Source organism: Amborella trichopoda, chromosome 11 (assembly GCF_054954075.1).
Source record: "Amborella trichopoda isolate Santa Cruz 75 chromosome 11, AtrichopodaSantaCruz75HAP2 v2.0, whole genome shotgun sequence".
In the NCBI taxonomy this organism is placed as follows: domain Eukaryota; kingdom Viridiplantae; phylum Streptophyta; class Magnoliopsida; order Amborellales; family Amborellaceae; genus Amborella; species Amborella trichopoda.
In genome coordinates this window covers 38,292-99,691 of record NC_142346.1, presented here as the reverse complement: position 1 = coordinate 99,691, position 61,400 = coordinate 38,292, and the positions used below count along the sequence as shown (strand labels likewise).

Genomic DNA, 61,400 nt, shown 5'->3' with positions numbered 1-61,400 from the left:
CATATATCTTAGCTAAAGACCAATGATAACAAAGGGTATCAAATCATCTCAATTCGAGACAGGCTCTGGGACATATACTCCCAAGGCCATGATACGCCTTTCTAGATGATATCAGAGGAGGTTGAAAATGATATGATACACTTCCCAATCCATTGTTAATCAAAATGTGCGATCATAAAAAAGTATCAAACCATCTCAATTCAAGATATCTAGAACATATACTTCCAAGGCGACGATACGCCTCTTCACATGCTATTGCAGGAGTTTGGATATTGTATCAGACACTTTCAAATCCGTTGCCAGTAAAATATGTGCATCTTGGCTAATGATCGATTATAAAAAGGTATCAAACCATCTCAATTCGAGACAGACTTGAGGATATATACTCTCAAGGCCTTGATATGCCTCTCCATATGATATGGGAGAAGTTTGGATATGGTACGTTGCACTTTCAAATCCGTTGCCAATCAAATATATGCATCTTGGCTAACGACCTATCATAAAAGACCATCAAGCCATCTCAATTCGAGACAGACTCTGGGATATAAGCTCTAAAGGCCATGATATGCCTCTCCACTTAATATTGGAAGAGTTTGATGTGGTACGATACGTCTTTCAAATCTATTGTCTGCCAAGCAAGGAGTGTTTGACAGATGGAGCATAAGAAAACCTCATCATATAATATCACATTAAGATGTGTCCTTGTAAATATATTCGATGAGGCTTCATATGTGTACGACCCAAATTTCTTGAGCATGATGAAGCCGCTGCCGCGAGGCGATAGGGGGAAAGAAGCGCAACGAAGTACGCGCGCCAATAGGAGATAAAGGAGAGAGCACGCGGTGATAGGAGAGAAAGAAGAAGTACGGGGCAAAGGGAGAAGGAAAAGAGCGCGCGACGATGCGCTCGGCGATAGGAGGGAAAGAAGAAAGTGCACGACGAAGGGAGATGGAAGAGAGTGCACAACGATGGGAGAGAAAAAAGAGAGCACACTGCGATAGGAGGGAAAGAAGAGAGCACATGACGAAGGGAGAAGGAAGAGATTGATGGGAGAGGAAGAAGAGAGCGCAAAACAATAAGAGGGAAAGAAGAAAGCGCGCAGCGATAGGAGAGAAGAAAGATTGCGCGCGATGATAGGAGAGAAAGAAGAGAGTGCGCGACGATAGGAGAGAAAGAAGCAGCATGCGGCAAAGGGAGAGAAAGAAGAAGCGAGGAGTCACTGTCGTGCATGAAGCAAGACGGCCACCTTCTTGCGCATGCTGCCATGTGTGCCATTTGTCAACTTGCATGCCTTTGAAAAGGCCACTTGGAAAGCCCAGAGTGCCACCTTCCCACCTTTAGAGTATAAGTCTCTCTTTTTCTCTCTACACTTCACGTTTTTGGAGCCCAAGTTCAGCCCTTTTTTGCCATTAGTCGGAGAGCTGGAGAAGCTTGTTGGAGTGGATGGTGGAGGAGATTAGGATCACCTTTGGGGACACAAAAGGTAAGTAGATCACTACGTTGCAGACCCATAAGCATGGAACATGAATGAAGCACGATTTGAGCATAGTTTGAGCATAAGCATGTGCAAAAATGGTGACTGCATTTTCCAAAAAGCTTGTATTCTTTGCACAATAAAAATGAGCACTGAAATCCTTTTGGGAGCCTTAAATTTTTGTAGAATGATACTCTTGTGAGTCTAGTTTAAGCTAAAATTGGTTTCATATTGTTACCTTATATGGATTACGTGTTAGGAGATGATTTTGGGAAGGGTGTCATGGCTGGATTGTGAGTTTTCCAAGGAATTTACATGTTTTTTTAATGAGATTTTGATTAAGAAAATGCTATCCATTTGGCTTCAAATCACCACCATTTGAAAGTCTACTTTGAGTTTGATGTTTGATATTCTTGCTAGTTTAGAAGATATGTTTTATTTTATGCATGTATGTCATTGTTAGAAGACTGTGATAATTTCCAGAAATATTGCTTTTGTTGTATTAAGACTTTGCATGACCTATTGAAGTCCAATGACACAAAAATATAGCCATTTGATAGATACATAAGTCTTTTATGATTTTCATGTTTTAACCTTACCTAAATTATGTGTAAATGGGGTGCTATACTAAAAAATGTTCCAATATGTTGCTGTTGACAGCTCTCACAGACACTCAGAATTGTTGTATTTGTTGCCATGAATTTTGGCCAATCAAATGGAGTTCAATTACTCCGAAACCACAGCCTTTTGGAAGGTTAGAATATTTACTAAACGTTGCGTGATAAAAGTGTTTTTGAATTTCCTGTTAGGTTGCAAGCTATGATTTGAATTGTGAATATATGTCACTAATGGCAAATTCAACAAGATTCAGAACAATATGTTAAACCCTTAATTGGTCAAGTAATGTTCAATTAGTGAAATGGAATATGAATTTAGTTAAGTTCCTCTCATAAAGTTGGGTGCTATGCCTTATGCTATGTATTCCCATGATTGATAAGAACAACAATGAATTTTAAGTTATATATGAATTATGGACATGTCATGCATCGATGTGTTTGAACATAGCTTAAACCTTTTTGCAAGCTGATTGAAATTTTACGTTTTAAGACACCGAAATGACATGATGGTGATCCTATGAATGTTAACTGTTCCTGACATATTGAAAGGGTAAGGTATGAATGAATGAGTGTTATGCATGCTTACACACGGTGAATTATGTTATATGTGATTTATGGCCACTACGCAATGGGTTCTCTATTGGTAGTGGATATTTTGATTATGTTATATGAATTCTATTATATGTGATTTCTGACCGCTACACAATGGGTCTTGCATTGGTAGTGGATATTCTGATTTTGTTATATGAATTATATTATATGAGATTTCATGAACACTACGCAATGGGTCCTCCATTAGTGGTGGATTTTATGATTCTGTGACCGCTACGCAATGGGCCCTCCATCGGTAGTTGGGTATATTGTACCTCGACTCCTATGATAGGAGTGGAGTTGAGAGAGGACTGTAAATAACAGGGAGGGTCGCGCCCCCCCAAATTGTCATGGGCACTATGTATTGGATCCTCCAATGGTAGTGTAACAGTCTCTCGCCTCAAGACGTGAGAATATGGTCGTGTCTTGCAAGGCCACAACTTATCGAAAGCCCCCAAAACGAGGTGGGGATCGTGTGCGTGAGTGAGGACATTACGAAATGGGACCGCCATTTGTCATTGTCTTCCCTCCCGAATGAGGGTAGAAGTTTCAAGTTATAGGATTGGCTTAGCATGATCGATGTGAATTTTACTTAGGAGTAATTATATTTCTGTTTCTGCCTGTTTGATTTAAGTAGTCTGTACGATTGTCTGACTGTGACTGAGATAAGCAGCAATGTAAGTGCCATTTCAGGAACTATTAAATACTTCGACATCTTAACAATACTCATATTTCATATTTCATATTTCATATTTCATATTTCATATTTCATATTTCATATTTCATATTTCATATTTCATATTTCATACTTCGACATCTTAACAATACTCATATTTCATATTGTTAGTGTACATATTCTGATATACGACTCTCCTTTCAAATGCCAGTATGATCTTTGATGATCCATCGGCCATGTTATGATTTATATGCTAATAGTTAGGAATACAAGGGTAGTGACCTTTTTACTGGGCTTTAGCTCATACCTTTCTTTTTCTCTTCTTTGTAGAGTGAGAGCTGAAAGCTCGTGTGTGGACAGTGGCAGCAGACTTTGAAGCTCGAGTTCTGTCCAAGAATCTCTTGATGGTAGGTCTCTGATGGCAGTGCCATAGTGACTTTTTGATGAAATATTGTATTTTGTTGTCAAGCCGATAGAGCCTTGAGCCTTTTGTAAAAGAATTTTTGAAGGCTGGATCTGTATAAATAGTTTTATTTTACTTTATTTGTGGCCCTTTGTTTGTGAATTTATTTTGATTCCGCATCTATAATACGTTTTGATGCCACTCCCACCTGAGTGATGTACGCGACCTCCGGTCGTGATCCTACTCTCTGTCGCCCTCCGGTTGGGAATGGTAGGGGTTAGGGGGCAGGGTCATGACAATATACCTCTAGTCCAAGAATCATACAAATTGGACATCATTCGGCTCGTCATTTGTATCCATCGGTGGTCAAGATATGCGTTGACCTACAATCCCAAACTTGGTATCTTGGGGATTGGTCCAAACATTTTGAAAAATCATATTTGAAGTGTTATATCTATCATCCCAAAGTTTTAGGTCATTTGGAGTTGTCTCCACCCATCATCTGTATTCATCGGCAACTAAATTCTTATGCATCGTTTCCCAGACAGATAGCCAGGATGACCTCTGGTCACTAAAATTGATATTTCTCTCAATCTATAATGAATTTTCTCATGGGACATGGACTATTGGATTCCTAACTCAATGCCCTATCAGCCATGTAAGTGCGACATCATATCATTTTTGTGTAAGAAAGTGACAAGCTCTGAAACATCAGTTATAAAAAATTGTACGAGTTTTTACCCCTGTTGGATGATTTTTCGCTGTATATGGAGAATCTTGAGCCCAAATTTTGTGAAGATGTGTGTCATAGTCTCATCCACAAGATTATCACATCCCCAAGGTCTATCATCCCCTGTGATGGAAGCGGCTGTAGGACAATCCTCAGATTTACTGTTGTAATTTACAGTAAAAATGGGTTCACTTTGACGAGCCATAACGCTCTCGTCAGTGAGTCATTCGAAGTAAGGTTGGACCATTGTGTTCGCCTTTGAGTCCTCTATTATCTCTTCAAATTTCATGACAAATGGATTCGTTGTTAGAAAGCAGTAGAGTAAACACATAGATATGTCAATACAGTTCTGCAGACTGACCGACGATTGATAAGAAATAACTGGAAATTCACGATGAATCTTGCAGTTGCAGCTTCAAATTCGAATATTAAGAAACAATTAAGATCAAACAAGGGCAGAGTTATCATCAAAGCCATTTGGAAGTGCTTTCAAATTCGAAAAAAGATGCAAGCTTATCACTTTAAACTAAATTGTGAGAGATAGATGGATATGGAGAGAGAGAGAGAGAGAGGGAGAGAGGGAGAAAAGAAAGGGACTATATACATTACAATGTCGATCAAAGGATTGGCCTTTGATATTGTCATCCTCTGATATGTGGTGTAGAAATCCGAGAGAGAAAAACAATTGATCCCGAATCATTTGAAGCCTCAACTCGAGAAGGGGCAGACCCATGGACAATATTCTTGCATATAGTGCGGTATACAGGCACCATATGCCCATGGTATTAATGTTATTCCACTTGTCTATATATGTGTCATTTTAGAAATGTGATGTCTAAGCTTCAAGGTTTGAATCAAGGGTGTTCAACCTTCCACAACAGGTTGATGTAAACTGTAACAGGGATTGCAAGTATTTGAAACTTCTCACGAACCCAGTATATATATATATATATATATTCCTTTATTGTTTCAATGATATGAAACTTAAGGGGCCATGTTTGTATCAATCATCTGGTTATTTTTGTGATATGGAGTCATAATATTTTTTTTCCGAACACAGTTTCAGAGCGTTCAACAGTGTACACTGATCATAAGCCATTCACCAAGGCAGAAGCTCACGATGCATGCCAGGTTTTATAGCCTCAAGAATGTGGAGTTTTTGGATATATAACTCACAATCCATGTGGATTTTTTGGCTCAAATTTTGTAGAAACATTCCTCACTCAATCTTCTTCGAATCAATATAATTTGAAGCCAATTCAAGGGGCGGATTTTAGTGAGAAATGGTCTTAATTTATGAGACTGCAGTCACAAAAAATAGTAAAGAGTAAAGGGGCCACATCTTTCTAATTCGGCATTCTTTCGAGCCAAAAGATTCACCAAATATTAGTTGAGGGGTCTTTCACCAGAATTCATTGGCTAGTCATCAAATAATGACCAAATTTGAGCGTAATAAAGAGGTGTAGAAGTGGATAAGCAGCTTTTACGAAAAATAAAAAAATCAAAACTAAAAAAAAGTGAAGCTTGGCGAATTGTGGACCGTTTTTGCTCAAGCATGTTGCAAAAGTCATTTGCTCCATGATTTTAGGTAGAAAATTGAGTCAAAATGGCGTATAAATGAGCGGAATTGACCCGCTTAGGCCTCATTTTCAAGGGCTAGAAAATTGAGAGTAAAGAGCCCATATAGGTTGCTTGCCATTTAGTTTAGGCAAGGTTTAAAAAAACGGATCGGTGACCTGGATCAGTCAATACAAAAACTGTGTCGGATCGATGAATCGATGATCCATATCAAAGAATCAATCAGATCAGCCCGTCTCAACCTAAGTAAATTTCAAAAAATCTCTATAAATTTTAAAAAATCTAGCTTTTTATGTTTCTGAAAAAATAAAGGCAATTGCAAATAGTTTATTATTATTATATCATAAATATGTAAATCCTACGAACTTGTCTCATGTCTAATTGTTTGTTGTTTATTAAATTCATTTGATAGTCAAAATGCAGTTTAAAATGCAACTCCTAGCAATAAATAGATATCTTTAACTCAATTTATTTTTTATTTTTATATTAACTTAGGAATTTTGGTTTTTGAAATACGTTATACATATCAAATTTAGTTGAATAGGTTGTTAGTAGAGAGAGAGAGGGGTAAGGAAAAAGAAAGAGGTTATCAGCCGTGAGAGAGACACCAAAGAGAGAAAGATAGGTTGTTAGTTGAGAGAGAGAGATTGCAATAATATTTTTTTTTTCCCAAAAGAAGGAATGAATTTCACCTAAAACAAGAATATGGTTAATTTTACATTTTAATAATCAATATTTGAGCATTTTTTTATTTTTAAGTGGCATTCTTACATTCTTCCTATAATGGAGTTTTACTCCAAATTTACTGCCAATTTATGAACCATTTTAACAATATTACACCTTTTTCTAAAGTATATTTTTTTTATGGCGTTACTCATATTTCTACATTAATGCAATATGTTTTATGGTACATCCCTCATCTTGTGGGAAGGGATACTTATTATAATGCTGAGGGATGCATAAGATGAGGCAATATGTTTTCCCCAATTTGTAATAGGTTTTATTGGTGTAAGAATTTAATTTTATCATTGTTTTGAACTTTATTCTATGGAGATCTTTGTAATCTATGGAGATCTTTATTCTTTCCTTTTATTTTTTTTATACAAAATACTTGGAGGGATCTTCTTGTGTTTTTTTAGGTTCATGTACTTTATGAAGATTAAGGTCTCATCTTGCAATGACTTTACCCCACTACCTAATTCTTAATAGGGGAAAGATAGAGATTTGTCCCCCATCGAAATTTGCGGGAAGGAATACCTACTACAAAGTTTCCCATCTACAGGAGAAGTAATATATGAGGGGAAAATACAAAAACCTTTAAAAGTAAACTTTCTAGGCAATCTCTCTCCAATCAAGTTATGAGTTGGTTGTATTATAATATAATGCAATCACATAGAGAATCATGTTTAGTATAATGCAATCACATTTCTAAAAAATCATGTTTGTGGCATTTCTCACAAATATTTTCTTCATCTCAATAATCAATCCCAAAAAAAAAAAAATTCGATTTGAACCCTAGATATGGTCAAAATGAGCCCCTTCCAACAACGAATCTAGACCATTCATTTGGTGAATTTCAAAATCTTAACCTTTACAAACTCGAAAGCATTTTGTTCTTTTTTAATAATAAAGCCATCCAAAAAAATTGGAAAGAAAAAAACCTTCTAAGCCCTAAATCTAAACATCTTATCAAAATGGACGGCCTATGTTAATTGAGTTAAAAAACACTTTCTAGATTGCATTTTTAAAATTTTCTTTTTTGTGATTGTTCATTAGAATGAAAAGAGTATATATTTTAAAATTTGGATCAAAGAAATGACCTTAACATAGTTTTTGAAGATTGTTGCATTATATTATTATACAACTATTGTATGAACCCCAAGTTTTTTTTTGGCAATTTTTACATCATAATAAACTTTTATAGCAAATACCCCCCAAAATCAAAAAAATATATTTTTTTGACAAAAATACCCTTCCCCATACATAGAAATTATGTTGGGCTACGGACTCACAAATATAGTGTTGGACCAAGAGAAAAAAGTGTTTGACCACCTTTAAAAAGTGTGTAACCAAGAGAAAAAAGTGTCAGGCCACCTTTAAAAAATGTCAGACCGCCTTTAAAAAGTGTCGGACTACTTTTATAAAGTGCTAAACCGCCTTTAAAATGTACCTTTTTGACTAAATGGAATTGAGCATCAAGGTTGACAAGTGCGCAATAAGAAGCGTGCCGTAAATTCCTAACATTGCGGCCATGCAGCGTTAGTTGTTTTTCAATAAGGTAGGTTCCGAAAGCCTTTTTGTGCCTGTCAGAGTTGAGCTACGACTTGGTGCTCCGACGAAGTCAATGGAGGAAGTTTCTTTCAAGTGTGTATCTTTTGGGAGAGCTGAATCAAGACCATCTAGATAGAGTCGAGTAGCTTTCTCAACTCCTGATTGGTGTCCCTTCTCTTCGTTTCGCCTTTATGTTCTTTGTCTAAAAACTTATGACTTTTTGACTTGAGGGTATTTGCTATGAAACTTGATGTTGGATAAAAATTGTGAAAAAAAATTTGGTATCGAGAGGTTGTCTAGAACATCTACTTTTAGCAGTATTTGCAATCGTCCCAATTATAAATTTGTAAAAACTCTACTATGGGGTGGGCCCTCCACATTTTTATACACTTTTAGACAATTTAAATAAAAAACAAGAAAATGTGTTTGAAAAATAGAATGGAAGCTTTTTTAACCAATTGATTTATCTGGTTCAAAAAAAAAAAACAAACACAAAAATAGTAAATAAAAGACTTGAAATATATTAAAAAATTAATCAAATTGTTTTTCTGATAAAACCAGTCGGTTCCGTTAGAGAATTGGTACGAACCGATCTGGACCGACCGGTTCAAAGGGGAACACACCCAAATCCAGATATATTATAGGTTCTGAAATAGTCAGGAGGATTCCTAATCCAAATTGAACGATTCCGATCCAAATCGCCAAAATTTCCATCACTGAGTTTAAGTAGTTTAAAATCATGAGAGGAATCCTCCTCGCGTCTCTTCGTGCATTCGGGCCCCAAGCTCTTGAAATTTTGGCCTATACAGGAATGTGGAAGAAGGGTACCAAATAATGAAGGAAATCCACCCGAAAAATTATATCACACATTCCAGCTTCATTGCCCAAGCAATCAATTTCACATATCTACATATTACAACATCTACATATTACAACATGAGATTAGATATTTTTTAGGACAGGAACATCCATCAATGAAGAGAAAATAGAAAAGTTTAGACACTATATATAGAGTACAATTTTTTGCAAGTTAGCAAATATGTATTTCACAATATAAAAAACTTCCAAAATGTACCACAACAAATGGCCAAATGCCCAGAGGCTTAAACCATGAGAGAGAGGGAGAGTTTTCACCATGACATCTACAGTTATTTTAACAAAAATAGAATAAAAGAAAAAAGAATATGCAGCTCTCATAATTTAACAATGTTTAACAACATAAAACATCACACCTACAAGTACAAGGCAACAAGAGGAGAAGAAGTAAACCATAGAAAAAGCAAGCACTAAGTGATTTTGTTTATCCTCCCTATTCTGGTGGCTGCTTTCACAGGGTCAGTGCATGTAGTCCTCTCCCACTTGCACAGCCCTAAACAATTCTTCATTCCTTTATGTTTTTCCCTTTTCTCTCCTGTGAAAATAGTCCAGAAAGCGTTGTCAATAGGACACTGCAGATACACCATAAAAAGACTTTGATTAAGGTTGCAGAAAAGAAAGAGGCAAAATATGAACATGATATGAATCTAGCATACAATGCTCATGAAGATCATTTTCAAATAATACACCTTGGAAGACAAGAAAACAGCACAAATGCTATAGTATATCAAAATGTAGCGAACAAAAATACTCTCCAAAAGGAAGTATATGAAGTTGGACAGCCAACAAAGTAGCTACATGAGTCTTTATACTTAAATCCCGAATCAAGGATAACTTGAGTGTCGAATATATCTAGGAAAAGTTGTTTTGGAAGAAAAAAACCGTCCTGGAAATTATTGGCCACATAAAAAATCACTGCAAAGATTCTGGCCTCTATCCACAGATAAAGAAAATATACAATCTAATTATTTTAATTCTTGTTTACTAGAAATGAAGGCCTCAAAATATTCAAGGAGCTCTAGTCATTTTGGAAACAGATAAAATGCATTTTTTTACTTCCAAACAATGTTAGAGGGCTTTGCTTTGCTTCGTTTTTTTTTGTGATTATTTATTTTTGAGAAAGAGTATTTTTTTCTGTGATTATTTCCAGAATTAAAATTAATATTTCTTTACAAAACCTAAGATACACTGCCAGAAATTAATATTATTTCAAAATCCATCCCCATTTTCATGAACAGTGAGCAAAGGATAAAGCCAACTGTTGACATTATGCAAGTACCACAAGGAAAGCCAAGACTTTTTTCTTCTTCTTTATTTACTCTTTTATATTATTTATAGCAAGTGTAAAACCAGACCTCTTGTACAGTTAATTAACAAAGAATAGAGACAAAATTGTACAAAAAAGAAACGAAAAAGGACTGCCCTCTGGACCAGGGTTAGAAGATTTGTTTGGGAAGCCCCTCTTTAGTGAGGCTATCCCGAATTGCATTGGCTTCATGCCAAGCGTGTTGGGAAGACACCTCAAGAGATTCAATGGGCTAAAAAATATTCAAACACTGGCTCCAGTCTCCAAGCACAAGCAGAAATCCTACAAGCCCAATTGATTCCTAGATTGCTTTTGCACATGAAGCTAGCTGGCAACTCCAGCACCATCTTGTCCCTGCCATGGCGAGGACAGACATTTGGGTTAAGGGGTTATCAGGTCTTGTATTTCATCATTGGACAATTCTGTTCTAAACCTCGGATCAAACAGTGTGCCTAACGAGAACTTTGTTTGCTTCAGAGACATGACAACCTTGGTCAGTTGCCACTAGGAATATTATAGGGAATTGGGCTTCCAAACTGCTTTTATCATGATCATTGATGGCTCCACATCTGAATATTAGCTCTACTTTCTGCCATGAACTAAGTATGAAATGGTGGAAATATGCAGAGATGATACTTTTCCAATCCCCTAGGCCCTTGCATTGGTTGAACCTCTAGCAAAAGCCTAAGTCCTAGCAGCCATACCTTCACTGAATAACCAGCGTCCAAAGTTTAGTCATCCTGCATTGCAAAGTGCCACCGCCATTTTCCCAACATGGCCCTATTCATCTCCTTTAAGCACCAAATGTGCATTCATCCATACCTAATGGATTTGCAAACAGTGTCCCACTTTACTAGCTGAAACTTATGTTTTCCTCGTGCCCTTGACCAAAGAAAGTTCTCATTAGGAGCTGAAGTCTCTTAACAACAGATATCCTCCTAAAGGGAGACATCTGGGAAACTGGGATATTGAAGATAGTGGCTTTTATGAGTGTAGTCCTGCCTCCTTAAGGAGAGAATGTCCTTTTCAAGACGCCAGTCTTCGCACAAACCTTTCCAAGACCCCATCGCAGCGTTTATTTCTCGGTTTTCACAGGCATAGGGGCTGACCCAGATACTTGTTTGGTAATGAGTCGAACCCCATGGTCCAACCTATTTGCTAATCACTGCATTTGCATCGACCCCACCCCCCATGTGCTTGGCTTTGCTTCAAGACAGTGTAAGAACAACCACTGGAAGTCAACTTGTTGAGGGGTGATGCCACAAAACACCGATGTGTCGTCATAGTACTGTAGATGAAAGATAGACCACTTAGAGAGGACTGGAAACCTTAGGCAAAACTGTGGCTACAGGTTGGCTATTGGCTCACTGAACACTACATAAGTGATAGCAAACAAAAAGGGTGACAGCAGTTCTACCTATCAGAGAACCCTAGATGTTGAAAAGTAGCTGTTGCGAGGACTCCAATTGATCAAGACTGATGCGATACACCCAGAGATCCAGGATCTCCAATTCTAACTAAAGCTCATATGGTGGAATTGGTCCAGCAATTCCCAATTGACATGGTTGTAAGCTTTATCCCAATCTAATTTTAAGACCTAGCCGGGAACAATATATTTGTGTCTTGCATGAACGCATTCTTGTGTGAGTGCAGACCCATCGAAGATCTGTCAGTCCTTTGATGAAAGTGATTTGGTTTGGAGAGGGAACACTATCGGGAAGTTCCCTTAGTCTAGTGCCAACACTCTAAAGAGAATTTTGTAGGCGTTGTTGAGTGGATCTATGTGCCTAAAGTCTTTGAACTCCATTGCTCCTTCTGTCATAGGCACTAGGGCGATGAAATTAGAGTTCATCCCCTTGTGATGATCCCTCTATGAAAGAAGTCTAAGATAAATGGCAGTTCATCACAGCCTAAGGTGCCCAAGAATGGCAGGAACAGAGCCATTGAGACCTGTGCTGGCCTGGAGCCTTGTCTCGTAGGAGATATTACATTGCTCGTGTGTATTCCGCGAGATGGAAAAAGGATGCTTCAGCCACTCGGCCTGCTCCTCTGCCAGAGCATTTAAATTGATGTTGCCAGTCTCGGCCCAGGCGGGGGTTGAGCTGGTACATAATTTCTAAAAGAACTGAGTGACTACTCTACTGATCTGCATAGGAGAGTTGAACGTAGCAAACTCATTGATGATTTGCAGAATGGAATTAGATATCCACCAGAAGTTTGCGATCGTATGGAGGAAGGCCCTGTCTTTGTTCCCTTCTTTTAGCCATTTGAACTAGATCTCTGGAACCAGTATAATTCTTCTTGCTTATCAATCTTGTTGAATTCCCCTTGGCCACCAGCCTCCCATTTCTTTCTGTCTGAGATAGGTCTCTAATTTGCTCAGCAAGATCCAAGTTATCAATTCCTTCAAGAAGATTCTACTTCTCATGGAGATTACCAAACTAGCAGTAATTCCATCATCTGAGCTTAACTGTTAACAATTGGATTTCTTTTTTCAGGGGGTGTATCCTGCAGAGCATGCACTGCAGAGGTGGTCCACGGTATGAGTAATTCCCAATCAGTCGAGCACCTTGACCCATTTCTTAGAGCCCAACAGTCAAAGAAACAGTCAGTTGCTATAAAATTTGATTCTGGGTACTTCATGAACTCATGAATTTAGGTCTCAAACAATATTACAGAATTCTAGGACAGAGAAATAAGAAAAAGACTTGAGCAGTTTGGACAATCCAAATTAGCGAACTCCCTAAATTTTCGTACCAGGAAGAGAGCAACACAGGGCAGTATTAAAAAAAACCAAAGGAGATCATTTTCCCCCTTCACCTTGGTTGATGCGAAACAAATAGAAAAGAGATATGGAGCCAATTGACAGGGTCTATCATTCCTTCATCAGTTAACCGTATATCAAAATGATTTTGAGCTTTTTCATGCATTACAAATTTATAAATCTATAAAATTGCAAGAAGTCCATAATTTGGAAAAACGAGGGTCTGCAGTCCTCTTCTCAAAATAAGGAATGGCCTTATTGTAATGTACATCAAGTTAAGTCCACTAGGCAGGTCCAAAAAAGTCCCCTAAACGTTTAAAAGAACTAACATTACAAATTTATAAATTTATAAAATTGCACGAAGTCAATCATTTGGAAAAACAGGGGTCTGCAGTCCTCTTCTCAAAACAGGGAATGACCTTATTGTAAGGTACATCATGTTCAGTTCACGAGGCAGGTCCAAAAAAGTCCCCTACACATTTAACAGAACTGCATCAATTCATTTTAGGGATGTTATAGAAACTATTAGTCAGTACGATTGACTACAATGGGCAACATGTAAAGAGAATAAAGAGAACAACAATAAAGAGAACACCACATTAACTGGCGAGACTGGGCAGCAAACAAGATAAGTCTCTCCTTCGTGAGAAATTTCCGGAAATCTTATTCTTCAAGACGAATGCTAAAAATGTACATGCGTATGGAAATATACACCCTTAGTCCACATATTGAACAATAAGGTGAGAAGTACATACCACACTCTTTATCCTTCTTTGAGACCTTTGATTTCTTGGATCGCCTACCAGATGATTTATTAAAAAGATAATTGTATTTCTCCAATACCGTTTCCTTTTCATCACATCGGCCCAATAATTCATATGAATTTGCCACCTTCAGAACAATAGACTTTTCTGGAGGTTCTCGATCAAATGTTTCAAGTCCCTTGAAAAGCTTCAGGTACAAACAAAAAATTCAAATTTAGTTCCTCTGTATCTGAACCTTATCACAAACACTACCTTATCACAAACACTACAACAAATTACTAGAACTTTCAAAATTTCCAGATCTCTTTCAGCCAAAACAAACATATTGCATATACCCCATCAGAAAATATTTGGGAGTTAAATTAAACATATTTATTTAGTTCCTGTCATTGGAGCGGCACATAACTCTGTTCAAAGGAAAACCACAGGCAAATCTTAGAGTTCACCATAATTTGGGGCACGAAAAACCTCAAGGAATGTTCTTCTTCATGAATAATTAATAATATCTTAACTCTTGAATAGGTGGACTTGGATGGTGGAACATGGCTGAATTGACAATGATCGATGATGGCCCTCTAGCTAGTTTGAGGAATGGTTTAGCCACTATCTCAAGATAGAAGTCGCTCCAACAGGGTAAATTACATTCCTTAAGTTCAATTGGGTTGAACATTCTTTAAGTACAATTGGGTTGAAACAAACCTATCATTCCGGTACAACAAAATAGGAACAAAGAAATTCTTGCTCCTTCTTGACCTGGTACAATGAGACACCAGAAATTTTTCTATATACAAATTTAGAGAGGAGAGAGAGAGAGAGAGAGAGAGAGAGAGAGAGAGAGAGAGAGAGAGAGAGAGAGAGAGAGAGAGAGAGAGAGAGAGAGATGTAATGAAGAGAAATAAGTTCAGTAACTCTGCGATGCCACTTTATAGAAATAACTAGGTCCAAATGAAATGATTATTTTATGAACAAGTTAACTTTAGTTTGTATTCATAATAAATGGGTCCAAGATATCAAAAATTAGGCTATTCAAAGATCGGAAGCTTTAGATATAAACAACTTGCATCCCAGCAAGGGGAGGGCTATGCAACCAAAAATATGCCGCCCTTAAAAGGGGCCCAGGACAACGAGTCAAAGGGCCCGAAAAGATACTCAAAACACTTCCAAAATCAGAGGCCAACAAACACAAGAGGGGTTGATGGGTTGTCCGGTGATGATGTGGCGGCCTCCTTAGCGAGGGCATGGGCTTCCTGGTTTGATTCCTGCCAAGTATGCCTCCATAAGACGAGCATATCTCTGCAGAGGTGTGCAATTTCAACAAAGATGTGAGCCAGTGACCAAGGATTGGGAGCAGATCCAGATGCCCAACTTATTACATTCTTAGAGTCTCCCACAATCATAAATGACTAATTCCACTAAGGGTCAAGCAACTTGAACTCCTCAAGTAATGCCAGCTTCTGCAATCTGGCACCCAAAAGGGAGAGCCTAAACGATATTTATGCCACAAAATCTGCGTCCACAGCTGGTCCTGTTGGGTGGCAACGCGCCACCACCATTTTTCAAGCATGGCCGTGTTGTCCTTCCTCAGTTTTCGAATGCCAAGTCCCCCGAGAGGCTTAGGTTGGCAAAGTTTCTCCCAGGAAATTAGGAGGAAATTGTGGGTGGTTGCCTCGCCCGACCAGAAGAATATGCGAAAAGTTGCTTTAGTCAACAAGTAATGGCGGCCAGCCTGCGGAAGATGGACATCTAATACACAGGGATATTGGCAAGGGTAGCCTTGATGTGCGTTAATCTCCAAGCTGGGCAAAGAAAATGGCCCTCCATCTTGCAAGTTTGCGGTCCACTTTGTCGATGATACGAGACCTTGAACTCTTCTTGGGTTTGCCGATGCAAAGGGGCATTCCCAAATAATTTGAAGGGAGGGATTCTGCTTGGCATCCCTAATTGTCCGCCAAGGACTTAGTGATTGGAGATCCAAGGAAATCCCCATCATCTTGGATTTGTTTAGGTTGACTTTGAAGCCCATGGCAAACTCGAAACATCTTAGGAGGAGAAAAAGATTATTGCATTCCTAACGGGATGCGTTACAGAATATGAGGGTATCATCCGCGTATTGGAGGTGGGTGGCAACAGGCCCTGGCTTCCACACTTAAAGCCATGTGTTCTTCTTGTAGAAAACATCCTTGAGATGGACTGGCTTAAAACCTCTACCTATATAGCGAAGAGAAACGGGGAGAGGGGATCACCTTGCCTGAGTCTCCTAGAGGAGGGGAAGAAACCTTTGTGTGATCCATTTATGAGGACGGAGAAGAAGGGTTGGGTATAACACGCTTTCAACCAGATCCTCCATCGACTACCAAAACCCATTCTATAAAGTGCCTCATCCAAAATAGCCCAATCTACATGGTCATACACTTTTTCCCAATCTAACTGATAACTAGATCGAGTAGTTTCGCTAAGTGTCTTGACTGGATGCATTTGTGCGCTACTAGAGCCCCATCTAGGATTTGTCGGTCCTTGACAAAAGCACTTTGAGAGGGGGAAATAACCAGGGTCAGGACCTCCTTTAGGCGAGTGGCTAGGACTTTGGAAATAATTTTGTAAGTGGAGTTGATAAGGCTGAATCGACGGTAGTCTTTAAGTAGCTTGGCTCCTTCGATTTTTGGGACGAGGGTGATGAAGGTAGCATTCATAGCCCTTGGATGATGCCCATGGAATGGAATTCTTCAAAGAGAACTAGGAGTCATTGCGGAGAGAGTCCTAGAAAATTTAAGGGAGCCATCGAAAAGCCATCGGGTCCAAGGGCCTGATCAGAAGCAAGTTGGTTGATTAGCTGAAAGGATTTCTTCTTCTGAGAAGGGTCTCTCCCACCACCATGCTTTTTCGGGCGGGGGGGGGACAAAGAAAAGAGAGAGGCTGGGATTCGTCCGTGATGTAGGGTTGAGGATTTCTGGTCTTGGAAAGATCCATGCAGCTGATGACTCCAAACTTTCAAAGAAAACTTAAGACGCTGAAGTTTACGTTGAATCATGAATCCTGCCCAGCGGTGGACAGACGAGGAGAGAGAATCCCACCAAGTATGGAAACGAGACCTTAATGAGCATTCTTCTAACCAAGCCAGTTTAAATATGAATGGTTTGGGGCCTCTAGATGCTAGGTTTGTGTCCAACAGAATTGGGCAATGATTGGAAGTGGGTTTTGGCATAGTAAAAATGTGGGACCCAGGAAAAGAGGAGTCCCAGTCGACACTGACCAAGAAACGTTCGAGTTTAGAGAGGGTAGGGGAGGTGGAGTGGTTGGACGACATGAATTGGGCGCCCTGGATCGGAATATCGAGTAGTTGTTATGGGAGACAAAATCAGAGAAATTCAGCATGGCTTGAGAAATCCTAGAACTAGTGTTCCTTGCATGAAATGTAAGAACACCCTTGACTTCAAAAACTTTGAACCCAAGCATTCTAACCATCGAAAACCGCCTCTCTCTAAAAGTTATTTCCCATTGGTTAACCAACCTTCTTCCTCTCAATCATTGGTGTACACAAAAAATTACTATCCAGGTCAATCCTATTACCACAAAAAATTATTAATATCTTAAACATCTTCAAATAATAAGACATAACTTTTAAAATTATGAATATTATTTCTTTACCGAAGTATATTATTTTATTCAATGTTCAAAACGCAAAGGCAGCTGCCTAGGTGGTTTGGGGTCTAGGCCGCCTAGGCAGGCGCCCAGACCCAAACCTTTGGCCTATGTTGTCTTTTTTTAAAAGTTCGACCCCCACACACCCAGTTTATAAATCATACAAGTAACTTCATGTATAAAACTAAAAAGAAAAAAGGAAAAGTAAAAAACAATATTCATTCGTTTTGGGGGCAAGGGCTTTTTTATTAAATTGTTTTCCAAAGACCCAAACTACATATCAAAATGAGAAAAAAATAATCCAAACAGACAATAACATAACAAATATATTCACAAAGTATCACAAAAAAAAATACAAATAGCAAAGAATAACATCATTAGACATTGTGGAAAAAGAATACATATCCTAATAAAAACTATTGAGATATACCAACCTTCTTGAAGTGGATTCGATATCGGACCAAACCGCAATGTTTGGGGTCCCAAATATCCTCTTTTACAATCATTATAAGCGTAAAAAAGATTGCGGATAAATAAAAAAGATTGCGGATAAATATCCTTTAATATCGTGACCATTCGAGTTATTTCTCACTACAATCATCATAAGCGTCAAAAAATTTCGATCTCTCAACAAATCTTCAAATCTAGTTTTTCTTCAAGTTGTTTCTCACTCTAAACTTCACAAAAAATGTTATTGGGGATAAGAATGGACCCAAACCCTTTTCCCCCTTTTAAGGGGGTAAAATTTACAATTTGTCCTTTCCCAAGTTTTTTTTTCCGCCAAGGATCGAGGCAGCGCCTAGGAGCCCGACTTTTACACCACCTAGATGGGCGCCTAGAAGAACCCTCCTAGAATAAGCTGTGTTGTCCACGACTAGACGTTTCTTAAAAAAGGTGGCCTAGGAGGCAAGGCGGCCAAATTTTTGTTCATTGATATTATTTAATTATTTTGGAATGAAAATAAGCTGCTCATATGAAAAATGCTAAAATATTAAGAATATCATCTGTTGAAAAACATGGATTGGACATCCCAAGAATCTAGGGGTCCTAGCCGCTTGGGCAGCCCCCTATGCGGGGGCCTGAATTTCTAGGTAGCCTATATAGAATGTCCAAACCAGAGTTGAAAATCAGATTATTATTTTTTAGTTTTTTTTGTTTCTTCGTATTCATTCAAAGCTGGAGGAGATCCATCATCCATCTCTAATGGGACTACTCTAACGGTGGTCATCACCTCAGAGGTTCCTTCCACAAAAAAATAAACTCTTCTTCCCTAAGACTATAGCTGGTAAAGCATGGGCTCTCCTGCCTCATGTCACCAACTCTAAGATAAATCCCAACCATGAATTCTTGGTCCTCATTCCTCTACCGCTGCGTCAAACTCGTAAATCTATATCTTACATCTATCTCTTTTTCCACAGTCTCGTCCATCCAAATCCCACCTATTTATTATGGTTAAGAGGGGACCATGTCATACAGAATTGTGCGAACTATCGAGAGATAAAGCTTACAGAACCATACTATGAAGCTCTGGGAGAGAGTGATTGAGCAACCACTAAGGCATGAAACTAGTGTATCTGAAAACGAATTTGGTTTTATGCCAGGCAGGTCAACAACCGATGCTATTTTCCTATTTAGGCAACTGATTGACAAGTTTAGGGCGAAGGAAAAAGATCTTCACATAGTCTTTACTGTTCTAGAGAAAGTTCTACCTTGAGATTTGATTTGGTGGGTAATGGAAAAGAAAAGAGTCTCTAGACATTGCATCAACTTGGTGGGAGATATGTACGACGGAGCACTAACTAGTGTATGAACAACTAGTGAAGACATGAGAGAGTTTTAAGTGACAGTAGGTCTACATCATGGGTCAGCCCATACCTCTTTGTCTTAGTTATGGACAAAAGTTAGAACTTTAGAGGATGCTTTAAAATCTAAAGGTTTTAAAATTAGTAGGACTAAGACAGAGTATATGGAATGCAAGTTTAGTAATAATAGGAATAAAGACGAGGAAGTAGTTAAGATTGACAGCCAGGAAATACTAAAAAGACCGCACTTTCGATATCTTGGGTCGATAATTTAGGATATGTTTGATAAGCACGTAATATTCAAATATTTCAATATATTATGAGATATAGATATTCTTTACCACAATATGGTTAAAGCCGCATTTGATGGAACCAAATTGGATTGTATGAGATTTGAATATCACCCCAAAATCAATATCTTCTGAAAAACAGGTGGGACTTGAATTTAAAAAGATTTGAAAAAACACTCACTTGCAGCGTTAAATTTATCCAACAGAAAAATATGTCTCTCCCTCTCTTGCATCTTATGAGGCTCCCCTCCTCTCTCTCTCTATCTTCCCATCAACCAGAAAAGTACGTCTCTCCCTCTGTCTCTCGCTCTCTCACATCTTATGAAGCCCCGCTCTTTTCTCTCTCTCTCTTTATCTTCCCAACCTGGTCATTACTTTCTTTTCTCAATAGAGTGCCTCGGCTATACTTATTCTATGGGTGTGTTGTTTCTTGACGGGCTAACATTCTGCCCCATAAAGCAAAGTTGGCTTCACAATTGTCCTATCGAATTTCCTTTTCAACGTCATTAGTATGTGGTGATCACATAAAACTCTGGTTGCACATCTCCACTTCGCCTACCCATCTCTAATTCTATGTGTAACAACTTCCTCAACCTCTCCATCTTTTTGGAGCAGCAACATTGAAACCTTCAAAGATCCACATCCTTGCTCGAGGGCTAGGTGACGGTCCTCATGCTCTTAGAAAGTTGGAGCCAAACCTAGCACACGAAAGAGTTCAATGATAATGATGTTCAGCAAGATGCTTTTATCTCTTTAGTCCATAGACTAATTAATCCAAACTATTAATAGTCTTGTTGGAATCTTTATAATAATTTTTTTCTGGGCATGTGAGTACAGATGCAGATCTATTACAGGTTGACATGACATATGTATCTATGAAGAAATTTCCTAGTATGTGCAAACTATCGCCCATAGGGTCTAATGTTGTGAACTTAATAATTCAACAGGAAGGAGGAGGCATCTAGACATCTCGATTTTCCAAGGAAAATCTCTACTGCCCACAATCTCCCTTATTCTCTCATAAGATTTGTCTACCAATATCCCCCAAACTGCTTGTCTACCAATATCCCCCAAACTGCTAAGATGCTAAGCTCATCTGAGCACACCCAGCTACCTCTATCCTCCTAGCACTTATCCCTTAAATTTTTCTTATTTTCTCTTTCCATACACCCCAAGCTTTACATTGGACAACATGTCAACAAGTTCCGAGATCTCTAAAGAGATATATTGCCATCCACTTGTTGCCTTTTTTTAAGTGTTTACTGTTGTATTGTGCCATCCACTTCTTAAGAACCTAAAAGTGTCTCCAAAGGAATCTGAGCAATCATGATGTGTATATACACCAAATCCTCATTGAAAATGTGATTCTATTGTGTCTATCCACCTAATGTCAACGCACATGAACATTATATATACAAGGCCAGGATGGTGCAAATCGTTTCCCCTAAGGAGCTTGTTCTTAGTGGTCAATTGCATGAAACTCATCACTCGAGTAATTGAAATATTCCAGGAATGGACTCACGGCTAGGTGGTTAGGGTGGCGGGTCGCCACAACATAAGGTCTTGAGTTCGATTCCTATCACGGGTAAGGACCCTTCCCCACTGAATTACCCAAAAAAAAAAAAATTTGACATATTCCAATCATAATTTTTTGTGTGGAAGGTATTAGAATGGGACCTTAACAAAAAAAAGTAGCAGAAGAACACCTACACCAACGTATCGATTCTCTACTTTGGATGTACAGCAGCCCTAACAACCCCAACAAACAGGTTGACTTTATTGATCATCTTCTAAAAAATCTAAACCAACCTCTTCCTCAAGGCAATCCACAATAATGACCTCCTTATCCATAATAGTACCAAGAATATGCAACTTATACTTCATATCAAACCCACAAATGAGTCCACTGTTGTTAGTAACCTTTCCTGTAGTTTTTGCTCCAATTGTATTCAGGTTTAGAGGCTGAGTCATTACAACCTCTAATCGAGTCAAAGGCAAAAGATGACACATAATATAGTTGCTACAACAATGCTTACATACAATCTCATAGAATTACACATTTACATTTTCCTAAAAATAATAGAGATGCAAGATTTAGTTCTCAACCATATTTAGTTCTCTTCAACAAATAAACTTGTCGAAATCAATACAATAGAAAATGGCGTTTGAAGTACAATATCCAATAATAAAATTCACTACAAAGAGTCGGGAGTTTAGTGTGAAAAGAAATATGTCAAAGCCAAAAGATAAGCATCATAATAAAGTATACAAGCTCATAATATCAGATATTTACATTGTCCTAAAAATGTAACAGATATGATGCATGATTTAGAAATCAACCTCATTTCTCTTCAACATAAGACAAATAAACTTCTTGAAATCAATAGAATAGAAAACGGCATTTGAAGTACAATATCCAATAACAGAAGTCACCATAAAGATTTATAGAGTCTAGTAAGAAAAGAGATACTTTTACAAGCCTCTCTAACATGTTGTTTCGATAGTAAATTGAAATCATAAGTTTGCATGACTTCCATGGAACTGAATGCAGATCATGTCCAATTCTCTTCTGCCAGAACATGTGAGCTTCCTCTGCTCTGTCATCTTTATCGAGTGCACATATCAACTGCTCATATGTATTCATGGTGGTGCCTTGCCCCTTGCTTAGCATCCACTTTATCACCTGTAGAACACAGTGTGATTGAATAACAAAAGAAGCTTAGCCATACACTATCCAGGTGGAGACACTACTCCAATGTAAGAGAACATCCTGTTCGAAAGATGGTTTCACGTTGACATCCCCATTCTATTGAACAGACAACAAGTAACAAGGAATCATGAAACTTAATAAACAAATTGAGAGGTTGATGCACTATATCTTACAAATTACACACGCACTACACATACATAGGCAATATTAGATATATAGGTTGCACATATTGAGAAAATATACAATGCTACAATTATATTACAAGATTATAACTACAACAAACATAAAATCATATAATATACACTATAAGTTTGATGCAAAGAACTTGAAGAAACAATAAATATCAACAAGAAAACCACCAGACACATGCAATTTTGGAGAAACCCTAAGGTTTCCTCCCACCTAGGGCTGAAGCCTTAGGCTTCGTTTTTCAAGACGGTCTTTATTTTTTCTGAAAAGAGGAATACATTATCTTTTTTCTCCAGCCCATCCACGTCCCTCTTTTCTATTAAAAATTTATTGTTTTAGCAATATTTTGTATTAAGAAACAATAAAAATAAGTAAGAAAACAACCAAACACATGCAATTTAGGAGAAACCCAAGGTTTCCTCCCACCTAGCCATAGGTTTCTTTTCTCAAGACAAGTCTCTCTTTTTCTGAAAATAGGAATAAATGATCTTTTTCCTACTGCCAATCCATGCCCCTTTTTTATATTAAAAATTTATTGTTTTGGACAATATTTGTTCATATAATTAACTTTTGACCAAAAGGTCCTAACTTAAGTATAACTTGAAATTAAAATCCCTAACATTAATTAAAATATATATAAATTCCCTAAATAGTCCAGTAATCATCATCATCATCATGTAATGAAATAAATAAATAAAATAATTGAAATAGCACCAAAACAACTTAAAAAGCAATTCATTTTATTCCTTGCTTTTCTTTGTTTTTCTTGGAAACTCTCCTAGGGTTTTTATCCTCCAAATATGTACGAGAATTAAGAGGAATCTGTCGCTCCCAAAGAAGATACTCATGGCTACTCGTCATGCGCTACTCATCATCATTCTCCTTGGATTGAGGAGAACTCGCCTCAAGTTTGAATCTTCATCCTCAAACTCTTCGGAACACAATACTTTGACAGAGCAGCAATATTGAAGATGTTTGAAGTCCCTAAATTTGAATGCAAAGCGATCTTGTAAGCGTTGCTGCCCAACTTCTTCAAAATCATGGTTCTGCCTTATGATCATCCAGCTTGCTGTACTTTCCAACTGGACGTTGTTCCTTCCTGAGATACATTATTATGCAGTATCCCACATTAAGCTCCTTGAAACGGCGATGCATGTCCGCTGCATCTTTGTATTTGGTTGTATTGGCTTCTAGACTAGCACATAATGCACCTGATTCATCTGTTCAACCAAGTCCTCAACAGTAGCATAACCCTCCACATTGGCTTCGATAGGAACCAAGTCAAGTGAATTAGTAGGGTCTTTCCCATATCACCTCGAACATACTCTTACCAGTAGACCTATTGGGGACACTATTGTAGGCAAACTCGCTTGAGGCAGCGATAGGTCTCATTATTTCTTCTTTTCCATCAGAATACTTCTCAAAACATTGCCAAAACTATGGTTTACCACTTTAGTTTGGTCATCTGTTTGCGGATGATAAGTACTACAAAACTGTAATTGAGTGTTCAATTTCTTCCACAAAGTTCCCAAAAATAGTTGAGAAACTTCATATTGAAGTATAAGTTAGCAACGATGTGTGGCATACATGATCTTCTTGCAAGGTATAAAATGAGCCATCTTTGATAATCTATCTATTACCACGAATATGGAATCCATACCTTTTTGAGTCCGTGGAAGTCCCATCACGAAATCCATGTTAACATCCTCCCAAGGTGCATTAGGCATAGGAAGTGGCGAATAAAGCCCATTATTCTGTTATTGCCCTTTAGCTAGCTGACACGTACGACACCTCTCAACAAACCGCATAACATCTCTCTTCAATTCTAGCCAGTAGTACTTGGACTCCACCAATCCTATGGCTTTGTCTCGTCCAAAATGCCCACCATAACCTTCCCCAAGAAGCTCTCTATTCAGGATTTCATCAGTTCATATAAACTCCATGTATCTCCCCGTACGTCTTCCCAGATGATTAATTAATTTTCAATAATATTTATTATTTTTCTGTGAATTTTCAAGAACATATATTGTACTAAAAATTATAATGGAAGTTTGTTTAAAGCTCCTAGATCGTGTCTATTTGTTTTGACAGTAAAACTAAAGATCCTAAGTTGTATCTAGGGTATTAATTTTAATTTATAATAGTATATAGTGGCCTATTTAACTGAAATTCAAGTATATTGAATAACAGAAAAAAAAAATTAATATATTGAGTTCCACAACCACTTCTTTCAATCCCCTCGACTGAAACAACATAACCAAGAAAGATTAGGGTGTCTGTCATGAATTCACACATGTTAAGATTCACATACAGCTATTGTTCCTGTAACAAGTCAAACAGGAACCATAAGTACTCCATATGTGCCTGCTCACCAATGTTGATCATCAAAGTATACCACCACGAATTTCAAAATAAAATGCTTAAACACTTGTTTTATCACCCAAAAATGAAAGGTGTAGCTATGTGGAACTCAAGGTATTGAATTAAATTTTTATTTTTATTTTTATTTCAAATGCCTGAATTCCACTTACATGGACCATTATATGTTACTGTAAATTAAAATAGTACCCTCGATACAACTTAAGATCTTTATTTCTACTTTCAAGAGCTCTAAACTAACTTCCACTATAATTTTTAGTACAAAATAAGTTCCTGAAAACTTACAGAAAAATAAGAAATAACACAAAAAATTAATTAAAACTACTGAGAAGACCTATTGAAAGATGCTTGGAGTTACCCTCACAGGTCGTACATCCACACTCGATCCCCTTACAGATGGAGCACTTTGAGTTGGAAATTCTGATATAGGCAAGCTTTGTATGCAATACTTCTTTTTCTATGATTTTTAAAGAGCTCCAAAACAACTAGGGTTTATAGAAACCCTATGTGAACAAACTAGGTTTATTTCTCCCTTGGCTGGTTGTACATCTCTTTTTCCACATAAAAAAAAAAAAAAAAAAACCTTAGCTCTAGGGTTTTCATATGATACCACCTCCTTTCTTTTATTTTTGGGTGGTGCGATACACCTAAAGGAGAGAGGGTGGTGTGACACAAATATAGAGGAGAGGGTAGCGTGCCTCCCTATGGGGTAAAAAGAGGGGAGGCACATGGTGGCTTCCAATTTTTTGAGAAAGAAAGATAACAAAATTGGCATGGAGAAGAAAGAGAATAGAGGCATGAGAGAGAGAGAGAGAGAATCTTTTTGCCTTGTTTAAAAGAGATTCAAATTAGGTGTTTAAATAGAAGGAAATCTATCTCTCAATTTGAATAAAATTTTCCTAGGTACGTCTTATCTAATTTGCAATTAGAACTTTTAAGATAATTTAGAAAATCTGTTGGATGAAAAATTCAATTAGAGTCATCCCGACCACAAATCAGCAATTGGGTGGAAAGATTTTGACCCACGTCCAACTCCTATTTAAAATTGAAAAAAGATCAAACTTATCATAATCTAGATCTCCCATAATCAAGGATAATCTGAAATTTAAATAATTCCCATAGAATAGGAAACCAAATCTAATTTGAAATAAAAAAGATTTCCTATCTTTTAACCCTTTCAAAGTTTGAACCAAATTTTACGAAAAATGGGGGCGTGGACGCTATAACGTCAAAAGAAAAGGCGTGCCATTTTTTCTTTAAAAAGTGGCGTGCCCACTTTTTTTGTTTAAAAAAAAAAAAAAAGGGTGTGCCTCCCTAAGGGTTAATGTGGGCCCCACATGGGTGGCACACACATGTAGGGGCTAGATCATTGGTCTCACATGTGTATTATCAAGTTATGAAATTTCAAAAATAACTTTTTAAATGAAAATTACAGTAGAAATAATATTTTAAAATTATAAAAAATATTTTAAAATCCTAAAAATATTTTTAATACGAAAACAAAATATACTAGGAGTGGACTAATATCAATGAGTCAAAAATAACGACAATAAGGTCACTCCACTCACCCTAAAAACCCTAATCCACTTTGTTATCTTATGTAACCCAACAAAGACCCATGACCCACAAAGACCCATGACCCACAGTGGGACCATGATCTTGGAATGTGAATTTCAGTTATCCCCTTTAAGAGCAAATCTAACACTTGTCACCACAGTACAAAAAAAGGCTCTCTATATGCATATGTACATGTGTCCCTCTGTAGGACTGCTTCCTAGTAATACAACTGTCATGTATACATGCCGTGTGGAAGTTTGTTGAGGCTTTAGCCTTTGCTCTCACATACCCACAACTGCACACAGGAGACCATACAATTCTCTTGGCCTATAAGAATCATCCTTCGGCATCTCTCCGACCTCAACAAGGGATGGCCCATTGCAAACCTTTATTGATTATGCTACATGCCAAGGGATAAGGGTTTTGGACATGACCAGAGCTATGAACTGCGCAACCCTTGGTCAGTAATACACTCCTGCTGAAGAGCATATTCCACTATAAAATATCATATCTACAAGGTCTCCAGGCCTTTAAAGGCCACAAAACCCAACTAAAAGAAAGTATTAGGTGCATTGGAGAGGCCAAATGGTATCACCAACCACTCATAAAGGCCCTCTCGGGTTTTGAATGCAGTCTTCTACTCATCTCCGGGTCGGTGGGTTGCCCTAACAAACCACTTCTAGAAATTTTGTTTTCAGGTTAAGAATTGTTTAAGTGATTTTTAGAAATTTTTAAAATCATTGTCAGATGTATAACCTCTCCAAGAGATTTTGAGAATAATTTGTAGTTAGAGAATCTTGTGGAAATATTTGAAAAAGACTGTATGACCCTATTTTGTAGGAATAGAGAATATTTTGTGTTTATAAAATTTTCTATCAATTGTTGAAATTGACCAAATCTTTTTGACATTGAATTCCTATAATCTTTTTGACATTGAATTCCTATAATCCTATAAGATTCCTATAATCTTTTTGACATTGAATTCCTAGTCAAAATAGAAGATATATTTTGATTGGTTTTATCCTAGGTTGACCAGAAGTGGATGTGGTTCAAAGAATCAGGGGATAAGGTTCCTATTTTCCTCCCTAAATCACGATTTTTTGGGATGGATGGCTCACACTGATTGTCTTTCTCACCTAACAGCTTACCTAAGATTCTATTGGCCAAGATGAGTTATAACTAGATAAGGCATACCTACACGTCCAACCCTAATTGATCAAGGGAGGTGCCAGTGGTGGCATTGCCCTAGAAAGGCCTTACAAGGTTCTAGAGAAACCCTATTCTTGTTTTGTGCTCTCAAGCCCTAGATCTGAAAAGGGTATTGGCTACAGAGTTTCCCGACTCAAAGAATTCAGCAAGGCCAAGATAATCAGAGTGCACAATCTGTCAGGTAATCAGGTGTGGGGTGTATCCAAAGCTAAGGGGGTCAACCTAGGCAAAGTCGAGTAAGTTTTCCCAGCTATTCTTGGTTTATTTAACAGTCATTAATACTATTTAATTGCAATTTTCAGGAACATTATTTGTATTAGAATTTACACTAAAAGTTTGTATTCAGCCTTGGATTGAGTTGTATTTATTTAGCAGCAAAAAGAAATATCCTAGGTTGTATTTAGGGTTTCTGTAAAGGTTGTATTTGGATTGTTTTATGTTGACAGTACAAAAAAAAACATTGTTTTATGGCACTTGTAAGTGGAATTCAGATATACTAATAAACGAAAGAGAAATTTTTTTATTTTACTCCCTAGAATTGCACAGCCATTTCTTTCAATATATGTACATTTGTACTTGACCACCCGACATGTAGGCTGCCTTTTCCCATTGCTTGTCGGAGACTTTTGTATTAGCTACCTTATCAATATGACTACTGTCATCATTAGTTATCAGAACTTTCCACTTGTAGCAACATCTTGATGTTCTGGCAAGAAGCATACAAAACTGAAACCATACACTAAGACATAGAACCGTGCTCTTCTCAATGTTTACAGTTTTAGACATGAAGACATAGAAACCATCTTCTCAAGATTTAGAGTTTTAGACATGAAGACATAGAAACCATGCTCTTCTCAATATTTAGAGTCGTAGACATGTTCAACAGTTGCATGGTGTACCAAATTATGATGGATAGCTGACCATCAGGAATTACCATTAGAAACATAAATGAACAGATGGTATATTGTTGTCTCACTAGATAGTCAACCAAAACGAACTAAGAAAATTTACAACGAAAATTTGTAGCACGAAACAAACTAAGAAAATTTACAAAGTAAATTTGTAGCATAGATATAAAGAAGTAAGAATGAGGGTGTACTTGAATAATTTGGTGCCATTGTTGCTCCTTCTCAAGAATAGCCAGTGTTCTCTTCAATGAAACTATGGGGAACTTGTGTTCCCATGCAACCCAAGCATCAAGAGCACCATAAACGGCTTCTTTAGATGCTTTCAAATGAAGAACCTGACAATTTCAATTTCTCAGCTTTTATTACTCGTTATGTTAGAAAAAACTTCGTTTTCAAGTGGGCATTGTAAACAAATCACTTTCTTTGATAAGCGTCAGAAGAAAAAAAAAACATTAACATAACTTTGCAAAGTTATTTCAATAAGACTGTCCAGATAGCAAATGATTATACAAAACTGGACATTGAAAAGAAAAATATTTCTTAACCATGAATAACCAAGTATCAAGGACATATGCAAACATTACAAAAGAAATGGGAAATCCATCACCATTACTTTATCCACACCAGATAAAAAGGGGAAAAGATCAAACTGAAAAGGGAATTCGAAACACCATACTTTTAGAAGATTGCCCAGTTCAGCAGGGTCAACTCGATAAGACTCGGCTCTGGACCAGGCGAAGTACTAAGCCGATAGGCAAATCTAAGTTTATAATAATCATCATCGTCATCATCCAAGCCTTCTCCCAACTATTTGGGGTCAGTTCGAATCTAAGTTTTTAGTCATTGAATTAAATCAATGGCATGCTAATTCTATTGTATCTTTTGAAGTACCTCATCCAGAGACAATATATCGTGCCGCAATTCTTAAAGTAAATAAGTTCATGAACACAGAGACACCCTAAAACATTCTCACTTTACAGTAAATGCCAACTAATCAACTGAACTTTCCCTTTCATAGCAAACATCTACAACCATCTAGTCTAATTTCTAATTCCTATAGCTAATGTTTTCCACTAATGAAATAGCTCCACAAAGACAATTCAGATAATTGTAATAAAAAAGAAAAAAAATAAAAACAACACCAAAGATTTGAATACCAACTTGAGCAAGCAAAGGAACAAAACAAAAAAAAGCAGGTCATGAAAAGAAAACACAAAATAAATACCAGGTAGAACAAATGTATCATACAATGCCATCTTCTTGGACAGTTGTGTCCCAAAAGGTGCCTTGTACTTACTGTATTGACAAGAAATTGCATCTTATCTTTCTTTCCGATGTTCTCCCCAATTTCACTCTTGCGCACATTTCCCATGTCACTATTTAGATCTGGTTGCATTGCCTGATTATAATGCCGGACCTGTGACAGCATACTTCTAAAGTTCACTATTTTATTTTTACCATATCAATTCAAATTTGCATATTTCACATTTTCAGCAGCAAAGAATCAAATCCTCCTTGGCAAACCAAGAATACAAAATAATTCAACATGGGATCAGATACAATGAGTGCAGTTACTTTTTGGTTGGAAAATTAACCACACCCCAAACCTTCAGATGTGAAGTCACACAGCTTGGGTGCATCATTCCTCCATCCAAAGTGTGTTGAAAATTTTAACAGCCTTTGAGTGGAGGAATGCACACCCCAGATATCAGCATTCACATCTGAAAGTTTGGAGTGTTATTCTTTTTCCATTTGTGAAGTAACAGCATCCATTAATGTCATACAATTAGCGACATTGTATGCAATGTTTTTTAATTGATTACCATATCTTGTCTTTGGCAGAAAAGAAAATGAATTCCAGCCAATATCAGAGAGTGACCAGTAAATAAGCACTTAGGGCCCAAGAATACGTAATCAAAGTAACAGGAGCAACTGAACAAGTTTGTTTGTTCTGTAATTTCCCCAAGTTCTCTACACTACCAAGCCAAAAGAGTGAGCCATCTAATCAACAAGCCAAAAAGTAGGTTGTCAACACCACACACAATCTGGCACAAGTAATAGCTAAGAAGTTCAAAAGAAAAAAAATGAAGAACTTCACAGAAAGAAACACATAAGCCCACAGACACAGAAAGAAACTAGGAGTAATAACATTAGATTTTCCATAACCATCAGTATGTTAAAGTCAATCCCAAAAATGTTATTACACGAAACAAAAAAAAATAGAGTTTCTTTTAAGTTATACAGCTACATAGTAGGAAACTCGGCTTATATTAAGAAAAAGCAAAAATCCAAAAGGACCATTCATCTAATCACATGTGCAAACACAAGACTACATACAAAACATATTGTTCACAATCCATTTACTCATAACATGCTGCAGTTAAGACTCCAGATCACTAAGTTCGCATGCATGTATGAAGTTCTATTATGGAGAAACTACAAGAGCAAAGCATAAAGAAACACAAAAAGGGAAATTTTTTGTTTTAATAACATAAAAATAGCAATGAATTCATTTATCTCATTTGCAGTGACCTGCTGAATGAGACATTTAAACGCATTCTCTGGGGTTCAATTCAGCAGCAGATCACCTCGCCAAGGAAGGAACCCACAACACCTTTCCCACCGTCCTATTCTCACAACAGGTGCGCTAATTTAACCATATCGCTTATTTGATACCCTCCCCTCCCTCTTCCCTCTCTCTGCCCATACTCTCTGATCTCCCCCCAGAAATAAAAAGAATGAAAAAGAAAAAAAACAAAAAAAAAGAGGAAGTAAAATATATAAAAAAGAAAAAAGAAAAAAGAAAAAAGAAAAAAGAAAAAAGAAAAAAGAAAAAAAAAAGAAAAAAAATTTTGTTATTAGAATTTCCATCAGATCCACCATTCTACCCTTCCTCTCCCCTTACCTTCTATCTTGGGTCTCTTGCTCGTTTCTCTTCTCCGCATACACCTATTCTGTCATTTTCTTCCTTACCCCTTAACTCTCCATCCCTACTCCACGGATGTGTAATCCCTCATCCTCCCTTCCCTCTCCTAATCCTCACCTCCCCTCTTGTTGGGCCCTTCTTCTGGATACTAGTTAGCTTGCAGGTAGCTTCCATGGGTCTATCAAGCTCGGCAGCTCAGAACTGGATTCCTGCCCTCAATCTCACCCCGAAGGCTCATGGTCGCTGCCTTGGCTGCAGTCAGATCACACCCTCACTTCGGCTGAGGATCCACTGCATGGACAGTTTTTACCCCTCGCATAGCAACACAGGGCCATGCTGCCTTTTTCTGTCTCGGGAAGGCCTTTTCAGGATTCCCCATTACTCTTCACATCTCTGTTATGTTCAAGGAATTTTAAACTCTCGCTTTCATTCCGTTATCTCTTTTTCTCTTTCTTTTTGTGTTCATTTCTCACACCCCGAGGGCCCCCTGTACTCACTCTCCTCGGATGGCATACTTCATTAAAACACTCTTTCCTCCCCCTGTTTGTTAATTTAGGTTTTAGCTCTCAGTTTTTGGTTTTGTTTTCTGGATCTCTCTGCTCTCCTACCTCTCTTGTTCTCTGAGCACCCGTCTTGTGGGCTGCCTTTGACCACATCTTGTGGTTTTTGTATATTTTCACCATTTTATTAATATAAAGTTCACCTTTCTCAAAAAACATAGCAACAAAGGTAAAGTTGCAATACAAAAATGAACTATGATGCTAACTCCGACACAAAGGCTATAAGAGTCAAGGGCAGTGTTCCAAAAAATGCTAGGCGGTGTCCAGTAATCATGGTTTAGGTCCAAATTTTATATAAAAAATGCATGAATATTCATGCATTTTTTATAATCCAAACAAAAAAAGCCCGGCAGCTTCATCTACTCCGAAAGCTTTAATAAGAAAGCAGGCTCAAGAGATTGAGACAACTTATATACCGCTGATTATTATTGAAAATGATCACAGGGAAAAAGACCCTGCTGAAATAGCATCCATATATTTACGCAATCATCTGCATCCTAATAGGGTCGATAGATGCAGAGAATAGTATGAGACCATACTTATGGAAACTGGGTCAATGTCAATAGTACACCATTATATTAATAATGACTCGGAAATAGCATATTCCAAGTTCCAAATTCATAAAATCATCTCTTCTAGAGATTGGGGTTTGAATCCTTCAAAACCAAGGATGATAAATACTAAAGGATTTAAAAATAAATCCTACCATTACTTTGAATACATCGAGGCATGGGATGAGGTTTTTGCCTACCAAAATACTAAGACCACACATAGCTGGTACGTACAGTTTAAAAGAACTGAATCAATAGAGTTTCCCAATTGGTTTAAAAGCTGGTTCCTGTTATGGGGATCATGTAGCCAGATACTTCCCCAAAAATTACAAATTTCACAGAGTCTAAAAAGAGACTATCATTTATATTTTATGGCCTTATATCAGGTCCCTTGGATATTAAAATGGGCACACCAACTCTCTGAGGATGGCATGGACCGATGGGATTATATCCCAGAGTTACGCCGACAGATATCAATTAAATGGTGGGATAGTTACAAAAATGATTCCCTGGACCCTGATAAGATTTACATGAAAATAATACCAACCTCCTCACCAACTTCTGATATGGGTTTTTCCGAATATATTAAGTTAATGCAACATAAAAACCCAACACTATCAAAAGCTGAGCTTAAAAAGAAGAAGATGAAGTAAAAATGCCTACTCCATCAAACGACGAAGAAATAGAAGACTATAGTTCGTTAAACGGCGATGACTGTGCATGGATTACCTTCTCCCCACTAAATTGAAGGTAAAAGCAAGGGACGGTACGACTCCAAAAACCCACTCAGGACACGTGTCCCAAAATCAAACTACCACCGACAAAAGAAGCACTATTGGCACTGACCAATCATTAATCTACAGTAAAAAGGAGCATTATCGCCACCAATCGCTGTAGAGGAATCTTACTTTTGTCAGAACTTTAACTTTTGCTTTATTGAAAGGGCATCTTACTTTTCGTGCGGATTTGTAATCCTTTGAAGTCCGACCTCCCCTCCTCTATATAAGGAGGTGAGACCCAAAGGGAAAAGCACCTGAAATGAATCTTGGGAGTTTTTCTGTCTTAGTTTTCTGCCTTTAGTTTTGGGTGTTTAATTCTGAGCGTTTGGTTTTGAGTGATTTGTTCTAAGTGTGAGCTTTGGTTGAGTCTTCTGTGTCTTCTGTCCGAGTCTTCTGAAGAAGAGGAACCACATTGGTCTTATATTGTCTCTTCGAGTCTATCTATGTAAGTGCCTAACCTTGTTGAATATTAAGTAATTGTTCTCTGTGCTTACTATCTTACGTGCTTTCTATGCTTTCTACCTTATGTGCTTACTATCTTACATGCTTTCTATGCTTTCTACCTTATGTACTTTCTATCTTTCTCGATTCTTATTATTAGTCTCTTCCTCTAATATATATATATAGATCTTCATGTTATTATAACTGGTGAAATAGACTTTGTACAAATCTGAAAGTTCCTAAGTGGAAATTTTGTTTTGATGCAATATTTAGTCAAAGTTTCAAATTGGTTTTATTCGTTAAGAATTGACAGTCACATCAGGAATTCTAGTATTATAAAACTTGGGGTGTGACACTTATGTGCTACATATCACTACCAATGTTCAAAAAGGCGTAGGCTTCGCCTAGGCGTTTTGGGGCCCTGACAGCCTAGGCGGCCGAGCGCCCGCCCAAGAACAGGGAGGGGGAGGGATTATTAATTAAGATAAGTATTATAATATAATTAGTATTTATTAATTAATATTCATGAGATTTGATTTTGGATATCAAATATTCACAAAATATCAATTTCTACCAAAGTTTTTGACTATTCACAAAATATCAATTTCATCCAATTACATGATGCCACATGGGTGAGGTTTTACACATGTGCACGAACCACAAATCTCAGACACAAAACATGTACCAAAAATCCAATTGTTGAATTTCTAAAAATCCATCAAAATCCACAACTAAAAAACTCCTTCAGTAACAAATAATTATATAAGATAGATCCCATAGATGGGATGATGTCATCCCCATGTCACCTCCACGTGAAGCAAACATGGACTCCCCACCAGCTCATGTGGATACCCATTAGCCATTTGGGTGTTATGTGTGGGTCCCTTAGGTCAGTCCTTATTTCTCATTTCTAGAAAACAATTATGTAAAATTCATTTTCTTGCTCAGAAAAAAGCCAAAAAAGCTACAAAAATTCTTAAAAAATAACCAAAGCTTTTCCCATCGAAATTACACATTTTGGAACCATATGAAATATATTTAAAAGAAAAATTAGGATCCTATGGAATTGAATAAGGTATCGGAGCACTCTACTTGGCTAGACCTAGAATCCAAAGTCACCTTCTCAGTATTGTCGCAACAAACCCATGACCCTAAGTGTTAATCAAGGGCTCATGATTGGTTTATGAAAGTCAAACCAATAAGTGGCTCTGGACTCTCAAGTTGTAATGGATTATAGGTGCACCCCAAGGGCATGCACTCCTATGGATGTGAGGGTTATTCTCTAGGCACATGTGCATATCTCTTCACAGTGGATCCTCTGAAAGAGCGGCTTCCCATTTGCGACTGTACATGCACATACTATGAGAAGTAATGATTTTAGCACGTCAAGGATCCAGGCTTATGTCCTTTCAAAGCCTTAACCTTCCATACAGGGCAAAATTACACCAAATACTCAAGTTCATATCATCATCAATCAATCACATGCACAATGCCGTCGCCATAACACAGCCATGAGGAAAAAATCAATAAACGCTGACTAGAGGTAAACCTCTACCCTCTCGGGTGCCTCTCGTGTATATATATATATTACTTGAAATTTGGAACGTGTGTACATCTTAGCGAGGCGCACCTAATAAAAATATGAAAAACATGATTCGTAAAATATAAATTGACCAAAATGCCCCTGTAATTTACAGGGGCATTTTGGTCAATTTATATTTTACGAATCATGTTTTTCATATTTTTATTAGGTGCGCCTCGCTAAGATGTACACACGCTCCAAATTTCAGATCATTCTGATTAGTAAAAAAAAAAATGTAAATTGAAACACCACTAGATAACTGTGACCGTGCGATGAAGTTTGGATGGTGATGAGGGTAAGCGAAATCACTGTTCATTTTCGCCTATAGGCATTTTGTAGTATCTTCCATATATATATATATATATATATATATATATATATGAAAAAATCTTAAAAAAGCCTATAGGTGATTTTGATTAGTGTTTCACCCCACTAGAAACTTGTTATGTCCATGGCGGTTTATTGAACGGAGCCGCAATGGGCGACATGTGGTCCATGGCAATTTCTTTGTGTTTTTTTACCGTCACGGACATGTTGTCAGTGACGGTGTACTGCCACAGGGGCATGTTAGGTCCATGGCGGTCTTTAATACTCATTGTCCAAAAAAATCGGAAGGCGCCGAGCCAATGGGAGAAAACACTGTTCATTTTCACTCGTAGGCGTTGCGTAGTGGCGTATATATTTATATATATATATATATATATAGGCCTCATGACTCTCTTAGGGTTATGTAATTATAGGTCCTAGTGCACTATGATCCTAGAGTCACATCGCTCTTGTACCCTCCCACTGTGATCAAGAGCTATAATATGTCCAAGTTACAAGGCGATAAAAGGCCATAACTCCAATACTCATTGAATCATCCCCCATATTTTGGTGATTATGATTGGAATGTTTGCATTTTGGAATTATGCTTCGTTGATATTTGCTTCCCATATTTGAGATTGTCCTGGGAGTCAAGATCTTGCACTATCGGTAGTAAGCACCTTCACGGGCTGTACATAAGACCTTGGTGACGAACTGGGCACATAGCTCGTTTATTGGCATCCCATGAAACAAGAAATTGTGCACATATTTGGTTGTTGATAATGTAAATGGAGATTGAAAGATTTGAGCCATATAATTCATGTTTTGTAATTTTTGTTGTCATATTTGGTCGATGTACAAGTGTGGCTGAAATTCTAAGTGTTGTGCGATTGTTTTGTCATATTTTCAATCTCCATAGAGTCTATAGAGTGGGAAAGTATCTTGGGTTCAAGTTCAAGTGATTTGTAAGGCATTTTCAATGTTTAAGGCATTTTGCCGTAATTTCTGGACATTAAGCATTGTTCCTTGTCTTGAGTTGTATTTTGCTGATACCCATTGATGGTAATATAGAGCCAAACCCAAGGTACACAACTTAAAATTTTCTACATAAAAAACAACTCCAAGGTCTTGCGCTATCGGTTGTCAGCACCATCAACCAGGTACATGAGCTCGTTTATTGGTTTCCCATCAGTAATTTAAAGAGCAGACCACCTAGCATCAGGGCAGCCGTATAGGCGGTCCAGAAGGCCTAGGCGCATAGGCGGGATATCCTTGGGCGCCCGCCTAGGCGTTTAGGACCCGCCCAAGGCCTACACCCAGTGCCCAAGGGCGGAAATGCCCTCATGGAAGTTTTGATGTTACACTTGTGTACTATATATTTAATGTGCCCTAAATCCCTAATTCTTATGTGTTATACAATTATACTCATACTATTAGACTATAGAGACATTTTCCTTTCTACTGGACTGCCCAGGTTCTGGGCACCCGCTTAGGCGTTGAGCGGCCTAGACCCCCCAGCCGCCTAGCACTTTTGAAACATTGCTTCCCATGAAGTAAGATATTATGCACACATTTGCTTGTTAATACCGTAAATGGATATTGAAAATTTTATGTTATGTCGTATTTCGTTGATGTTAATATTGTAAATGGAGATTGAGAGATTTATGTTATGTCATACTTGGTTGATGTAAAAGTGTGGCCGAAATTCTAAGTGTTGGGTGATTGTGTTGTCATATTTTCAATCTCTATAGAGTCTATACAGTGGGAAAGTGTCTTGGGTTCAAGTTCAAGTGATTGTAATGTCTTTGTGTTGGCTTATGATGTATTTAAGTGCCTATGTTCAAGGCATTTTGCTGTAATTTCTGGCCATTAAGCATTGTTCCTTGCCATGAGTGGTATAGGGCCAAACCCAAGGTACACAACTTAAAATTTTCAACATAAAAAACAACTCCAAGACATGTCGCTAGCACCCTCAATCTTGGGAATAAGGGCAATAAAGGTGGAATTCATGCCCCTACTGACAGAGGCTGTGTGGTAGAACTAGTTGAAAAAAGAGAGGACATCAGGAAAGAGATTAAAGAAGATGAGAACCAAGAACACATCTGGTCCTATCATTACCTAGATAAAAAATGCCCTTATGAATTTCTTCAGGGGTGAAGGGTAACTCAAGATTTTCCACTAGACCTTGGGAAAGGGAGAGAAAGGAAAGGTGGCACATGACAGGATAAGGGCTGGCCATTAGATAACCTCTTTCCGAAGAGAGTTTCTAAAGAGGAGCGAGCCATAGACATGTGGGTAGAAGCCGGCTCATCAAGGGGCCCAGGCTCTTTAAGGGAGTCCAGATTATGGATTTCGGACATAAGAGAGTTCTTGCCCATAGTAAAATTGGAAGATAGGTTTGAGCTCCACGATTTAAGACCGTTTAGGGAGTTGAAACTTCCTATGAAGGCGGAAACCTGCACAGTCATAAACTGAGAAGGAATTCCAACAGTCACTGAATCTAGAGTTAAAATCAGGTTCTTCAAGCCAAGCCATTTCAAACCTGAAGTGTCTAGGGCCTAAGGTGGGAGGATTAACCTCAAGAAGGATCGGTTTGTGGTCAGAGGTGGGCTTAGAAAGAGGACGAGAATGAGTTCCTGGGAACCAAGCCCCCATTCCTGGGATACCAAAAAACGATGAAGTCTAGTTAATTGGGGTTGGCAAAGTGGTTGGACCATGTGAAAGAGGAACCCGAGAGTGGGATTTCCAGGAGATTATGGTTCGAGATGAAATTCGATAATTCCATCATAGAAGGTGAAATCCCAAGGGTTTTGTTGGTTTCATGAAGCCAACGGCTAGGGTTGAAGTATCTCCTAATCACCTAGGGATCTAGGGGCAAGGGGGCGACCTCACTGAGCGTCCTCTAAAAGGATTCCCTAAGGGAGGATCTACTCGGACTATAGACCATAGAAAACTTATATTAAAAATTATTCGGGACTGAGAGAGAAGAACGAGATCAAGAAGGTCCCAATGGAGACATGGGAGAGAGAATGAAGGTAGGGGTCACAAATAACCCAAATGCACCGGAGGTGGCTTGGGCCTCCGGTTCTTCCCAATAGCAAGGGTGTATGCCCCAAACCTAAAAGGAGGTTAAGGAGTTCACAGAAGCCTTAGATACTTACCTTATGAGCCTCGATCTGGAGATGTTCTACTATATCAGATGGGGACCTAGCAAAGGAGATGCCCATATCATCCAACATTTCACCAATATGGGGCGCTCCCCGAACCAGCTCTTAGCTATTCATCCCAATCCCATGTGGTACTGGGGGGGTGATGGACCTGTATCTGACGAGGATGCTTATGTTAACGGTGGTACAGAAGCCGCTTCTTTGACTGGATTCACTTAGTCAATTGCCTTTGCCTCTAGTCGATCCTGAATTGAAAGATATGCTCCTTCTATCTCTTCTTCTCTTCCCGCTGCTGCCCCTACTATACCCAAGCTACCTTTGTTGTCTATGGTATCGAGTAAGCCACTAGTGGTGTAGGTGCTGCTTCATCAAACGGGAGAAGCTACTCTAATCTTTATCAGTGATCAATTCTCAACTCCAAGGAGATAGGCGACTCCAACTGTTAAACACAACCTTCAGAATTCAAACGTTACTAGAGGTGCCACCGAGTTTCAAATAGATATTGAAGATAAGCTTCAAGTTGAGAGGGAAACACAAGTGATCCGAAGAAAGGTGGGAGCAAGAGGAGAGTGGGTGGTTTGAAAGAGGGTCAAAGAGGATTTGCGATTCGGAAGGGCGGGGTGTGCAAAAGAATATCAAGGATACAATGTGGTGGGAGATATTAGCGGCAAAACTTGGACTGGCAAAAACCCTTTGCCCAGATGAAAGTTGGATATGGCAGATGCTAATTCAAGGGGATAGGGACCAAGTAGTCTAATTACGATGGTTCACTTGAATTGACAAAAGGAGGTGGCTTGAAAGGTACAAAGGTGAGAATAGAATGGATAGTCAAGGGAAAGGGGAAACCAAAAAGCACAAAAATGGAAGTAGAGATAGGAAGGGGAGGAAGAGTGGCAATAAGGAGTGGTGGAGGAGCTAGGAGTGTGGTTTTGTAAAAAACTTGAGAGAAAGATTCCCTAGTGGAATGGGGAAGGTGTGGTGAAAGTTCAAGAGAAATTGGGGTAGGTAGGAAGAGGGTAGAGGGCAAGAGGTCGGAAAAATAAGAGCCAGTAAGGCTAAGATGATAGTTGAAGTGATCTCCTCGAGAAAAGGAATGATCACCTCAGCCCAAGAGCTCGTGTCATTCGAAGACTGAGGAGGCGGGCGGTGGAGAGGGTGCCTCTGCCTCATCAACTTGACCCTGCCTCCCTCAAGGTGGAGTTCGAGACAACAACATGTGGACCTCGGGAAATGAAAAGACGGACACTAGAGAGGATTGGACTTTAACAGACTCATCATAGTGAGGAAGGACCTTGGGGGAAGGAGGTGAGTAGTAACGTCAGTTGGGGTCTCGAGGCAAAGAATCACCGAAGCTAGCCTTCCTACAATGATGACACTCCTGTATTGCGTGATGACGAAGAGGTCTCATTAGGGAGAGCCAAGGTATGGGTGGGCTGCATGAGTGGTAGGGCCCAAGGCCTGGAAAAGGAGGCTCAGTACATGGCAAGGGTTGGATAAGGCATTCCTTGAATGCTTGATCTTCCACAGGATTTAAGGGGATGGGATTCGAGGAGAGAGGTGGATAACCGGGAGATTCCTATCACCGAAAATCGGGCTACCCAGAATTGTTGGATGAGTGGCAAACAACAGTAGCCCACCTTTACCTCTAAGAATCATGAACCAAAGTAGGGTGGAAAAGATTACAGTGAACTGGTGGAGCATGATTCACCAAACCACAGTCCCTAATGGTGGACAAATGAACTCAAGGTTTAGTTGACTAAAGCTGAACAAAGAGCTCGCAGTTGAAGTTCCAAACCCTAAGGAAAATAAACCTAAGAATACAATCTATTGAGACTGACTGAACAGGGATGGAGGCTAAGCCAAGAGGAAGGACCCATGAAGAGAGACTCAGTAAACCTATCCCCTTGTTGTCTTCTACGTGGTATGCTAACAAGCATGGATGGGAATATCTTGGACATGGATCCAAAACCTAGACTGGGAACAAAATCTTTAGGCTCCAAGGTTTGAGGAGCAATTTGGCTTTCCTGAAGCAGAGGTTCTCAATAGCAAGCTCTATCTCACAACTCTTTAGAGGGAAAGGACAGAAGATGAGTAGCATTAGAGAGAGGGCACAGAGTAATAAGCTCAAATTTCCAAATGCACTAGGCCCATTTGAGGATGCTCTTAGGGTCATGTCTGGGAGGCTCGAACTCAACTATAATGTAACTTTAAAGGTGATCTAATCTCACCTGAAAGAAACTAGCTTGAAAGTGAATATCTTCTAGACCTCTAACTCCCAGGAGAAAGAGAGAGTAATGAATAAGGTTGAACTTTTGAATTGCAAGGTTGGCCTAGGAACCATGAGTAGCCTCTATTGAACTAAAAGGTTTGGTAGAGTTAAGAGGAAGGGGCTGAATTGGGGTTGTTTTAAGATCTGGGGAAAGGATTGAGGTTATACAGGGCCGTTAGACAGAGGCTTAATTATATATATGTAGTTATGGTGTAAAGGTGGAGGAGGTATAAAAGTAGCTTGGTTTGCATAGCTTCTGGTTCTAGTGTCGAAGGGTGGAGGCTTACCTAATGGGCAGTGATAAGTTTAGTAGGTGGCTGGGTGCAGCCGTAATAATGGTGTTGAAGAGGGAGAGAAAGGTGGGAGGCCCATGAATGAGAATATTCCCACAAGGATGTTTCATGGGAGAAAGACCACCAAGGCAAAGTACAAGAGCTATTGGACGAAAGCCAAAAAACAGCCAACAAGGCAACTAGAGGACAAAAGCCAGCCCCCGCCCGCCACCCCCCTCAACCCCAAAAAAAAAAAAAAAAAAAAAAAAAAGGCCAAAAGGCATCTAGAGAATGAAAGACAAAAGGCTCCAAATGAAAAGGTGCCTGGCTGCAAATAACTACTGAGATCCACCCTAGACATCCTTAATGCTCTCATCCCAATAACATATCAGTTTCACGTTTGCCTTTCTGTTTTTATTTACGTGAGAGTAGCGGCAATTTCATTGAACTCCCATTTTGATTTTGTAAGAATGGTTTAAAACAAAGATTAAGGTTAGTCTCATGGCTGAGTTAAGAAACTTGGACTCGATTGAGTCTCTATCAGAGACATGGCTAAGTCCAAGAGTTAATGGCAACTGGCCAGACTCGGTGAAAGTGAGGAGTTGGTGGCGGGCAAAATTATATTTATTTCTATTTTTTATTCAATTTCAAAGGATGTATATTTCAATTTTAGTTTTAAGTTTATTTTCAGGGTTTTTAAGTATTTTAGGAATCCTAGGATTTTTTTTATATATTTTCTTTATTTACTATTCACGAGTACTATTCATGGTCACTTGTTCACGAAACAGTTGATGACTATTGTTCATATGTTCCTGTTCACAGGGGTATTTCTGAAATTTTAGTATCGTTTAAGAGTATTTTAAAATCTTAAATGTTCACTAGGAGATCAAGTTAATTTTAGAGTTTCATAGGCTTACAAAAGGTTGGATGTGATATTTTGGGAGGCTTTATGTTATTTGGAATGATTTTTATTTTATGAATGAAGAAAGTTCTTTTTCCCTTGGCTTGATTTGCAACATGTTCTTTCTCCATTATTGCTGGTTTTGCTTGTTTAACATTCAAGAAATGGTGGATTTAATTTCCTACCTTTCCTTCCTGCATCAGGAGTGTTATTATATATTATACCACGCAAAAATGGACATAGATACCTAGTGAGAGAGAAAAAGCGAGAGAGAGAGAGAGAGGGGGGGGGGGGGGGGGGGAGAGAGAGAGAGAGAGAGAGAGAGAGAGAGCAAAACCATACAATGTAGTAAATGCACATGTGCAAATGTTAAGGAAACAATATCTGACTTGAAGCACTTTATGGAGGCAATACAATGTTAGCGCATCAAACAAGTGGCATGGAATAGGAGAATGTCATCACAAAAATAAATTGCAGTTTTGAAAGAGGAGATTGAACCTTGGCAAGAAGTGAGCGTGAGAAGAATTTGCTGTCAGCATTGTGAGCATTCAATTGCCAGATGTGATGACCTCTTAAAAATGTTTTTCCAGGCAATCTATATAGAGAGAATGTTCTTTGCATGGTTAGAACAATTAACCAAGGGGAAATATAAAGAGAAACACATGAGCAACTTGATGGTCATTTGGTCAAAAAGCACTAATTACATCATCATCATGATTCCTGCATAACTGCATATAGATAGACGGATTAATGTAATTACTAGCTGACCCATCAACTGACAGCAATATCCCACTAATACCATTGGCATATCGGTGTATGAAAGATATTAACTATTGAAAAGAATCTATTATTTTGACTAAGAGGGAGAGCGTACATTCAAGAGTTTCAAGTAATAAAAGACCACGCAATTTTGAGTATATAGCCAGAACTAACACCTAAGAAACTTCTAGTTTTCTTTTTTTTCCCCTCCTAACAGAAATGGTGAAATTGTTCTAAATTTCCCTTCTTATTATCTTTTACTTATTTTTTCTTTGGTGGGTGGGGGAATGGGAGGTGGAAGGTGGCATGTTTTGCTCAGTGGAACAGCTGGAATACTTTGGATAAATTAATTAAGGAAAACTACTATAGAAGTGAAATAGCGTTTTGAAAACAATTTCATTTGTATGAGCAAAGCAAACAGCAAATCAAAAAACACATTAATCAACTAAACTATCTCAGATATTCAGATTTCATTTGAGGACTGCCAATGCTAGTAGGTGTTGCTTGTTATTCCACTATGCCATGATTCTTTTCAGCAAGATGGGTATACTTACTTAAGAGTATGAATGCATATCCTAAACCCTTGCCATAATTAAAAGAAGAAAATAGAAACAAACAATAGCTTCACTTTCACATTAAAGATGGAACAACAAATTGATCCTTAAGATATGGTTCTCTTCATTTTGTTGTATTGCAACTGAGAAATAATTCTGAACTAATGATTAGGAACTTGATGCTAGGTTTTGGTCATTTTTTCTTCGTGGACTTCATTATGAGAATGGTACAATCCTGTAAAAATCATGAAAGTCCATCACAAGCAATAAAAATGCAAGATTAAGCATATAAACATATAGAATTATATGAGGTCAAAGTTTTCATGTTCTAAAGAAGATATAAGGCTTACATGTTTGAATTGGAAGGGTTTAGGTTATAACCTGAAAAAATCATACATGGCTTTGATTTCCTTCCAAACTCAGCCGATCCCAATTCTGGTACAGGAAATTAACTTCTTTAATTCAGAATACCATTCAATAAATTTATTAAATCTTAAATTAGTAAAAAAAAAAAAAACGTACCTTAATGTTACAAGCAAAAGCTTTTAGCAAATAAATAGATCCACGGTGCTTTTAACTAAATATTTATACCAGCACCATGTACAGGGAAAGTACCTGTCAGCCTGTGTTTGTTTAGGTCTACTTTATCAGGGTAGCCATTGGGATCAAGGGACCAGGTATGAAGAGAGAGTTACTGTTGAATGTTTGTGAAGAGTGAATGACGAGAGAGGAATCGTTTTAAATAGAAGTATTTCTTAGCTGGGAGTTGAAGCTGGTGCATCATTGGTACCATAGTAATTCTAGGATCAATTAGAGAGAGAGACTGCTAATTATTGGAAGTGGGTGTCGAAGTAGAAAGGAATAATTTATTTGGGTGGGTTTCAGAAATGGGGAGAGTGCAGATAGGATGATAATTTGTTGGTTATTTGTGGCGATAGAAAGGAACGTCTTTCTCCTTTCAGCCGAACGTTAGGGCACGTAGGTTTTATACTCTCTCGCTATTGTAATTTGTTCATTATTTTTATAAACTGCTTTCATTTTTTTATTTGATTTTTTCAATTCTTTTTTTGTTTTTCCTGGTCTGTATCGGTTTTGGGGCTCCGCTAAATTTAGTTAAAATAAAAGAAAAATATCCTATTATCTTTTATTTTTAACTTCTATATTTCATCATACTCAAAAATTAAAAATATTACTTATGAAATTTTTCTATCTTTCAACCTCCTAAACTTTATTGACTATGTATTATTGATCACAACAACTTATGAAATAACTTTATCTTTTTTTTTAAAACTTCATTTCTCTCACATCATCGTCTCTCTGTCAAAACTATCTCTCTCACATCATCATCTCTCTCTAAAACTCAAACTCCATCTCTTTCTCTCTCTCTCATCATCGTCTCTCTCCGTCAAAACTCCATCAAACTCATCTCTTTTTCTCTCTAAAACTCCATCTCTCTCTCACACATAAGACGGTGTGCTCATGTTCGAACTCAAGCTAAACCCTTTGGTTGGCAAACTCACCCAGAAGTGAAGAGAGAGATGTAGTTTGAATAGGATGTCATTTTAGTGTTTGTTTGGATAAAAAATTTATAGTCAAACAGCCCAAGAGGTTGTAAAATAGAAAAAATGGAGGCCTTTTGCTTATAGTAATATTTTTAATTATTGAGTCTCATGAAATATGGAAGTTAAAAATAGAGCATAAGAAGATATTTTCCCTAAAATAAATAAACTTTTCACTAAGCTAAGCTAATATTAGCCGATATGAGCCGAGCCGATCCATAATTATTATATATATATTGGAGGGCTCGAGAGATGGGATTTTAAGTGTTGAAGTGCCTTAGTCTCTATAGTTTTAGACATGTGTAACAAATTAGTAGTGTCTAGAATCTTGGACGTTCATCCAAGTCATGTAGCCCATCATTTATTTAGGATTATGGTATTTGCATTATTTTTTATTATAATTTATATATCTTTTATCCTATTCTTTGTTTATTTTGGCAATGATGATGCGTAACAACGAGGAGTAAAAGGATTGTGACAAATATTAAATCTGTAGAGAGAGCAAAGTTTAGATTCATCTTTAAAAATAGCATGGATATTGGGAGGCTTATTTGTGGGACTAAAATATGTCCCCCATAACATATCACAAGAAAAGTTTATATAGTGCTGAGGCTCTAAACAATCAATTAGAGCCCACCTCCAAAATTTCACTAGAAAAGGTTGTTTTGTTGACGTGAGAAAATAATGGATTTCAAGTTTTAAAAATAGCGTATATCTTGTAACGTATTTTTTTATCGTCAGTTTTTTAGTTTTTGTGTATAAGCTTGATGTTCACTATTTTTGAAGTTTTAAATTTAATAATTAAAAATAAATATATATATTTTAAGCCCATCACAAACATTTTTAGTATTGAAACCGCATTGTGTTTTACTTGGATGGTTTAGAGCCTTCGTTCTATGCAAACCGCACCAAAAAAAACATTTGAAGTATAGGAACCGTAAATCTTTGCACAAACAACAGGGAACCAAGTGTCGCAAATAAATCATTTGACACCAAAAGCTCAGCAAAAATGATAAAATAAATTAATAAAACAGAAACGACAAATATAAAGGCCTGACGACAAAATCACTCAATATAAAACGCATGCAACTTTTCAATCGGAGGTTTTAAAGAATCAAGGGGATTCGGGGCGTGCTTGTAACAGGAAGTTGTTTACCAGAAAAATAACCTTTATTCATAAAAAAAAGTTCCATCGAAAACGCCCTCATCTTCCTGCTCGCTGCTCTCCTCTGCTCGTGCACTGGTACTCTCATGCCTCTCTCTCCCATGTTCTCTCTAATCCCCGACCGTCTCTCTCTAGGGCTCTCACACCTCTGTACTCTCTATCTCTAGAGCTATCACACCCCTGCATTCTCTGCCTTTGTGCTCTAGGGCTCTCACAACTCTGCACACTCTCTCTAGTTCTCACACCCCTGCACTCTCTCTCTAGGGCTCTCACACCTCTCTGTACTCTCTCTCTAGGTCTCTCCTTGCGCTCTGCACTAGGGCTCTCATACCTCTGCACACACTCTCTCTAGAGCTGTCACACCCCTGCACTCTCTCTTGCAGAAGATTTTTTAGATGAATTTTTTCTTTTTGGGGGTAAATTATCTGTAAATGATGGATTTTTGGGTTTTTGGTTTCTTTTTCACTCGTTTTGGTTTCTGATCACTTATGGTTTCTCTCTCTTATGTGCCCTTGTTTCTGTGTTGTGCTCTGATTTTTCATGCGCTCTATGTGATGCTTTGATTTTTCATGTAGCATCGGTAGCTCTGTGAATCTCTGTGATCGCCATATTTTGGCCATTTCCAATCGCCTTTGCTTCTCTGGTAAGGCCTTTAAGCTTTTTTTATTTTTCATTTCCCGTTTATTCATGCAAGATCTCTAATCAAATTCGCTAAAACCTAGAACAGTATCTAAACGTTGATATTATTGATCGGATGTGATTGACACTATAGTAATCAATGAAACTTTAGAATTTAGATCAATGGATTGATTGTTAGTTGCTGTTCCTTCTTAGGAATGCACATTATTCCTTACTCAAGTAGCTATTCCTTACTCAAGTAGCTATTCCTTCTTAGGAATGCAACTTGGAGCATTATTGTGGTATCAAAATTGCTATTGTTAGAAGGCACTGCTTTCTCTTCCAGCAGGTTAGTAGTGGAATTCAGAACTTGGGGGTAAGAACCAAGTTGCTGGGAACGTTATATGATCTGAGCAATAATTTGATTCATTGGAAATGGATTTTCTTAGGAATCAATGGAAGTGCTCAAGGGGCCGTCATTGGATTATAATAATAATAATAGTAATTATTATTATTATTATTATCATTTGCTATGCAACCATGGGTTTTGGATTCATTTATTAGATAATGGTGGGCTTTATTGTAATTGATGTTAATGGCTGAATAGGTTGCTGAAGTGAATAGTCTATTAGATGCTTTGAATGTATAAATGAAGAAATTGGATTGTTTTTGGGGAAATTAGGAAAACATGTGTATACTTCGGTAATGATTAATGTTAAATTCATTTTTTAGATAATTGAGGACTTGACCTAAGAATCACGCCCCACCTAGATGGTGTTCTATATCTCTCTTGCTTTGATGAACCTAAGGGTTGGGTGGTAGTTAGTAGATGCTATCTTGAGGGGTTTGTACCTAAGTCTTGTGATTAAGAGGAGTTAGTAGATGCTATCTTAAGGGTTTTGTAGTAGTTATTAGATGCGATCTTGAGGGTCTTGTACCTAAGTCTTGTGATCAAGAGGAGTTCATTTTTCCATTGGAGGGCTTGACCTAAACTTGCTTTCCTAGTTGAGATTGAAGGTCCTGCGCCATTGGACGGTGGTAACTTGGTGGAGAGTGTATTAAGCCCGGTTGAGGTGATCTCTGGCACTCTCTTTTTGTTTCTTGCCATATTTAATTATATAGTCTTTATATTCTCAAGCATATGCAGTAGTGGTTATTTTCTTTGTTTAAAGAAAATTGGTTTAGTGGCATCAAGGTTTTTAAGATCTTAGACTTGTTAATTTTATTTTCTTTGAAGCAAGAGTTATTGTATTAAGACTACTTGTAAGTGATCTTTGCCAAAGGAAAAGAAAAGGGGTGAAAAAGAAGATAAAATTCCCCGGCAAGATCACATTAGTCTTTCTTTCAATAATCATCTTTCCTTTTAATTTACAGGAAAATGGAGTTGCCTCTTAAAATTTTCCAAAAATTTCTAATCCCTATCTTCACATTCTTGAGGATACTTGAACTAGGAATGATTCCATCGAGATAGACTGAAAATGTTGTAAATATATGCAAGACTGGGATTTTAGTTTTAACTAGCCCCTGGAAGCATTGTAAATATATGCAAGTCGAGTAAACAGTTGGAATAATCATTTTTCTGCGTTTTCTTTTGCATCAATCATTAATGTTATCTCTTTCCTAACCCTTTCTTTTAACACTGATTATTGAGCCATCTTGTTATCTTCTCTCTCAAGCTTTATTTTTTCCGAATTACACTTCTTCATTTAAGTTTCTGTTTTTTGTTTAAATGCTTTCATAATGTTTTCCTGATAGTATTTAGCTGTGTTTTTAAGGAAGTTTTGGTATTTTTTGTCCAGCTCATAGAGTTGAGGGATGCCTCATACAATATTGGCCAAGAAACATGGTGGGGATCAGTTGGATGGGAATGCACAGAAAATGCAGAGGTCAAAGATAGGGAGGAGCTCAGATGATGGTGACAATAAAAAGGTATAATCATGCCTACCAATTTCTAGTACTCAAGTTTCTTGTTGTTTTGGTGCGGACAGGTATAATCCACACATGCCATGCTGGTGATGTTGTAGCAATATGTTAGAGAAGTGCATATGAAAACTGGAAAAAAAAAGAAAGGAAATATGAACATTCATAGAAGTTCTGGAAAAAATTAGGAAACATTCCAACTGAGTATATGCATCTTTAAATTTTGCTCGTCAAGCTTGAAGAGCTTGCTTGAGATTTTATAAAATCATCAAAGTGATTATCACAATTGTAGAAGTTACATGGACTGTAATAAGTTGAATTCTGACATTTTTGAGAAGATTCCATTGAAGAGTTTTAAGTATAGATGGGATACAGATGAGAATTTGTGAATCTATTTACCATTGCTGACCCAAAATGTATATAAATGCAAGGGTGGGATGCGTCAATTGCACTAGTGATCAAAATACATGATTTTTGACATAATGAGTTTTTCTTTCTTTAAAGAGAGTTAGAATCCGTCTTCTCGATATGTGAACATTAGATTGGAGAAAACATAGAAGGGTTCTTTTGTGTTCACAAATAGCTTAGTTCTCATGTTGTTGTAGAACCCTTGTACATTAGTGCTTGCATAGATAAACTAGTGTATTGTATTTCTTTAATCTAGTTTGGGTACTTGTTGATTTAGCTGTTTTATAAATATAAGCTATTAACCCGATATCAATATGAAGTTATGTATTTTTTAACTGCATGTGCTGTTTTCAAAGTTTACTTACACTGTTTTGACTCTTACTATATTGTTTTTTGTGCATTCTATAGAGTCTAGCAAAAAGACTCAAAGATGTCGAAATCAGCATCCCAATAGTCTATGGGACTATATCTTTCTGGCTCGGGAAGAAAGCAAATGAGTAAGTTAGTGTACTTCAATATTGCTAAATTTGCATGCTTAGGTGTGGTACAAAACATGAGTTTTTGTTGGTGATAACATGTAGCATTGTTTCATGTGATGGTTGTAGAAGGTTGCATCCATATACTTCCCGTGAATGAGAATCACCAATTTCGTTGTCTCAGGTATAATTCACATAAATGGACAGTCTACATCCGTGGGGCCACAAATGAGGATCTGAGTGTGGCAATCAAACGTGTTGTTTTCCAATTGCATCCAAGTTTTAATAATCCAATTAGATCTGTTGAGTCACCACCCTTTGAGTTATCTGAATCAGGATGGGGAGAATTTGAGATAGCAATCAGTGTTCACTTTCAGAGTGATGTTTCAGACAAACCATTGGACTTGTAAGTACACATTACAACCTTGCTTATGCGATTTTGTTATTTTAATTGGTGTGTGTTGTTATGTTGATTGGTGTGTATTGTTGGCTATATTAAGTCTATACAATTTCATTTTGAGATTTATCAAAATCAATTTGAATCACAATGTGTAGTATACATACAGGTTTCACCATTTGAAACTGTATCCGGAAGATGAGTCTGGCCCACAATCAACAAAAAAACCTGTTGTTGTGGAGTCATATGATGAAATCGTTTTCTCAGAGCCTTCAGAAGCTTTTTTCGCTCGAGCCCAGAATCATCCTGCTGCCACTCTATCCAGGCTTCCTGTAGGTTTAAGCTCAATGCCGGCTGGTTAGTGTCATGTTTTTGCATCTTTGTTCTTGGCATCATCATCATCTGAGCCTTATTCCAACTGTTTGGGGTTGGCTATACGAATCCTTTTTGCCATTTTACTCTATCATAGTTTATACCCTCAATCAGACCATAAGTCACCATATCTATTCTCACTATTTCCATCCATATCTTTTTAAACCTTCACCTTGTCCTTTTAGACAATTTTATTCTCGGTATGTGGTGAATTTTATTAGCATGGCCATGGATCATGTATTCTTCTTTTGTCTTTTGTTTTATTTAGGGTCCCTTGAAAACACGAATGACAGGAAAAGAGGTGATACCAAGGATCATCCACTGAGCCAGTGGTTCAATAATTTTTCGGAGGCTGATGAATTGTTGAAGCTTGCAACTGCCCGTCAGCAGGTGAGAATTTCCTTGGCTTTTTAATTTTGTAAATGTGCAAGTGTTATTTTAAGTATTTGGGTTTCATGAATACAATATGAGCATCTTTGAAGATGATATGCATATTGAAACTTGTATCATGTTATTTAGTCCATTATTTGGTGGTTACTTGTTGAGATATCACCACGTCATGGTGGTATTGTGACTCATGGCTTATCCTTATTAAAGTTTCATGCACAGATTGATAATGTTAGATTCTAAAAGAGCTAGAGAAGGTAAAAAATTAACAATCATGAAAGAAACAAAATATCTGGAAAAGTGGAACTTGATAAAGCTATGCATCAATACATACAAAGTATTGACTAATGAGTAAAATGTAAAAGTAACTTGATAAACTGTGGTATCTAAGGTCTTACTAAGAGGCTCTTTCAGTGTACCTATATGGTGTCAGTTTGTGTAGTATTTGGCTGAAGCGTGTATATTTTTTTTCTTGCTCTGATTGTTACTTCAAGTAGCTATTTGAAAGTCACAATAATGCCATGGATCTGAAGGACCTGTAGATACCTATTTGAAATGGGGTTTACAGATGTAAATAAATGGCTGCATGCCCCCCCTCTTTTGAGTGCATTGTGGAATTGCCGGGCCTTCTTTTATTGAGGTTTGTTGGAGAAAGTGGGGGGAAGAGAAAGTGGGTTTTGTACAGTTTTAAAGAGAGAAAACATGGTTCGATGATAGAGTTGATCTTTTTATTAGTGACATTATTATAAATTTGTAATAAAAGGAAATAATGGAGTACAAAGATAATAGAGAGGTCTTTTAGGTGGCAAAGTTCACAAAGGCCCATATGATCCCAGTTACATTCACAATAATTGAACTATTTGCCAGCACATTTACTTTTTCTAGTACATTTACGGACTATAAAATATAGGAGTTTGCCATTGGGTCTTTAATTTCTAAGAAATGCTTCCTAATTTGACAATATTAGAGGCAATTGCTAAGAAATTGCCCCTAGATGTGGAATATCTAAGAAACATTCTTCTAATATGGAAACAAGGAAACATAAGAAGATGCCGCCTAATTTTGAATTTCTAAGAAATTGCTCCTGATATCCACAGAATCAGCAAGTGCAAGTTTTAAATGAGCTGGCATCTGAGAGGTGTTGATCGTCAAGTGTTACTATTATAAGTTTGCTTATAAATGCGTTGCTTTGAAGGAAGGATTAGTTAATTTCTTATATTTTCATTGGTGGCAATTTAATAGCTCAATAAGACCCACATATAATTACATAGTCAAACTCAATTATAAATGAAAGATGTTCGCAAACAAATTTGCAATGCCCTTGGGAATAACCACAGTAAAGTGTACCATCTTCGTGATAATAAATTCTAGCTAGGAGTTCTATTATCCTCTGGAGAATCATTGAAGGTAATTTTTGTGGTGGCATTGATTTATTAGAGTAGGAACTAGAAGAATTACGAGTTTTATTACTTCTGTTTGCCTTTAATGAAGACAATAGTGTGTGCAATGCTAGTGTAACTTTATTTTCTTTCAACACATAATTCATCGTTTCACTCTCTTGAAAAGTTGTTGTCTTGTTGGTTGTGTTCAGAGTTCCACTCTCCTCAAACAAAATTGTCTTGTTGGCTCTCTATTTATTGTATCTATCATATCTTCACTCTTCGAACTTTGTCTTGTTGGTTCTTTTCATAGTTTCACTCTCCTCAAATAAAAGTTTTCTTCTTGGCTCTCTATTTATTCTACCTTTCAAATCTGTTCCCTTGGGGGACACATGTCCCTCCAAGTGGACTCTTCCTCAAACTATAAGTACCAGGTTATCCTTTTTGCTTTTTTTCCCCCTTTTCTTTGTAAACATTCCCTTCTTTTGTTAGTTATTTTCTTTTATAAAGGTTCCCCCCTTAACATCGACCACAGATACAATTTTTGACCTTCTTAAACTCCTATAAGTACTCATATTGTAAGGTGCAGCCATTTGCCAACCCGACCAAAACGTTTTACCTTCATATTTCCACTTTTACTTGTGGTCTATAACCCTTCTTTAGTTTTAGTTTTGTTGATTAGGTTTGAGTTTCTTTCTTTTTTATGTTATCTTTTCCCTTTTAGTTTTATGGGTTCTCATTTTTCCCTTTTCTCCTCCAATATTTTTCCAATCTTTACTTTTTTTTTCCCATGTTTCATCCTCTTTTTTTTGGTTGGGTTTTGTATATGCAGGACATGGGATGGATATACTACATATAAATTTTATAAAAATATTTTTTGCTTTTTTCTATTGTCACTGCCTTCCAACTTTCTTCTGTTATTTTTTATTTCGCAATTTTCCTTACATTTATGTTGAAGTTTTAACAATGGGTGCAGTTGGCATACGGATGCATCCGTAGCTGTAGAGGTAAGGTGCACCTTCAAATTTTTTCATGGTAGATAATTTTGATGTAAAATGTTCTTAAGATTATCTCAAAATCTATTTTTATATATAATTATAAAATTTTAAATTTCAAAAATGGTTAAAATCAAGTAGATCTATAAACATATGAAAATCTTGAAAATGGACGGTGTAGATAATATATTGTAAATGCACTATTTCTGAGACTTAAAATCTTTTTATTTTTCATGGTCATACATCTCGATGTCGAGATGATCAATCAAAGGGTTTTTTCAATATTATAACTATCTTTTCCGATGGATTTTTGAGGTGCATCCGTAGCTGTAGAGGTAAGGTTGCAACCTATATAAACTTTTTCCTTTAACAATTACTTCATTCACGTTACATTTCGGAAAACCTTTAGTTTGAGCGAGTACTATTTTTCCACTGATTACTTTGGAGAAAGTTCCCTGGTTTTACATTAACTTATTCAAGAAGTGACGTCAATTGTGATGTGAGAGGTAACAATGTTTATTTGCTGGACAGATACAAGCTGCCATAGTGAAGCTTAAAAGACAGCTCAATATGCTTGAGTCTCAAGCTCAACAGACAAGACCTAGTTCTGATCAGTGAACTGTATGGAGTTTCCTCATTGGGTCTGTTGCATGGGGTTTAAGACTCACCAAGTTTTATACTCGTACTCCTCCTCCTCCTCATCCTACTCTCTCACTCTCTCTCTACCCGTTTAACACACATGTATGTATTTGATTAAACATTGACATGTCTCTCTCATCCTACCCATCTAAAGCATGTGTATGACGCAAGTGATGAAAAGATATCTATTTTCAGTTTGATTGAGATCAATTTGGTCATCTATCTTCATTTAGCAGTAGCTGGACATCCTATTTTGAGTTGAGAATCCATTGTTCGGCTTTAGTTAACGTGATCTATGTCTAACAAGGCGAAGGTGTGGAAGAATTTTGTAGTGAATGGCATGAATATGTGTTTTGTCTCTATTTTAAATGTGGGACTGGCTTTGTTACTTATAATAATTTATTGAGCTATCTGAATAAAGTTGGGATAATGCTCGGATGATGATGTTGATAATGATGACGTGCTATTTGTATAAAATGTATTTAGTAATTGTTTGAGAAATGCTAGGTTAGCGCTTCGGAAACTGTTTTCTCTTTTCTTCTCCTTTACTTTGAATCATCATTGTCATATGGATGGGAACTTATAAAGAAGACCTAGTAAAACTCCAATTTTGAAAATCCGACTCATAAGATTGCCATATGGATGAATTCTATAAAAGACATGGCTACCATGTGGGCATTAGTAACTCGAGCTACCGAGTGCCCACTTAGTTGATTGGTGGTGATTGAAGGAAAATTGTTTTATGCAGGCTGGACCGCTCTAAAGATGGATGCAAATAGGAGGTCCATCTAAAAACAATTGAAACTAACGGTCCAAATATTTTTTTAATAAAATTATTATTTTAATTTTTAAAATTAATTTATTTTTCGACATTCATGATCTCCATGTTAGAGATTACATGTTCTTAAAAATTAAGTCTAAAAATTCATCTCCAAAATAGATTTTTAAGAGTGTCTCGGGGATTGAACTTTTTCCCTCTAAAAATAGCATGTGCATCTTGACTTACCCCTGGTCAACATACCCATGCATATTTAAATAGCTATTGACGTTCCCATGCATATTGCCTAGGGCTAAGTCAATATGCACACGCTAGAAGGAAAACTTCATTGCCCCCAGAACTTGAGCCGCCCACCATCATCATGACTAGCCGAAATCAGCCGAGCTAAGCCAAGTCCAGCCCGGCCGAGCCGAAATCAGTGCCAAGCTGAGTCGAAAAAGCATCTCGTTCTTTTTCCTTTCATCTAAGTAGTTCTTTTTGTACTCTCTTTGGGATTCTTGTTGGATATTCAGAAACAGATGAAAACCCCATCCTCTATAAGGCGGATGACAAGGGCTGCTTTGAATGCCTCATCTTCATCAAGTGAGTTATACGATTCAACTCTCTTTCTCTCTCTTTATCTCCCCCTTTTTTTTATCAGGCTGAGATTCTTTCCTGTTAATATGGTAAAACCCGCATACCAAAAAGAAAGGGTAACACCCATAATTTATTGAGGTTTTCTCTCTAGAGATCCTTTTTGAGGACATTAAAATCCATTATTTATTTACCTTTTCTGACATCTTTCTACCCTACATCTTACTTGTTTCAGAAACAGGGCATGTAATGCATTTTGGGACCATCAATTTTCAAGAGCTGAAGAAATGGGGATAGCAGCTTTGATTGGCATAACAAATGATTCACCTATTGTGGGTTTAGCACTTGGTTAAAGAAAAAACCAAGAAACCCCTGCTTCGAGTACAAAGAAACATAACCCCCAAAATAAAAAATGAAGACCCCGGCTTCAGGAGAAGCCCTTATTTGATGCCAAGTGAGATCCCTTTTGCTGAGGGTTGAAGAAGGCAGCCAGTTCATCTGAGTTCAGATAGTTTGCTCCCACTTGGCCTTCAATCACTCTTTGTTTCTCCATCTAGGCTATTGGCACCAACTCCTGCGAGCAATATTCCTTTTTATTGGAGTATTGAGGTTATGTAACTACTTAGGTTGTATTTATCTTTCTGTTAGCTGTTAACGGTTTGCAAGTCTGTTATTCCCTTTTCTGAATTTAACTGTGGATCATGTGCTTCATTTCTGCCTTCCAGAGCTTGTCATATCATATTGATTGTATTTAATTTCCAACATTTGTTTCTTTTCTGATATTCATTGTGAAGAATCTTATCTCAATGTAACAGGGGATTGCTGAAGATGGTTTTTGTTAATTGGGTTTGCACTAAATTCACAAACCTTTGATCTACTTCTGAAATTAAGATATGGATGGGAAATCCTTTTTGCAGGTTTCTCATTCAGTTGTATTCAATTTGCAATCCTTTGTTTCCATTGCGGACAGTATTTTTTCGAAGTTCTATATAATCGGAGCATTGTGGATTGGTTGGCTTGCAAGTCTTTGCATCTTCTTTCCTCCAATTCAATACTTTTCTATTAGATTGAGTGGCCCAAATACTTGTGGTTGAGTCGACAGGATAGTTCTATTAATGTTGCTGATTCTTTTTCATTCTCAAAAAATGGTGCTGCTTTTTTTTACTTGGGTCTTGCAGGGGCTAGTGTCTTTATTTTGGGTTCTGTCTTTTTGAAAGTCTTGGATTCTACTTTTCTAAAATTGAATATGGCTGGCTATTACTTCTTTTAATCTGGGTGGTTATTGCTTTTCCAAAATTGAATATGGATGGCTATCACTTCTTTTAAACTGAGTTTTGTAGAGGACAGTTTTTACAGTTGGTGTTTAATCTGTAATCTTTTACTTCAACGGGTCTTACGTTGGGCTGCCTGGTGCGCAACTCTTTTGATTCTTTTTTTCTCAAATCAAATACATCTTTGGGTTAAGGGAACTACATTTTTCAAAGGATCTTTGCAAAAGGACGTTTTGAATTCACATTTCGCTTTCTCTGAAAGTTAATAAGGATAGTTATTTCTATTGTTATATATCTGTCGTATGTAACTGCCTTGCCTTTAATTATTTATCCTGTGTTTCTTTTTTCTGAATTTCACTATGGATAATGTCATTTCAATGTCTGTCAGAGGTTATAGGCTAACAAGTATATGTAGTGTTATTTCTGCTGTTTTTTGTGAATGGGTCTTGTAGCGAAGGCCTGTTTCATTTTGGGTGGTGGTCAATTTTGTTAAAGTTGGGCTTGCACTCTGTTGCTTCTTTTCTATATCACCCATTTATGAAATTATGGTTTCTGGATGAATTGATTTGGTGGTGGCTAGCTTGAGCCAAGATTTTGTGGTGGTGGTTTCTCATGAAATTCCAATAATTACCAGAGCATTACTATTTTATGACCTATATTGAACCACTATCTCCATAGGGTCGTTGAGATCATTTTATGGTTGAGTATCTACAATCTGGTTGCATGAGGATATTTGCCTCTGCTGTAAAGTTCCCTTTTCAATTTATGTTCATAAGATTCTTATGACAAGGTGGTAGAAGCGCTGTGCATGTGTAGTTTCCATGGCACGTGTATGTATGGATACCATTCGCAATTGTTTTATAGATATATACATTGAAATTCCCTAACACCTTGCAAAATTCTCCTATGTGAATAGGGAATCTTTTTGGCATCAATTTTGAACAAAAAAAAAAAAGAGATGGGTGCCAAAACTTGGATCCTAAGTGCCAGCCTTTTCTAGGAAATGCTTTGTGAAGCACATGTTAGAGAGATAAACAAGAGAATTAAAATATGAAACTAGATCTACTATAACTTCAATATAAAAAAGATCAGAATGAATAAATGCTAGTAAGAGAAAGTTTGTGAGAGAAACAAAAGAAGTTATTATGAATCAGTGCCATTCGTGCCATTCTTGATCTTCTCGCTGGAACCTGCATTAGATTCTCTCGCTGGAACCTGCATTAGATTCTGTAATAAGAGAGATGAAGGACTAAAAAAAGGAAACCTCCATAAAAAGGCACAACAGAATGGAGAGAAAAAACAATGAGAAATGCGTTAGATTCTGTAATAAGAGAGATGAAGAACTAACAAAAGGAAACCTCCATAAAAAGGCACAACAGAATGGAGAGAAAAAACAATGAGAAAAACATATAGTGGAATGTAGTCTAAAGAGAGAAAAACCCAGAGAGAAGCACCAAAGAAGCCATATAATGGAACAAAATGTAAAGAGAGGAACACCAAACATACCCATCCATGTATAGTTTCTGGAGAGAGAGAGAGAGAGAGAGAGAGAGAGAGAGAGAGAGAGAGAGAGAGAGAGAGAGAGAGAGAGAGAGAGAGAGAGAGAGAGAGAGAGAGAGAGAGAGAGAGAGAGAGAGAGAGAGAGAGCACCCTCAATATCTCATTTAATAGGAAGATAAATAAGAAAGCAAAGGAAAAGGAAGATTCCCAAAGAGAGGGAGGGTTATGTATGATATAATTTATGTGCAATTAAAAGCACCACAAAGATATGGGAAAATGACATGTACCTTCAGGTACTAAGCCACATATTTCTAGTATAATTTTGCAGCATGAAAACAATTTGATTGGAATACTTGAAAGTCCGATTTCAGGATATGTAAGTCATTAGGTATTGGATGTTGAGATTCAGTGTTGCTTTGACATTTTGTTGACTTGGATTTTGTTCATGTGAGCAAAACCATTTTCCTTGTATTGTGTTATGGCTGATTTTTGGGTTTTCTAAGTCATTAGGTATTGGATGTTGAGATTCAGTGTTGCTTTGACATTTTGTTGACTTGGATTTTGTTCATGTGAGCAAAACCATTTTCCTTGTATTGTGTTATGGCTGATTTTTGGGTTTTCTGTGTTTGGGGATGTTGAAATGCTTATTAGGTTTGTAAACCTGCCCCTAACTGATTTAAATATGGTTATCACTTACCAGTAAAAGGAGTAGGGAGAGATCTGTTTTTCTACTTTTTAGAGAAAGATGTGTTTTTCCTCCCTTTCTACTTTTTGGAAGTAGGGGTGGGGGGCCCCTACGAGAGGCTTTGATGCCCTGAATAATGTCATTGGCATATATTTTGGAGAGAGATTTTTTAGAAAGTGTCCAATCGCAAAAAAGAAGGAAAAAGAAGGAAGACAAAGGATCTCCTTGTCGAAGACCATACAAGCTGAAGGAAAGGGAGAAAACACACCCATTGATCCATAACCTCCATCTACTACCAAACCTCATGAGATCTTAGACTTCTAGAATATCCTAATCAGCATGGTGATTTGATTTCTTCCCTTCTAATTCAAGAATAAAACTGAGAGTCTAAGAGATGTGCTTGAATGGAATCGTGGATACATTTGTGGGCTAGTTGCCTAGGGAACAAGCAAGAGTCCCATTCATATCAAAATAGGTTGTGCTTGATTGGAATCATGCTTACATTTGTGGGCTACTTGCCGGGGGAGCAAGCAGGAGTCCCATTTCTATCAAAATGGGAATTGGAAGTATAAGGAAAGGTATGATCCATGCATATCGATATGCACATTCCATGAAAAATAAGCTTGTTTTTTTTATCAAAGTGGGCTATTTGAACTTTTTCATTATGTTATCAAGTTTTCCATATGAGCATGCTTGACATAACCTTGTTGAGTAGCAGTGCTGCTGATTTTGAAATTTTGGTTCATGAAATAATGTATCAACTTTTACGGTGAAGATGGAGGATTGGAGTCAGTTTTAGTCTCCTTGCTTTCTTTGTGAAATGAAATAAACTGCAGTTAACATTTCGTATTTAAACTGAATGGATAAATTGAATGCTTCGATATTATAATACATTGACCATGTTATTGCTGGACCAAACCTGTGAAGTTATGAACATTTTTGCCATGGGATATGTACGATTATGTGCATACTTGCTAGTAGACATCAGTATTGTGTTAGAAGGCTTGTCATCTTAAATATGGGAGTTTAAAATGAAAATGACAAGTCTTTTGGAAGAAGATGAAACACAAAACTAGGAAATGTGTGAAATCTTTTCTACGAAATGCATATTTACCTTAGGATATATTCCCTTCTTATAATTCCTCTCTGGCATGCAATGAGACATGGAGCATCAACATATGAACTTATGCAAATATAGGGAACTTATGCAAATATAGGGAACTTGTTCTTTGTTGAGATGAAGATGGTAACTTTATTTTTCCTTATTGCTTATCCAAATCAGTCCCTATTCTCATTCAAAATAAGGCTGATTTTGAAATTTAAGGGCGGTATCTATCACCTTTAGAAGAGTGTTTGTTAAGTTTCTAGGACTGGCAACATCTCTGTGAATTTTCAGGGGTTGTAGCTTGTAAAATTGACAAGCCTCTGATATGGTACAAAGTATTGGAACGCTTTAATTTGAACAAAAAACAACAATACAACTCGACACTTCATTACAAAACTCTTGCTTATACAAAGAAAATACACAATTACATTTTTTAACACAATGATACAAACATCTTAGACTCTACATAGCACTAAAAATCAACTCTAAAACAGTCCCCTTATTGGGCAAGGGGAAATATCCCCTAGTTTTGGTTTTCATATCTCAATAGACCTAAATATTCAAACTATATCTTCTAACCCCCTAACTAACTTTACACACTTTTAACTATTTTTTTAGCCCTAACAAATATAAAAAAGACGTGCTCATTTTAAACCCTTAGGAGTGAGAGATATAGGGGAGAGAGTGTGGGAAAATAGATAGAGAGATAAATTTAGGGGAAAATCACGTGAAGCTAGAGAAATGATGGTGTTTAGAAAAGATATGTCTTTTTTATATTTGTTCGGAGCAAAAAATAGGTTTAAAGGGGATAAAGTTAGCTTAGGGGGTTAAAAGATACAAAACTTATAATTTTTATGATCTAAGATATGTTTTAAAACCTTGGATTTATTGAGATATTACTTAAAAATAAGGGGTATGGAGATATTTTTCCTATTAGGCAAATTACCTGCCACTCACACCAACTCAAAATTGAAATACTTAGTTACATACAGTAGATATACACCATCACATAATCAAATTACATGAACCAAACTGCCTCAACAGTTGTAACAAAGAATAATAACAATAAAACAGAGGTATTAGAGTGCCAACAATATTTGGGTAGCCAATGGTTCGAACCCTTTGTGCCCGGCCCACGATTGGAGCTTTTGAGGACTTAATTTTATCCCAAAAATGAGTGCACAAGTGGTTTATTTAACTCAAAGGTATCTATCCAATTTGGGAGCTTAAACATCTTTACAAACACTTCATATGGTCCATAATCAATAATAAAATCAACCCACAACAGTTTGCAAAAGGAATGAGGGAGATCCGATCAAAATCGAGGAAGATGTGTCAAAACTTTGTAGTATAGTCTACCACTAAAACGGGAT

The 61,400-nt window shown here is 37.4% G+C and overlaps 2 protein-coding genes and 1 long non-coding RNA gene across 29 annotated transcripts; 2 read left to right on the top strand and 1 right to left on the bottom strand.

Moving 5' to 3' along the window:
- Positions 1–9,220: 9,220 nt before the first annotated feature.
- LOC18441503 (pentatricopeptide repeat-containing protein At4g18975, chloroplastic) lies at positions 9,221–44,756 on the bottom strand. Of its 20 annotated transcripts, none has more exons than XM_088851826.1 (9): positions 44,323–44,756; positions 44,182–44,235; positions 42,986–44,035; positions 30,031–30,150; positions 28,925–29,068; positions 22,252–22,464; positions 14,042–14,237; positions 13,706–13,758; positions 9,221–9,788 (listed from the first exon to the last, which is right to left on the bottom strand). In XM_088851826.1, the coding sequence occupies exons 3-8, from the start codon at positions 43,106–43,108 to the stop codon at positions 13,733–13,735; spliced, it is 822 nt and encodes a 273-aa protein (XP_088707952.1). In that variant the 5' UTR covers positions 43,109–44,035; positions 44,182–44,235; positions 44,323–44,756; the 3' UTR covers positions 9,221–9,788; positions 13,706–13,732. The 20 variants fall into 20 exon arrangements, with proteins under 20 accessions (XP_088707952.1, XP_088707954.1, XP_006851795.1 ...); XM_088851828.1 differs by having other exon boundaries at positions 9,221–9,751; XM_006851733.4 differs by having other exon boundaries at positions 42,986–43,082.
- Positions 44,757–46,456: 1,700 nt separating this feature from the next.
- On the top strand, positions 46,457–54,553 carry GAS41 (YEATS family protein). Of its 8 annotated transcripts, none has more exons than XM_020671723.2 (10): positions 46,457–46,602; positions 47,100–47,167; positions 47,420–47,491; positions 48,160–48,215; positions 48,942–49,071; positions 49,879–49,967; positions 50,131–50,352; positions 50,513–50,700; positions 50,984–51,105; positions 54,008–54,553. In XM_020671723.2, the coding sequence occupies exons 5-10, from the start codon at positions 48,958–48,960 to the stop codon at positions 54,092–54,094; spliced, it is 822 nt and encodes a 273-aa protein (XP_020527382.1). In that variant the 5' UTR covers positions 46,457–46,602; positions 47,100–47,167; positions 47,420–47,491; positions 48,160–48,215; positions 48,942–48,957; the 3' UTR covers positions 54,095–54,553. The 8 variants fall into 8 exon arrangements, 6 of the variants coding, with proteins under 6 accessions (XP_020527382.1, XP_088707949.1, XP_020527383.1 ...); XM_088851823.1 differs by having other exon boundaries at positions 48,148–48,215; XM_020671724.2 differs by lacking the exon at positions 47,420–47,491.
- A 441-nt stretch (positions 54,554–54,994) lies between these two features.
- LOC110007864 (uncharacterized) lies at positions 54,995–56,324 on the top strand. The gene is made up of 2 exons (XR_002282152.2): positions 54,995–55,475; positions 55,702–56,324. It is a non-coding gene; the product is annotated as an uncharacterized LOC110007864 (long non-coding RNA).
- Positions 56,325–61,400: the final 5,076 nt, after the last annotated feature.

What these genes read in the sequence shown, in the direction of transcription:
- LOC18441503 (XM_088851824.1), bottom strand. Translation starts at nt 43,108, where the DNA reads ATGCAAAGAACATTCTCTCTATATAGATTGCCTGGAAAAACATTTTTA. An exon ending in TGCAATTTCTTGTCAATACA is followed by an intron (nt 29,069 to 30,030) that starts GTAAGTACAAGG and finishes TGAAATTGTCAG; the next exon opens with GTTCTTCATTTGAAAGCATC. An exon ending in TGTTAGAGAGGCTTGTAAAA is followed by an intron (nt 14,238 to 22,251) that starts GTATCTCTTTTC and finishes TTGTACCTGAAG; the next exon opens with CTTTTCAAGGGACTTGAAAC.
- GAS41 (XM_006851734.4), top strand. Translation starts at nt 48,958, where the DNA reads ATGCCTCATACAATATTGGCCAAGAAACATGGTGGGGATCAGTTGGAT. An exon ending in ATGATGGTGACAATAAAAAG is followed by an intron (nt 49,072 to 49,878) that starts GTATAATCATGC and finishes TGCATTCTATAG; the next exon opens with AGTCTAGCAAAAAGACTCAA. An exon ending in TCAGACAAACCATTGGACTT is followed by an intron (nt 50,353 to 50,512) that starts GTAAGTACACAT and finishes GTATACATACAG; the next exon opens with GTTTCACCATTTGAAACTGT.